This window comes from Gorilla gorilla, chromosome X (genome assembly GCF_029281585.2).
Source record: "Gorilla gorilla gorilla isolate KB3781 chromosome X, NHGRI_mGorGor1-v2.1_pri, whole genome shotgun sequence".
In the NCBI taxonomy this organism is placed as follows: domain Eukaryota; kingdom Metazoa; phylum Chordata; class Mammalia; order Primates; family Hominidae; genus Gorilla; species Gorilla gorilla.
In genome coordinates this window covers 107449304-107521392 of record NC_073247.2, presented here as the reverse complement: position 1 = coordinate 107521392, position 72089 = coordinate 107449304, and the positions used below count along the sequence as shown (strand labels likewise).

At 36.5% G+C, this 72089-nt stretch overlaps 1 pseudogene; it reads left to right on the top strand.

Annotated features, from left to right (window-relative positions):
• Nucleotides 1–35591: 35591 nt before the first annotated feature.
• Nucleotides 35592–67874, top strand: LOC101153155 (small ribosomal subunit protein eS7-like; annotated as a pseudogene).
• The last annotated feature ends 4215 nt before the right edge of the window (nucleotides 67875–72089 follow it).

The window sequence follows — 72089 nt, the reverse complement described above, 5'->3', positions numbered from 1 at the left end:
AAAAAATGAAAGTTTCATAGTCTATTGATATCTTATATACATTCCATTAGCATATGAAAAGTATTTGATTCATTGATAAATAACAAATACCTGCCTGTATGAAAATGTATGACAGTCAATTATATGATATGCTATTCTGGGACTTATCGATTGGAGAGAATGATAGGCAGAGTTATTCAAAGGTATTAGAAAAAATACACAATTGATTCTACATCTCTTAGAAATTGATACATCACAAAATTGGAACTTCTATTGGGTTTAAAACTTTGGAGATAAAATAGAATACCCCTCCCCAAAATTTGAAGACTAAGATTGCCAGCTTTTCATTTTACCAAGAACATATACTGTATGTAACACATATTGTCATATATTATTATCATCATTTCAGATAAGAAAGGGTATGTTAACTTCAAAAAAGTAGAAAAGATTAAGAACAATCTTCTGAAATAGAGGCAGTGAATAAACTGACCATATAAAATTGCACTTGTTGTGATTTTACCACAGAACAGTAAAAAGTAGAGACCTTAGTCAGAACTATGATCCATGGATTGCCATTTGGAAACCATTATTCTAGAAACCAAACCTGGAAACTTCAAATTTAGGGATTCTATCTCAGCAGAAATCAGTTAACTTACTCTGTTCAAATGATATAGACTCTCTTTCTGATTCTATCCATTTGTTTGCCGATGCACGTTAGTGGTTGAAAGATTACTGGTGATAAAATGTGGCTAGATAAGAGATAATCTGTTCCTTCTACTTTAAAACATTTGGAAAATTGCTTGTCAAATTCAAACCTTAGTACATATAGATCAGCGATATCCTTTCCTATATGAAAGGTAGCCTTTTATTCAGTGAATGCCATCAATTTTCTTTTCACTTTTAGTTTTGGATACACAGAAACCTCAGAGTATTGACTATAACATGAACTTACTGTCCTTATTGCATAATGCAAGCTCTGGGAAAAAGGACCCAGTCACTTCTAACGTTTCCTCACTATCCCTTGTAAAAACAGAATATCTGAAGCTATGTCAATCCTGGCATCAAAGGAAAAACACATCTTTCCTTTCACTGTCATTCCTTCTTTCCTCACCAATAGATGCTTGAAACCCTTCATCACAGCTTCATCTTGCTTTGCTGTCAAACACTTTTCTCTTGAGATGCTTGGACTAGTCATCTTTCTTATTTGTAGGGTAGAAAATCTTGCACACTGTTAGTTTTTTGCTTCTTATTTTCCTATAATCTGATAAATAGCATGCTGGTGTTACACTAGTGATTTTCTTCTTATTCTCAGTACCCAGAGCCTCTGGCCTTGCCACCCTTACCCCCATCTACCATCACTCCAGGCATCTGGAAGGAAATTTGTTATGTTCTAGACTTTGAAAGGGAGCCTTTGCTGACATTAGTTTGCTTCTGTAATACAATAAAAAGTACCCTTCACCTGGGCCTGGTGGTTCATGCTTGTAATCCCTGCACTTTGGGAGGCCAAGGAGAGCAGATTGCTTGAGTCTAGCAGTTCAAGACCAGCCTGGGAAACATGGTGAAACCCTGTCTCTACAAAAAAACACAAAAATTAGCTGAGTGTGGTGGCACACACCTGTAGTGTGTTGCAAGAAAGGATGCAACACACTACAGCTACTGGGGTGGCTGAGGTGGGAAGATCACCTGAGCCTGGGGAGGTCAAGCCCGGCCTGCAATGAGCCGTGATTGCCCTACTGCACTCCAGCCTGGGTGACAGAGCGAGACTCTGTCTGACTTCTACCTCCTGGCAGGTAGAGATCTCATTGCTTTATTCTAATTGTACAAGTTACTTCACATACACTAAAATAAATGAAAATAAGCAAGAGCACATCCAGTGAGACTGCACTGCAAGTGTGAAACCATGCTTTTCTTATTCAACTCTTTCTAGGTGTTATTCAAATTTTTCCATGTGTAAAGTTAAAAAAATATGTCAACATAATAGGAAAGAAAAATACACTATACAGGTTTGTATGTTGTTAACCAAAAGTTTTAAGTCGTAGGCAAAAACTGAGTCATGTTGTTTAACCCTCCTACCGAAATATATATAAGCAAACTGACTTAGTTCTTTTATTAGGTGACTTAATAATAACATCCTTTCTTGCATTAATACAATTAGTATATGATGTTTGCCTAATGTGCCTAATGTGCCTAATGTAGGCTTTATCTTCTCTTGAACTATATTGCTTCCTTTTAACCATACAAAGGTAACTTAACTTATATTTTCGTCAATTTGTTAATTACCAAGAATCTTTGAAAATAATTAAAATAAAATATTTTTATACAGATCAAATATATTAATTATGACATTTAATAGTCTTTATTTTTTCATTATCAATTACAACATTAACTTGAGGACTTTAACAATTCTCCAGATGTAGCTATTGAACCAAACAGCATATTTTATTTTTTAATTTTTAAAAATTTTTGTTGGTATATAGTAGGTATATATATTTGTGGAGTACATGTTTTGTTGCGGAGTAGATGTTTTGATACAGGCATGCAATGTGAACTAAACATATCATGGAGAATAGGATATCCATCTCCTAAGCATTTATCCTTTGAGTGTAAGATATTTTTAAATGTACAGTTAAGTTATTATTGACTAAAGTCACCCTATTGTGCTATCAAATACTAGGTCTTATTCATTCTTTTTTTTTTGTACTTATTAACTACCCCTCTTTCTCCCAATCCCCCCACTACCCTTCCCAGCCTCTGGTAATTATTCTTCTACTCTCTATGCCCATGATTTCAATTGTTTTGACTTTTAGATCCTACAAATAAATGAGAACATGTTACGTTTGTCTTTCTGTGCCGGGCTTATTTTCACTTAACACATGATCTCCAGTTCTATCCATGTTGTTGCAAATGACTGAATCTCATTTTTTATGGCTAAATAGTACTGCATCATTTGTATGTACCACATCTTATTTATCCATTCATCTGTTGATGGACACTTAGGTTGCTTCCAAAATCAGCCATTGTAAACAGTGCTGCAACAAACATAGAAGTGCAGATATCTCTTCAATATACTGATTTCCTTTCTCCAAACTGTTCTCCATTGTGGTTGTACTAACTTACATGTTCACCAACAGTATACAAGATTCTTTTTCTCCACATTCTCACCAGCATATTTTATTGCCTGTATTTTGGATATAAGCCATTTTAATTGGGGTGAGAAGATGTCTCACTGTAGTTTTGATTTGCATTTCTCTGATGATCAATGATATTGAGCACCTTTTTATATGCCTATTTGCCATTTGTATGTCTTCTTTCCACTCATATTCAACTTTATTATTGATTAGTAAGGACTTACTCTTGCCATTTTGCTATTTGTTTTTCTGGTTGTTTTGTGTCTGTCCTTCCTGTTTTTCTTTAGTGAAGGTGATCTTCTCTGGCAATATGACGTAGTTTCTTGCTTCTTATTTTTTGTGTATTCATTTTATGTTTTTTGATTTGAGGTTACCATGAGCCTTGCAAATAATATCTTATAACCCATCACTGTAAACTGGTAAGAACTTAGCACTGATTATATAAACAAACAAGCAAAATAGAAAACCAATAAAACTCTACACTTTAACTTCATCCCATGACTTTTGAGTTTTTATTGTTTTTCTTTATGTCTTTTTGAGCAGTCTGTGTCTTGAAAAGTTGTAATTGTTATTTTTGATTGGTTCATCATTTAATCTTTTTACTTAAGAAAAGTTTACACAACACAGCTACAGTGTTATAATATTCTGTTTTTTTTTTCAGTGTGCTTACTATTACCAGTCAGTTTTATACCTTCAGATGATTTCTTCTTGCTCATTAACATCCTTTTCTTTCTGATTGAAAAACTTTGTTTAGCATTTTTTGCAGGACAGGTCTAGTGTTTATGAAATCCTTCAACTTTTGTTTGGCTGGGAAGGTCTTTATTTACCCTTCATGTTTGAAGAGTGTTTTGTCAAGATATGCTATTCTAGCATAAAAATTTATTTTTCATATTAGTACTTTAAATATGTCATGCCACTCTCTCCTGGCCTGTAAAGCTTCCACTGAAAATTCTGGGTCAGTCATATTGGCGCTCCATTGCATGTTATTTTTTTTTCTTTTCTCTTGCTGCTTTTAGGATCCTTTATCTTTGTTGTTTGGGAGGATGATTATTCAATGACTTGAGGTAGTCTTCTTTGGATTAAATCTGCTTGGTGTTCTATAACATTCTTGTACTTGGATATTGATATTTTTCTTTAGGTTTGGGAAGTTCTTTGTTATTATGCCTTTGAATAAATTTCTACCCCTGTCTCTTTCTCTATGTTGCTTTAAGGTCGATAACTCTTAGATTCACCTCTTTGAGGCTATTTTCTAGATTGTGTAGGCATGTTCCATTGTTTTTTATTTTTTTCTTTTGCCTCCTCTGACTGTGTATTTTTAAGTAGCCTATCTTCAAGCTCACTAATTTTTTATTCTTCTTGATCAATTCTCATATTAAGAGACTCATGCATATTCAGCATGCCAATCGCATTTTTCAGCTCCAGAATTTCTGCTTGATTCTAATTATTTCAATTTCTTTGTTAAATTGACCGGATAGAATTCTCTATTCCATCTCTGTTATGTTGAGTTTCTTTGCGTTTCCTCAAAACATCTGTTTTAAATTCTTTGTCTGAAAGGTCATAGATCTCTGTTTCTCCAAGATTGGTCCCTGGTGTCTTATTTATTTCATTTGGTAAGGTCATGTTTTCCTGGATGGTATTGATGCTTGTTGGTGTTCCTCAGTGTCTGGGCATTGAAGAGTTATAATTTATTGTAGTCTTTACAGTCTGAGCTTGTTTGTGCCTGTCTTTTCTGGGAAGGCTTTCCAGGTATTTGAAGGGACTTGGGCCTGAAGTCCTGTAATGCTGTGGTTTTTGCATACTGGCAGAGTTACCACCTTGGTGGTCTTGGATAAGATCCAGAAGAATTCTCTGGATTACCAGGCAAAGATTCTTGTTCTTTTCCCTTACTTTCTTGCAAACATACACAGTCTCTCTCTATTCGCTGAGCCACCTGAAAGTGAGGGTGTGGTGATGCAAGCACCCCTGTGGCCACCACCAAGGAGACTGTGCTGGGTCAGACCAGAAGCAAGCATAGCACTGGGCCTTGTTGAAAGCCCTTCCATTCAGGGTAGGAGTTTCCTTAAGGCCCTGGATGTATACAGAGATACTGTCTGAAAGCCAGGAATTGTAGAAAAAAAAACTTAGCAATTTACCTGATATATTTTCTACTAACGCTAAGCTGACACTGAAACCACTATACGAAGTCCTTCCTGCTCTTCCCTCCCCTTTCCACAGATAGAACTGCCTCTCTCTGTGGCTACCCCCACCACTGATCCACAGGGGATTCTGCCAGGCCACTGCTGATGTTTGCTTAAAGCCCAAGGGCATTTCTGTCAACTCATGAATGCTGCCAGGCCTGGGGCTCATCCTTCAGGACAGTGGGCTCCCCTCTGGTCCAGTACAGGCCTAGAAATGCTTTCCAAGAGCTTAGGCCTGGACTCGGTGACCCCAAGAGCATGCATGTTGTTTTATCTCACTGTGGCCAAGCTAGTACCTGATTTTTGGTTCTTGTGATGTGTTTCTGTGTGCAGATTGTTGTTAAAATTTGGTATTCCAGCAGGAGGGAATGCAAGGTGTAGTCTTCCATTCCACCATCTTGCTCCACCCCAGTTAACTTAGGAGAGTCATATTAAATGAAATAATAATGGTAAAGAGATGCATGATGAAAATCATTCAAAGAAACTAGGGAGTTGAAATTGGTATTAAGATGGTGTCATGAATATATGTAATACAAAGGAAAAGGTGAAGCTGAACTTCAGCACCATTGGAGCTATGCCACAGATCTGTGATTTTTGCATTTGATGAAGTATCAGTGTTCTCCATGTGAGAAACAACAACCAAAACAAGAAAAAACTTAGGCGACACAGGCTGCCAATTAGAAAAGACTAAGTAGGAGTCGTGACCAACCCTGCTTTGTTTTAGTAGCTAGAGGAAATTTTCAGCCATCAAAATTTTTTATCCGTTGGGTAGTCTACCTCATAAGGCAGAAAGCTGTCTCATAAAAGTTATTTAAGTATTATCTGGATCACCATCTGTGAGTGATATTGCAGAACAACTTCCTACATTAGATGGGAAATAATACAACATGAGTTGTCTTCTATATCCCAAATTCCATGATTTTAAGACATGATGCTTCATCCTTCAGGCAGTTATTATCTAGTAAATAAAATAAAACAAAAATATAAAGAAGTATATGATAAATGACCTAAAGAAATATAAATAAAATACTATTGTACTTGTCAAGAGCAAAGATCACTTCTGGCTGGGGAGACCAAAGCATTTTTATTGGAGGAGGTGGGATTTTAGCCGGCCTTGAGGGTGGATAAAGTATTCAATAGCAGCAAAAGAGATTCATGATAAAGTCATGACAAAGTTATGGTGGTGGGAATGCACAGATTTAAGGAATAGTGATAGTTGAATTGAATGGTTGAAGCATAGGGTATGTACTATGAGGTTCTTGAGAGATAATCTTGGAAAATAGAACCACAGTGATACAGATTTAAAATTTGGAAGGGTTTTTAGAAATCACCTAATTCCAAACCACTTATTTTATATAAATAAACTGAAGCTCCTGAATGTTAATTGACGTGTCCAATGCTACCTTGCTGTTATGTGGCTGATTATGCCCTTGAACCCAGGTTTATTTGGTTCTAAAATCAATAGTTTTATATTTTATTATATTGTCCCTCCACTATACCTCACTTCCAGATTGGAATAGCTGTGAATGCCATACCAAGGCATTCTGTCTTTTGCCTGACACATAGGAGGACTTATGGGAAGATACTGAGCAAAGAGTAAGTAATATGATTAGAGCTGTGTTTTTAAAATATTCATCTTTTGATGGAATAAGAAAATAGGAAAGACAAAGGAGAAACTTAAATTTGGAAGAGAAGCTGTGTTGGGCATGATTCACTATCAAAATGCATATTGTTAGAATTAAACATTAGGTAACATGAAATACGAGACAGGAGATCAGGAGAGTTGTTAGATCTGGCAGTCATCCAAGTAAAAGTGGTAGAAAGTTCAAGACACGGGGTAAATGCACTTTAAAAATAAAACCATGATATGTAAAAAGTGGAAAGGCTAAAGGATAGACCCTTAGGGAGTAGTCACATTTCTGTATGGGAGAAGAAAAGGAAACTAGTGGTGGAGAGGAGAAAATGTGGTTAAATGAGAGGAAAGAGGAGGTATAAAACTTGTCACACAAAGGCAAGTTTTAAGAAAGATGTACTTGTAGTACAGTGTTCCACAGTGCAAAGAGATGGAGGAAGATGAATGTTAAGTAAAGGCTGTTGACGAGACATTCACAAAAAACTTAACAACGATTCTGGATTCACAGAATTCTCTGAGCCAGGCAGATGGAAGAAACCTTCATTCCTTTCTGCTTCAATGGACTTGAGCCTGTTAAAGTAGATAATTGCTCAATTATCATTAGGGGCCACCAGCTAACATAGGGTCCCAACTATATCCAAAAGCAGCTAAGGGAACTATCATATCTGAAGCATAAGGGCAGCTGAAGCATGTTACAGAAGGGAAAGTGTATGTTTCATTTTATTACATCGACTGTGCCAGTCCTTATGTAGAGGGCAATTGAGTGATATGCTGCTGTGAGATACTCTGACTTTCTGGATTAGATTTCCCTGAAAGCTATTCTATTTTTCGTCAATTGTTTGAGTTGTCAGGATATAGCATTCACAATCTGAAAAGACTCCTCTTGCTATTTTTCTTTTTTCCCCATTCTATCATTTCTTTTTATGTATTTTAATAAAAAAGTAAAGGCGATACTGATATTTGCAGTGTAACCTATAGCATGATTAAGAGAAGGCAATGTGATTATGACTCATCCTTTTATTTTATTTTATTTGGTTGGTAGTAAGTTATCTTGCCCCATCCCATCTCAAATTGTTATATTTTATATACCCCTTAAGGAAACTTGATATTAAATATGCATAATTATTATAATGAAAACAAAGTACCTTCCTTTTACACTATAGTGAGCCCACCCCTGGAGTGTTCTTTTAACTCTCTCATCTGGGTGAATTAAAATGCAACTTCTATATATCATACACCTTGAACATTTTTTCAAATGGGGATATGGATGTGTATATGTGTGTGTAAATTTCCATCAAATCACCTATTCAATGGTATTTGTAAAATAGCTACCTAGAATAAAAGTATAGCTAACTGAAAGATAACAGAACAAAGTAGGTTATTAGCTTAGAATTAGCAAATATTTTAGAATTGCAATAGAACCAGTTTTCTATTTTTTAAAAAACACTTCATTTTATTAACTATACTACTTCAAAAAGATTGTAGAATCATTAAATCATATGCATATACAAGTATATGATATAGTCTGAATGTTAAGAAATCAAAGGCTAAGCCCATCAGTTCAGTTTGCTAATAAATGACACTCATAAAGTCTCTGCTCTTGCATTAGCTTATGCCTGCAGTTTTAATCATGGGCGGTTTTGCCCTACAAGGGACATTTGGCAAAGTTGGAGACAATTTTGGTTGTCACACCTGCGGAGAGGGCAGATGGGCGGTACTAATGGCATCTAGTGGGTAGAAATCAGAGATGTCTCTAAATATCCTACAATGAACAGGATACGCCCCCCAGCAAAGAATTATTCAGTCCCAGATGTCAGTAGTACCATGGTCGAGAAATCTTGGCTAAAGCTCTGCTCTTGAGACCACAATCATCATTCCTTCATTGTTGCCGATCTTTTCACAAATGTATGGTATTAATTACTAGGCGGCTTACAGATATCCGTGCAAATGTCTCCTTGTAAATCTTTTATACTAGAAGAAGGAGTGGGGTTGTAGAGAGGCCATGTTAGAAAACCTGGCACTTTTATTGAGCTCCTGTTATACACCAGAAACTCTATTAGGTGCTTTGCATATATTACTTCACTTATTCCTCACAAAGAAACCCTATGAGACAGCCCATGTTAACAGATGTTCAAAATGAGTTTCAGAGAAGTAAGAATAACTTTCCAAGGTTATATTGTTCATTAGCAGGATGGCAATTTGCACACCACAGTGCATGTTCTTTCCACTAAACTCAAAACACCATGCAAAGGTACTTCCGATGGATAGTGCAGCAGTGGCACAATATTCCTATATGAAAGTCCTCTCATTATTATTTAGTAAAAATACTGAAACACTGAAAAAAATTGCTTACAAAAACTAATTCAAGAATTTATGAAACTCTGTACCATCTTTAACAAAAATAAACAGAGGCTGACAATCTTTCCTTTATGCTAGACAATTCATGTTCTGTGAAAGTGAGGGTCTTTTCCGAGCACAATTTGCTTTCTCTTACTAGATTGGAACAAATTGCGTAATCTCTATGGTTCTTTTCCGGCCTTAGGAGTATATGGTCACCCAAAGTTTCTCCCGTTTCTGTTGAATCCTAAATTGATATTTCGTAAATAGTCAAATATTCAAGAGTAAGCACTAAAAGACAGACGGAGAGACACAGAGGTAGAAGAAGAAAACATACATGTGTTTAAGAGCATGCTCTTCAGATACTTTAGTAAGTACCAATGTATTGCTGTATTGGACACATTATGGTGAAAATCAGTTTACAATGTTGTTGAAATAATTTTTAGAACCAATCTACATAATATGGCCAGTTTAATTAGAATTCCTGGAATCTATTATCTTGGAGAATGGTAACAAGAACAACAAAAACATAATGGTAATAGCTTTTGCTGTAATATGTGTGGATACTCAGCATTTAAAGAGTATGTGCATTATGACAGAAATATGTCCCCATATTTAATACAAACATTTTAGTCTGGAAATGTAGAATAAACACTTGTTCTTATGACAAATCTTTTATTAATTGATTTCCCAACTTTTGTGTGGGAAAATGGGCTTGTTCTCACATCTGTCTTGAGCTGCCTTGATCTTCCCTGCTTACCTCAAGGACTGCAATCATATCTCTAAAATTAGTGATTAGTGACAGTTTTTGGAAAACAGAGGTATTCTACCAAATGCATAATTTTATGACCCACATCCCGGCCTTAATTTTTTTTCTTTTTTTTTTTTTTTTGAGACGGGGTTTCGCTCTTGTCACCCAGACTGGAGTGCAATGGCATGATCTCAGCTCACTGCAACCTCTGCCTCCCAGGTTCAAGCAATTCTCCTGCCTCAGCCTCCCGAGTAGAAGGGATTACAGGTGCCTGCCACCACCTCCAGCTAATTATTTGTATTTTTAGTGGAGACGGGGTTTCACTGTGTTGACCAGGCTGGTCTCGAACTCTTGACCTCAAGTGGTCCACCGATCTCGGCGTCCCAAAGTGCTGAGATCACAGGCGTGAGCCACCAGGCCCACCTGCCTTAATTTTTAAAACACATTTTATACCTCCTGTAGCATAATTAGAAAATGTTTAAATTGGAAGCTTCTCAGATTGAAAAGCGGCGTGGCTGAGGTGAGGAATATGTGAGCAGCGGAATATTATTTTCCCTGTCTACTCTTCTGGCTAACAAAACAGAGATGTGAGGTGGTGATTTTTCTCCATTTCTTTGTAAGGGAACCTTTGCAAAAAAGACTTTGGTGGGGGTATTTCTGGCAACATATTCTTACACTAGGTATTTTAAGTCCACCAGAGATTCATAAATGAGAAGTTTTAATCCCCGGACTGCTTTTAACCAAAATACCCTAGGAAACAAAGCACACTCTGATGCACAAGGCCAACGAAAGGAATTCTCATGTAATGCTGCCATTCAGATTCTTGAAATGACTTTTTCATCTGGCTCTAAATTCATGCTGTGATAGAGGAAAAATAAAAACAGCATTGAAAATGGAATGGAAGAGATTGCATGGAGACTGCTGTTTATATTTTAGAGTTAATCAAATTTAGAGTCAGAGAGAGGAAAAGCAACTCTTTGTCACTGAAATACCCTAAAGTCAAACAAAAAATCAAATATTTGAGTTCAATTTTAAACATAGGTACAAAAAATATATAGATTCAAGAAATGTGGTACTTCACTGTCCTGTGAAGCACTGTGCTAATCATTTCTTTACAGCCATAAGGCTGGCCATTTATAAGGTGCAAATGCAGAGCCCATTAGGATCTTGTTTAAATCCTTTGTGGTCTCTCTTTCGATTTGCATCTAGTTTTACAGTTTTAAATCCACCACATATATTGGTGACTAGAATTTGAAATGCTATGGAACTACTTTAAATTTTATTGGAATGAGACTTCATTAAAAGTAGGCATTAGAATTTTGGTATTCTTCTTATTGACCTTTAAAATCTAGGTAAGTTTTAGTGAGGGAAATATGAAAAAAATGGCTCATCCCAAATGTTTACGAGATGAAAAAAAGATGATCACGAAATTCACTGATGCAAAATGCAGTCTTTGCATTTTGTATTAATGTCATCTCCTCCTACTTTTCAGTGTGTCTCTATTGCTCTCAAGAGACCCATGTTTAAGTAAGGTTACGCTGTGTCTGCAGAGTAATCTACAGCAGGCTGACAGCCTATTGAGGAAATCCTGCACAGTGAATATTTATGACAACTCTGATTATTTAACATGTATTCACTTTTAGCTTTTATTATGATCCATGAAATGCAGGCTATGTACGTGCATATGGATGGTATGGACATATACACATCCTTATACAGTATATCATGTCACTTCACTTAGAGATAGAAACAGAAAGTTATGTTTTTGTTAGGAACAATGTAGTAAATTATTCTTCAAACTTCACCGGCAGTGTTTCCGTGGAATAGAAATTATCATCCAAATGGCTAAAACTCCCACAGAGATGATGTAAGTTATGTGTTATATATTTAACAGGTTAATTACAAAAATGAAGATAATAACAGTAACTCTTGATTTGTCAATTTAAAATACAGGTATTAAACAAATAGAGAGCATGTAATTAAAATTTAAAAACAGTCCATTAATAACCACTAATAGTAATCAAAACAGATAGGAAGTTAAGTGTTACCCCTACAAAATTCGATCTGGAGATTGATTTTTGAATACTCTTTTTGATACTCAGTGTTCAAGAACCTGATCAAGTGAAAACAGGCACAAACAGAATTCAAAAGGTCAAAGTGCATAATATACATGCAGAATGCTTGGCTAATAAAGAAGATTGAGTGTGCAAAAGACTTGAACATAAGGATTCAAATGATCCTTTAAAAAGGAACCTAGCACATAATCATATGTGACCATGAGGAAAACTTGAGTTGCTCATGATAGCATAAAAATATTAGAATATAGGCATTTGAAAGTGTTTTATTTTTTCCAGATGAGACTATTCTCAAAAATCTGAATTCCCTCAGATCAAATTCACGTCAAAGGAAATAAAGGTGTTTAAAGAGCAGGTTTGCAGTCCCTCTGGCAACATAATCCTGTGACAAAGAGTGCAGCAATTCCAGCACCACCCAGACAGCTGCACAGAGTCCCAATCTGCCTAATGGTCTGTCAGCTCCCAGTGCTGCAAAGCTCTCCCGCACTTTGGCACACAGCTTTAGCAATGCCCATCCAGGCTGGCTGCATGACCACCAGACAGAGATTGCACATTTTGGGCTAAGGAAAATGAAATATAAAACTGCAAGGAAGAATATGTGCCTTATTTAAAGAGAATTATTTTAAACCAATTCTGTTTTCGATTAATTTTAGAATTTATCACATGATTACCTTTGAAGCAGAGAGTATTTCAGCCTTCTTGTAAGGAGGCTGAATATTAAAATATTCCATGCTTTTCTCTTTATGGCTGTAAGTGTACTGAGGCATCATTCTCCACGGTTTGACACAGATGTGTATTTTGTAATGATAATGGTCAATCTTTGCTAAGATAGAAGATGTTGTCTGAAATACTGATGAACCACCTTAATTGATTCTCTGGCAGATTGTCGAATAGGTTGTGGATTATAGGTGGGAGATAAAATAAGCCAAATAGTGTGAATCTAGATACTGAAAATGAAATCTGCATTAAAAAATTGTCATGTGTTTGGTTACCATTACAGCATCAAGAAAACCTTAAGGCCAAAGGTTCTTTGCAAAAACAGGTAAAATTGACAGAAATGTTTTATCAGTATATTTTTGCGTTAGTGGCTGTTTTATCCACAGTACCCAGGAGATGGATATCAGTGTGATAATTTCAATAATAATTTATGTCTTTCCTAAGAAGTTCAGACAAGTGGTAGAATATGCAAGACTTTAATCAATGCTACTAAGTCCCAAAATAGCATCAGTGAATTAATTCTAACAATTTAGGCCCCGATGTACTTTTATCTAAATTATCTGAAAATTGGCCTCCTATTTCTCCAAACTCTTGGCAGAAAAACCTGCAATAAGGATCCTTAATAAGTGTACTTTTCTATAATATGCTGATAATAAAATGTTTATGTATCTCTCATGCCTGCTTTAAAGGGTCAACCCTTGCCACTGACTCTTAGAGGGTGTGAAGATCTCTGCACTTTTAGATAAGGAGAATTTCAAGTAACAATGATATATCCTGCAGTAAAGTAGAGGGCTGTTACAATTATAGCTATAATTATTCATTCTTTTCCCCCTTTTTTTCTAGTTGTAAGCTGAGCTCCTGGTTTAGGTACTGAACATGCTCTGAGATGTTTTGCATGCATACATCATTATAGATACTTGGAGGATAAGTACTTGGAGTGTCAGAACCATGTTTTATTTTTCTTTGAGTATTCACACAACTTTATACTATATATTAATAGGTGCTTAATAAATATTTGTATATAGAATGATCAACATATATCAAATATTTAATGAGCCCCCACTAAGAACTAGGTACTATGCTGGAAACTGGGAATAGATTGGTATACAGATGAATACAGTTTTAATGAGATTTATATTATAGGGTTGTGGGGAGTGAGACAGTAAACTAGTAATACTTAGTGATAAATGAAATCTAAAAAGTGAAGTAGAGAGTCGAATAATGTGAACAAGTATAGCTATGCCAGGAGGTGAGAAGAAATTTTAGAAAGGTCACTCTGAGTAGGTGCTGTTTGAACTAAGACCATTTTTGACTAATTTATGCCATTCTTCTATCCTGCATTTTGATTTTGTCCTTACAACTAAATTTTTAAATAAAACACATTTGCCTCTTTTTTCCTTTAACTGTAACACTGTGTAGCCTAAAGTTTTATTTTTAGGTTGAACAAGAAATAAATATATTTCTCATGATTCGGGGAAATGACAAAAACACAAAAAAGAAAAATGATCATGTTGTTGAGGTGAACAAGCTTATATAAACCACACTTTTTAAAAATGCTTGGTTCAAGGCTTGGATGACGGTTCGTGGCAGGTCTTATTTTATTTGAACAAGTTTGCTGCCTTTAATCACATCCCTACAATAGTCGGTGCATACCAATAAATTATATTTAATGATTTTTTTCTGAAGGTACCATAGACGCTTCTATATAGCTCTTTCTAGAGCTCTGAAAAACCTTTTCAGAAATATACAATGGGCAACAAGCTTGGATTTGTTTCAGGGAGATGCTAAATTTTAAATTTAAATGTTATCTGTCAATAAAATTGAAAATTCTATTAAGTTCTGAAATGATACTATCACTTTCCTGATTGAAATCCACCAATGGATCCTTGCTATCATTAGAATTAAATCTTAAATCTTTACCATGGTTTACAAGATTCTGTAAGTTGTAAACTTATAGAACCTTCCTGCCTCTCTGGCCTCATGTTATTCCTGTCTTGCACTCATTTACTTCGCTAGAGCCACCCCTGCCTGCTTTCTGCTACTTGAAAAGGATAAACTCTTTCCTGCCTCAGGGTATTTAGACATTGTACTTTCAAGTTTTAATGTGGATGCTACCTATCATCCTTCTGTAAAGTTGGGCACCCATAGTCACTCTCTTTCCAACTGGCATATTTTAATTTCTTATTAATTTTTACCAGTATATGACATTATACCGTATATCTGCTTGTATATTTGTATACTGTTTGGCTTCTTCTAGATATAAGTACAACGAGGTAGGAACCTTGTCTTTCTTATTCACACTGTGTCCTTTGCACCCAGAACTGTATCTTGCATACAGTGGGCACTCAACATACGTTTCTTGAATGAATACATGAATAAATAAATTTGCTTGTTGCTTTGGATCAGTATGTTGCTACAACACCAAATTTCACCTGTTTTAGTCCTCAAAATGTTAAGCCCTCACAGTTGCTTTTTCGCTTTCAATTTCATGGAAATTCGCCATGAGTATTCAACTCCAGGGAGGCCACAGGTCTGTAAACTTCCTTTGTAATACCAGAATTATATTGTGAAACATCTTTGAAGGAACACTGTTCATTGCTCTGCAATCAAGTTATCTTCATGAAAATAGTTATACCAAATTAGGTCGTCTTCTGACTGATTTTCCCTATGAAAATGGCATTTTCAACACTGCATTTGTTCATTGTTTGATTGCCTTGTGTGGTATTGATTCCGCAGTCTTTATGCGGCAAGCATCTTCTTAAAGCTGTGGACTCAGATTAATAAGAAGTGCTCTTTGCTTTTGAGGAGCTCACAGTCTAGTGTTACTGAGATTAGTGCAAAACAACGTTTCAGTACTATAAGGTACTACTATAAGATAGGTTATCTGGCATTTTCCTAACTAGGATCCTGAATTCTTTTCAATACTAGTGTGAAACTGGTGCTGTAGTATCTCTGGAGAAAGATTGCCTGATATTTAACGTTTACCTCTACCCTTTGCTAGCTCCGACACTGGGCAAGTTGCTGAACTTCCATGTGTTGTATTTTCCATTTGTAAAATGGGGGATAACAATATTACCTACCTCACAGGATTTATGTGAGGTAATTAAATAAAATAACCCATGCAAAGCACTCAGAACTGTGCCTGAGATATAATATGTTCTCAATACAGCGATCACTGTTATTACTATTATCATTATTACTATTTTAGAAATTCTGTCCTGCAGGCAGTCTAATTCATTTGAATGGGAAAAAAATTCAGGAGTTAGGTTAAAAGAGTTCAATCTTATTTTAGCTTGTAACACATGGCCCTAAGAGACACAGTTAAAATTAAATCTATCAAAACAAACAATTTGGAAACAAAAAATAAAAACACAAATTCCCAAAACCTAGTAAACAAATATCACTTAAATGCCCCTTCCTTCTTGATGAAGCAAAATATTAAATATTTAAGATGCCAAGGAAAACGGAACTAGCAAAAACATGATGCTTATGATTAATGCACACAGTATCATGTGGTTAGATGTAGACATAGCCTTTATTTTGCCTGCAGTTGTCAACCATGAAGTTTGCAAGAGCCCTGTGAGGCAGATATCTGAATTGCTTAACAATATTGGTATTTTCTTTTGTTTGTTTGCTTTAATACAATCCATTACACTTAAAATAGAAAAGAAGGATATCGAAGTTTGACATAGAATTTCATAAAACAGGTTTTAGGAATTTCTAAATATAGTTATTTATGAAATTCTTTTTACTCAGCTTAGGGTGAGGAGTTGGGGGCAGTAATCTAGAATACAGAACAAGAAGAAATTGAGAGGAAAGAACCTTATTTATACCTATACTTTAATAGGGTAGTGTGAGGGCATTTGGTGTATTTTGATACGAGATCATTTGCACCATCCAACTGTAGTCATAAATTGTTAAATGACCTTTACCTGACCTAATACCACATTTCTTCAAGGATTGTGATAAAAATATTTCACTTTATATCAATTTCAAGTAATAACATTCATAGATTTTGTTAAATAAATAAAATGCTTGGTTTCTGAATATCATAGGAAGTTGCTGTAGGAGACCACAACATATAAAATAGAGCATCTAATCATTTGCTATAGGAACTAGCACATAGAAATAAATCAATAATTGTTAACTAATATGAAAATATTCATATTATGATGGCATTCTTGTCTTTAAGACAGATATACCTACATAGAATTCCTTTATTCAGTAAGCATTAGTCAAACATACGCCTTGTGTTAAGTTACTGGTTAAGAGGAGACGAAGAGTTAAAAAAAAAACGTTAAAAAATGATACAATGGACAAAACTCTCATAGTCTAATTTGTGATAGATAAGATACTAAGAAACATTTATTGACCAACTTGCATGCTCATCTCATTTAATTCTTAGAATTTTATCAGATAAGTATAACTATCTCCATTTTATACATGATAAAATTGAGGCTCAGAGAGATGAAAGAGCTTATCTAAAGTCACACAGGGACTAAGTGGTGGAATCCGAATGTCATCTGCCTGTCTAAATCTTAACCCTATGCCCTCTCTATTATATTCAGATGCCTTAATGAGAGATAGTATGAAAACAGAAAATTAGTATAAAGCAGAACAAAGTATTATAAATATCATAAAAATATATGAAAAACTATGTTATATTATGAGGATTCAAGTGAGAGTGAGGTGGAAAAGGATAGTAGGTGTATTTTACTAATTTCACCGACATTTATTGTACACCATGCCCTAAGTACTATGATTGGAATAATATTGGGATATTTACTTTTGAATTATTTAAAAACCTCTTGATGAGGTGAGGTGATAGCTTTTTTTTTTTTTTTTTTTGGTGTTGTTTCATTAATGCCGAGCATGGTGGCTAATGCCTGTAATTTTAGTGCTTTGGGAGGTCAAGGCGAGACGATCCCTTGAAGCCAGGAGTTCAAGACCCTTTCACTACAAAAATAAAAAAAAAATAGCTGGGCATGGTGGGGCGCACCCACAGTCTTTGTAACTCAGGAAGCTGAGGTGGGAGGATCGCTTGAGCCAGGAGTTTGATGTTATAGTGAACTGTGATTGCACCATCTCATTCCAGCTTGGGCAACAGAGAAAGATCCTGTCTTTATTTTTAAAAAAGCTTCATTAAAAGCAAAGGAATGTAGTTTGAAGGAGAGCGGGTAACTGAAAATTACAAAAATACCAAGAAAGCATTTTTTTCTCACCTTGGAGACTATTTGCTATGATCAGAGAAATGAAATACTAGATGTATGAGAAAATCAGCTGAGAATACCTTGACATCATCCACTGAAAGTTTTTATTTGTTCTAAAAATAAGAAGCCATGAGAAGAGAAATGGCCACTTTGTCTAAGGAACATAAGAAAGAACACTTTTCTGCACTTTTCCTAAGCAAAGAAGATAATCAGGAGTGGTGTAGAGACTTTTGGAAAGTAGTGATAGAGACTTCTGTATGACAAAATAATGCACAGTGGCTTATTATTTTTCGAAAGTACAAATTTATGAACCTCACCAGAATCAAGAATATTGATTGACCGTTTAACATTCATAAATGGTTGGCTGATCTCTGTGTACCACGTACTTGGAACTGTAGCCCTGTCCTTTCTGACACATCACTCAATCAATATAATTTATGGGACAAGAGTAGCAATAGGCAACTTCTGGAGTTAGAAAGGTGGCTATTTCAGAGGGAAATCCTTAAGTACAGGTGACTTAAAATTTGATCTCAAATTTGATTTGGGTTGAAACTCGCAGATTTCACTAAGTGAAATAAAAAATGGTCAAGTCTTTTAACTGCAGAGCATTCTGAGTACCATACTAAATTCCTTGTTATTCACTTCCTAGCTATGTATTTCTTAGATGCAATTTTATTTTTTTCTAATGAAAAATAAAGCCATCTCTTATGCTTTTGCATTTTAATTCCCTGCCAGTTCACAATATAAAAAGAAGAGATTCGGTACTATCATCTCCCTCCCCCTGCAATATTTTTGTTATTGAAGATAATTCTATGTTGTTTCTAATCACATTTTCTAGGAATAAACATTGTGTCAGGGAATATGAATTTCCAGAATTTCATTAGGGAGACAATAAGTTACTTCATTTGTTTTTTAAAAAAATATTTTGATGTACAGGATAGTGATATTTGATACCAACAATACTTTTCCTACGATGATCTCTCTACTAACAGAACATGTTTCATTGATAAAATTCTATGGACTATCATTTTTAATGGAAATTATTAGGGAGGCGCTATTCTGTAGTATCTGAATTTAAATAGTAATTCAGGCTATAATGATTATTTTAATTACATATTTCCAATTTGCTAGTAATCACCATTTTATTTTAAAGATATTACATTGAAGAAAATGTCAAGTATTTTGAATTCACATATAATACTAACATAAAACAATAATTTTTATTATTGCACATTTCACAAATTATAGGTATTTCTACATAGCTGCAATTACACTGAATACATAATTACATATTCTCTCTTCATTTTTAATATATCTTGAATAATGTTTGGTGTTTCTACAAGTTTTGAATGCATGTTTAGTAGCTTAAAGTACTGATATGCCGTAATTTATTGAGCTGTTTTTCTAAATTTAGTTATGTAGGTTGCACCACAATTTTTACTGATTTAAATAATACTCCAGAGGATTTTGATGACTCTTTTTCTGCTTTTAACAATTCTTTCTGTTTTGAGAGGAAACAATAATAACTTTACAGCTCTTTCATCTGAAGTAAACCATGTTTTTCAGTTTCTATTCTGCGTCGGAAAAAAATGAAGTAAACCATGTTTAACTTCATTAAAAACAACAGAACATCTAATTGGCAGAACTGCAGACAATACCACTCAGGAGTTTTAATTTTATAAAATGTGTCTCACATTGTCTTTTTAGCAGCTCTCTTCCTTTTACCCTTCCTTGGGCATATGTGAAGTTATAGACTATACCATCTTATACAGATGCTTTCTATTTTATTTTTATTTTCAAAGCAGACTTCAAATTATGTGTAAACATAGTACATAGTATGGATTCTGTGGCTGTACTTCTGATACAGCTGTTGGTGTGTGTCACTTCACCCCCCACAAAAGTTAATTAGCAGAGCTAATCCCTCACAAACTTGCCTCCTTTGTGCTCTGTAACAGGTGAACTTTATCCCTTTTAGTCACCCTCTCTTTCTGCCTCCAAGTCCTCTTCTGCTTCTTGTAGCTCATATTCATATTCCAGTGAGGGCTCCTCAAAAAAAAAAGCACTACCATCGTCTGGATTATATTCATTTATTCTAACCAACAGGAAATTCTTGGGGGAGATATCACCATCTATGAAGAGCTTTGCTTTCTTCCTTCCTTTTTTTTTTTCATTTGCTTCATTAACTCAGCTAACTCTTTCTGTACTTGTTTCAGCCACACTGGGCTCAAGCTTCCTTTTTTTCTTTTGCATTTCACTATTTGCTTGTTGAGTGCCTCCTGATTGACTCTACATAGACTTGAGAGCAAGGCATATTCCATGGCATCAGACCATGATTGACTGCCCAGTCTCTAAACAGACCCTTATATTTCCTGAACTCATTTTGTATAGTCTTCTTTTTAATCTGGAGTTCCCAAATTGGCAATTACTGGTAACCAATCTATCACTGCTAGAGCTGCATTTTCTTTGCCTTGCACAAACAATATAGGTGGCACATCTCTTAAGATCTGCTGGGACATTAAAAGATGCCTCATATGTGCAGTGCGTTCCTATAATATGGATTCTGTGTGCACCTTCTGTTCAGCAGAAAGACTTGTCTTCCAATATACATGTCATGCTGGGAAGTCTTGGAAAACTTCAGGTTCAGGTCATATATCTATTTGCCCACTTCACTTGTGCACAGCAAATCTGTCAATGCTTTATAAACAAGGCCATTCAGAGTCCGTAGATGCATGTGGTCTTCCTTCTCCATTTTCTTTGAGACATTCCTCATTAGGAATTGGAAGGTTTGTAAATAAAGTGAGATCCCTAGGAAGGATATTTATACCAATTTATTTTTTCCAGAGGCAAATTTCTTGAGCGGGTTCTTATTGCCACAGCATATGGAAAAGCTGTGGACTCTCATAGCCCAGAAGGAGGCTGTGCCCAGACTGGCAGCTTCCCAGAAGTACCCAGAGCCATGCATGTGGAGGAGGGTGGTTGGTGCCCTATAGATTGTGGGCAGGTGCCCATGTGGCCACCTAGTATGTCATCTCCTCACTGCCATCTACTTGCCACCTAAGCTAAGGCCAGGCCTTAGTGTTTATAGACAAATCTGTTACCTTGATTTATATTTTTGAGTATCTGTGAGGTAGGAAATTTCCAGAGATTTTAGTCCAAACAAGATATATATTTTTTTTACTAGGACTGTCACAAACACCACAAACTGGGTGGCTTAACACAACAGAGATTAATTCTCTCGCAATTCTGTAGGACAGAAGTCTGAAATTATGGTGTTAGCTGGGCCTTGCTCTCTCTGACGCTTCCAGGGGAGGATCCTTCCTTGCCTCTTCCAGGTCTGGTAGCTTGGAAGGCATTCCTTGACTTGTAGCAGCATAACTTCAATCTCTGTTCTCATCTTCATATAGCATTCTCCCTGTGTCTCTGTGTCTTCACATGACTGTCTTCTTGTAAAGAAACCAGTCATATTGGATTTGGAGCCCACCCTTCTCTGTGACCTTAACTAGTTACATCTGCAATGATCTTATTTACAAATACAGTCACATTCTGAAATATGAGGCGGTAGGACAACAACATAGCTTTTCTGGAGAACACAATTCAACTCGCGACAGAGGGCAACTCCTAGGCAATGGCCCAAGAGTGTGTAAAAATGATCTAATTTTTGGCCAGGGCATCTAGTGATAATGACTGCCTGAAGTACAATCAAATGTGCTAACCCATACATCCCATTCTTTTATCAGGGACATCCTAGTTAAAACATGAAAATCAGCAATTCTCCACTGAGCTCCATCATATATAGTGGTGGCCATGTCATCTGTAAACTCCATGAAATCCCATTGCTGTTTACTAAGTTGCTCCAAAGAGTCTTCTCAGGTAGCCAAGAAATCTGGAAGGGAGTGACTTCCTCCAACACCATGGCAAGGGACTGAAGACATGGAAGCCTACTCCCTTGCTGGTAGGTATGCCAGAGGGCCTAGGTTTGGCTCCATCTTGTAGTAGCAAGGAGGCCTCAATAGCCATGCCAAGCTTGCAAGATGCTGCCTCCACTACCCAAGACATAGTGGACAGCTAAATACAGAGGGTCACAGGCTCAGGGTCTGTGAAAGCCTCTGTTTCCAGGACAGCAAATTATGTGACTAATAATTGCTTCTGTAATGGTGTGTAGTACAGGGCTTAAGAGAGTAGTTTCTTGCATCAGAAGCCCTGGGGCAACTCATGAGGAACGAGAGGGGATTGCTAAAGCCTCTATAATGAAGGCATTCTTGAGGGCCTAATGAAAGTGCCTGTTATATTGCAATTTGAACAAACTGTAAAGCCTTTGTTGGAATGATTTGCAAGTAACAGCACAAGCGAGTTTAAGTAAAATTTATAAATGAGGAATACATTGCCTCTAAATCCCAGAAAGGCATAAAAGATACTTTGCTTGTATTAACATGATGGGTGCTGAGAGGATCAATAGCTGTTCCTTGGTGGTGCCAGGAATGAAGCAGCCCTTAGTTAACTGAATAATTTTTAGGAATTTAATGGATGGAGTCAGTAATTTCAATAATATTGTATATGGGGGTCTTAATAGATGTGCTTGTAGAATTTGGTTGCACTAATCTACAATGAGGTGTCATTCATTCTTTCCAGAATTCGATGTTAAATGGAGAAGCAGTGACGATAATCACCCTTTCACTAATTAAGTCTTGTAGAATAGGTTTCAATTCTTAAAAGCCATTTTTAAATGTACTGTGAGCCATATTAACTATTTTAACTGAGCTGCAAGTGTCAATTTGGGCAATTTTGTCAATCCAATTTGTAAGTGCTATGAAAAGAAAAGAAAATCTCAGGACCCCAAACTTACTATGCCAAAGGGAAAAGTTAATCTTGGAAACTGAGTCATGCAAAACATTGCCCTTCCTCTTGTTACTAAACAGATAGCTGCAAGACAGAAGGCCACGTATCTCTTCAGGTGGCCCCCCCCTCCCTGAAAATGTAAATTAACAGCTTATCTGCACAGCTATGGGACAAAGACAAGACTAGAAATCATCCCTCTGCTCACCTTGAAATAAATGCAGATTTACTGAGCCCAAGACGAATGCATAACTGACTGTTCCTCCTTTCACATGTAACATGTGGATTCAGTCAGCGCTAATCAAAGCCTCACAAGAATGTGACTACTTATCTCACTGCCTACCATTTTTTTTTTCTTTCCCCCTTCCCCTCCTGCCTGCCCTTTTCCCCTTAAATATTGAAGCCCTCAAAACCCTCTTTGGAAAATGTGATGGCCGCAAATCCTACTATGACTTGTGTCTCTTTTTCCTAGGCACCTCCTCAACCTAGCAAAAATAAATCTCTAAATTGATTGAGACCTGTCTCAGACACTTTTTGTTTTACATTGCTAAATATTTAATTTGATTTTAATTTGTTACTCATTGAGTTAGAGCATTCATGCCAATTGTGGGATTGTTTCAGGGCAATGGGTGCTATCAGCATGGAGAATTTGGGCAAGTCAATCATTCTGATGATTAAGATTAATCATTCTGAGATATAACTAGTTGCTCTCTATTTTATATTCAGTAACACCCTTAAGATAATAGGTGACACCATGTTTTAATTTAATGGCATCTTCAGGCATAGCATAATTTAAGCCCCAGTATTAAAGCTATGAAGGTTTGCCAAAAGGTGTATTTCACCAGATAATAAAGTTAATTCAGAACTTACGTTGTAAAGATGTAAAAGCCATTCAGTGTCCTTTATCTTTTTGATGTATAAATTATTTTAGTAAATTGTGAATTGCTTGTTGGGTAAAATTGTGGACCTTTATTTCAGATTTTGTTTGTTTCCTCCCACTGTGTCCAGGTTTCTTCCTCCCTCCCTTCCTTCCTTCCTTCCTTCCTTCCTTCCTTCCTTCCTTCCTTCCTTCCTTCCTTCCTTATCGGTCACTGTATATACTTGGCTGGGGGTAGATTCCTTTCTTCTTTGCTTACATTTAAAAACGTCTCCCTCCAAAGCGAGACTCTGTCTCAAAAAAAAAAAAAAATGTCTCCCTCGAGAGGGCCTCAAATCAGTATCATCAGGGTCATAGGCCATGCTCATGGTAATAATTGTGTTTTAGAGATTAACGAAACTGAGTTTAAATCTGGATTGAATTTACCTTTTCACTGTGCCACAGGGGTGCCATGGGTGTTTTCTCTATAGCCCTGAGGATCAGGATCTTTGTTGCAGCAGAAGACTAGAAAGCAAAGGAGCACAACAGAAGAGTGCTGTATCCAAAATCCAGAAGTCTTCAGATTGAATATATCCTCTGGCTACAGCATGTGGGCCTCCTGTTTTCTCTATTTCCTTTTTTTTTTTTTGTCTATACAAATTTCTTCAGAATATTTTTGCATTTCTAGATAAATAATCCTGTGGCTTTCAATTTCTGCTTCTGTCCAATCATCCATGTGGTGGACTTTTTGGGTGGTTAGGTGGAAAGATATGGGTTCTTAGTTGCATGCATCATAGATGGCCACCTCTTCCTCCAGGAAGTACTAGCTTCCAGGGTCGGGGTCCATATCCAGTAAGTTAATTTTGTCTATGGCCTAGGTAGAGACATCAACTTCCATGATTAAAAGATTAACATCTTGCATACTAGCAAACCGTAGTGCTAAGAAAACCTCAGGCATATTGGCCAGGGTTTTTGCATTGGGGGAGCAGTTTAGTAAAAACCATGTACTCCTTTTCCCTTTCTTATCTCATCAGTTTCTGGACCATGGGCCACCATGTATGTGCATCTAAATACCTTTGGGGATAAGGAGAATGCATGTGACAGCAGCAAGAGAAGCAGCATCACAGGAGACAGGCAAGAGGGCTACCTTCACATGAACAGCAATGACTGTTAGGCAACGTGGGTTTCATGCTTAATTATTCCTGGGATAGTAGTCTCTTTTCTTTCTGCAAACTTCACAAAATCCCTTTCCCAGGACCATCTATCCAGGGGATGGAAAAATCACAAAATAATACTTGTATGTCTTCCAAAATCAGGAAATGACAGTCACCAGGCTAGATATAGTGACTAGAAATCTCTAGCACAACCCTAGTTAAGCAGGATTCAAGTAGTGACCAATTACGGCATGTGTGGTCACCAGCTTTGTAGGCAGGAGCCTCAGAGATCACCTACTTATTAGTCAGGGTTCTCTAGAAGGACAGAACTAATAGGCTCTATCTATCTATCTATCAATCAATCATATATATATATCCCATTATATATATGTATGTATATATATCCCATATATATATATGTGTGTGTGTATATATATATGTATATGGGAGTTTATTAAGTATTAACTCACATGATCACAAGGTCCCACAATAGGCCGTCTGCAAGTTGAGGAGCAAGGAGGGCCAGTCCAAGTCCCAAAACTGAAGAGCTTGGAGTCCAACGTTCAAAGGCAGGAGGCATCCAGCACGGGGGAAAGATGTAGGCTGGAAGGCTAGGCCAGTCTAGCCTTTTTACATTTTTTTTGTCTGTTTTATATTCACTGACAGCTGATCAGATGGTTCCCACCTAGATTAAGGGTGGGTCTGCCTTTCCCAGCCCACTGACACAAATGTTAATCTCCTGTGGCAGTACCCTCACAGACACACCCAGGATCAATACTTTGCCTTTTTCAATCCAATCAAGTAGACACTCAGTACTAACCATCACAAGTCCACCCCTTGTTAACTTGAACCCATACACATCTCCTGAAATTATACATAATCTTCAAATAAAGAAAATAATAAGGTCATAATTGCACCTAACATAATACAACTATCCTTTGTACAACTGGAAACACATCAATCTCCAACCCAAACACTATTACATAAAGTTAATACTTAAATGCTGATATAAAGTCAATAAATCTTATGTCACATGATAAAGGAAAAATAAAATAAAATGAAGATGTTTTCTTAGTACAAGTGTATACGTGCACAAACATATTTTTAACAAATGAAGGAGGAAATACTCATGACAATTACAGTACTTGTTTCTGCAGCTGGTCACGTGGTCGTAGCTAGTATTGATGACTATCTTCTTCTACTATTCATTTTGTATTCCCTTTGCCTTCAGCAAGCACCTCAGCAGGTTGTGTTTTTTTCCTGGTGGAGTGACCCAAACTTTCATTTCCGAAGGGTCTGGGCTATTTGTAGTCCTGCCATTGTAGTTTCCCATTGACCTTAATCACAGGGTATGGTAATACTAAGAGATGCCCTAATGTATCTCTTGTATTCCACGCATACTCTTCCTTACCTCTGTCGTGGAGTGATAAACTGATTTCATCTTGATAATTCGGGTCAGTCATCCAAGCCAACACTGTAACTCCCTTCTTAGCCGTTGACTTAAACGTAGGAGGAGCTCAAAGTTTCCAGGTGGCAATCTTAACTTCCAGTTTAATGGAATCGTTGTTGTGTCTCCTGGTGGCAGCATTCCTCCCTCTGGAACTAAGACTTCTAGACCAGCAGAACCTAATGTCGCAGAAACAGGAAGCAAAAATTTTGCTAGTGGATCACTAGGGGTGATGGTGAGTGGTGCTACTTCCACTTTCCCCCTTTGATTCCCAGACCCGTGAATCCTGGCTGTGGGAGAAAGAGTACCATATATTGGACGCTGATTCAGAGCATACATGGCCTTGTGGAGAACTTTGCCCCAGCCCTGCAAAGTACTCTCACTTAGTAAGCATTGTAATTGTGACTTCCAAAGGCCATTCCACTGTTCTATTAATCCAGCTACTTCAGGATGATGGGGAACATGGTAAGACTAGTGAATTCCATGAGCATGAGCCCACTGCCACACTTCTTTAGCCATCAAGTGTGTGCTGTGGTCACAGGGAATGCTGTGTGGAATACCATGACGGTGGATAAGGCATTCCGTGAGTCCACAGATGGTAGTCTTGGCAGAAGCATTGCACGCAGGATAGGCAAACCCATATCTGGAGTAAGCGTCTATTCCGGTGAGGAGAAACCTCTGCCCTTTCCATGATGGAAGAGGTCCAATATAATCAACCTGCCACCAGGTAGCTTGCTGATCACTCCGAGGAATGGTGCCATATCAAGGGCTCAGTGTTGGTCTCTGCTGCTGGAAAACTGGGCACTCAGCAGTGGCCCTAGCCAGGTCAGCCTTTGTTCTCCACATTTGGTCAAAGATACTATGTATGGAGCCACTAATGTCCTTGCCTCTCATGAGCGGTGAATCAGTAGTGTCAAATGCATTTATATTGCATAACTCTCTAAACAGTTCATGCCAAGGACTATCAATGTTCTCCATACTATTAGAAGAAGAGTCCTTAGCATTTTGGGGCATAATCATATTAAGCAGCCAACTCCAGAAACCCCAAAACCATTGAAACCACTCCTTTTTTAATATTCTGTTCCTCTAGAACCACTCCTGATACCAAAATCAGTATTAGTCAGATACGTATGTATAATATATATGTATAATATATACATATATATATAATATATATAAGTTATTAACTCACACGATCACAAGGTCCCACAATAGGCCATCTGCAATCTGAGGAGCAAGGAGAGCCAGTGCAAGTCCCAAAACTGAAGAACTTGGAGTCTAATGTTCCAGGGCAGGAAGCATCCAGCATGGGAGAAAGATGTAGGCTGGGAGGCTAGGCCAGTCTAGCCTTTTCACATTTTTCTGTCTGCTTTATATTCACTGGCAGCTGATTAGATTGTGTCCACACAGATTAAGGGTGGGTCTGCCTTTCCCAGCCCACTGACTCAAATCTTAATCTCCTTTGGCAACACCCTCGCAGACACACCCAGGATCAGTATTTTGCATCCTTCAATCCAATTAAGTTGACACTCAATATCAACCATCACACCTAAAAAATACAGGGCAAACCCAGTGACATGGCACACTGGATTATAGTCAATTAACAACAATTATTTTGTGGGGACCAGACAGTTTCAGGATGGGAAGAGATGGCATTATCTTACAAAGACAACACAGTACCACGTAGGCCAATGTGGAAGACCACCAGTAATCTTTGGATCTATCTAAGACACCCTTTGCTATATCATGGAACCAGTTAATTAGGCAAAACAGTAAGTTAAAGCTGACCAGGTGTCATCAGTTAAAGTTAGGCCATCCTATTCTTGATACCAATTGGTTTAGTCATCTCCAATTCACCCAAATAGCGAGAAAGGGATTCCCACCATAGGGTTATGGCGATGGCTGAACATATGATGCTTAACATTGAAAAGATGAGAATTATAGCAGTTTATTAGTAACATATACTCACAGCTTGGGGGAGGAAGACACTGAATACCATGCAGGGCCACACAAGAGTTAAGATAATAGTTCATATCAATAGAATAAAAAACAAAAATCACACATACCAATAAGTGCAGAAAAGGCATGTGACAAAGTCTAATATTCTTTTATAATAAAAAAAATCAAGAACTAGGAATAGAAGTAACTTTCTCATCATGATAAAGATATTCTACAAAAACCCACCGCTAACATTATACTTAATTGTGGAAGACTAGATGCATTTCCCTCATGTCTGAACTAAGTCAAAGATGCCCATTCTTGCCACTTCCATTCATCACCATACTGGAGGTTCTAGCCAGGGCAATTGGGCAAGAAAAAGAGAAAAAGAGGCATTCAGATTAGCAAGGAAGAATTAAACTATTTCTACTCAAGATGTCAGGGCTTGTATATAGAAAATCCCAAGGAATGCACTAAAAAACTGGTAGAACTAATAAACAAGTTTAGCAAATTATAGTTTACAAGAGCAAAATACAAAAATCAATTGTATTTCTACACATTTGTGATGAACAATCCAAGGAAAAAAGAAACTATTTCATTTATAGTATTATCAAAAGGAACAGAATACTTTGGAATAAATTTAACCAAATAAGTGCAAAATTTATACTCTGAAAACTACAAAAAGCATTGTAAAAAGAAACTAATGAAGATCTAAATAATTGGAAAAAAACCACATGTTCATGAATTGGAAGAGTTAATATTGTTAAATGATAATATTATACAAGTTAATCTGCAGATTCAATGCAAATCCTATTAGAATCTCAGCTGATTTTTATTTTAGAAATTGACAAGCTGATTCTAAAACTCATAAGAAATTTCAAGGTACCCAGAATAGCTAAGTAATATTGAAAAAGAAGAAAAAGCAGTCTTCACATTTCCTGATTTTAAAACTTACCATAAAATTAGCAGTTAATAAGGTAGTGTGATACTGCCAGAAGAACAAGCATGTATATCAATAGAGGGATTGAAAATCCAGATCATAAATCATATTCCAATGTACAACTGATTTTTGAGAAATGTCAATAATATTCAATTTAGAAAGTATATTCTTCACCACAAATGGTGCTGCAATAACTGTATAGTGACATGGAAAAGAAGAAAAAAAGCCAGACTCACCTGACACCATATACAAAAGTTAACTCAAAATAAATCAAACACCTAAATGTAAGAGCTATAACTGTAGAGCTCATAGAAGAAAACAGGGTAAATTTTCACTACAGAGTTGGCAAAGTATTCTTAGATATGGTAATTAGATATAACAGTTTCCCAAGTTATTCACTGTGGTGTTACATGGCCTATGAATTTCACTTCTAGGTGTATACCTAAGAGAAATAAAAACATACACTTACACAAAAACTTGTACATCAATGTTTGTATCGGCATTATTATAATGGCCAAAGAGCAGAAACAATTCAAATGTCCATCAACTGATGAATAAACAAAATGTGGTATATCCATAGTATTCATCCATATATGATAATATAATTTGTCCATGAAAAATTAAGGATGTACTGATGCATTCTACATGAATACCTTGAAAACATTATGCTAACTCAAAGAAACAAGTCGCAAAAGATGACGTATATGATTCCATTCATATTAAATATTCAAAACAGGAAAATCTGTAGAAAAAGGACAACATTAGTGATTTCTCAGAGATATAGGAGGGAATGATATGATAGCTAATATCATAGCTAGTGTGTGGCTTTCTTTTTTTTTTTCTTTTTTTTTTTTTTTTTTGTTGAGACGGAGTCTGGCTGTCGCCCAGGCTGGAGTGCAGTGGCGCCATCTCGGCTCACTGCAAGCTCCGCCTCCCGGGTTCACGCCATGCTCCTGCCTCAGCCTCCCGAGTAGCTGGGACTACAGGCGCCCACCACCTCGCCTGGCCAATTTTTTTTTTGTATTTTTCGTAGAGGGGTTTCACTGTGTTAGCCAGGATGGTCTCGATCTCCTGACCTGGTGATCCACCCGCCTCGGCCTCCCAAAGTGCTGGGATTACAGGCGTGAGCCACAGCACCCGGCCGTGGCTTTCTTTTTGTGATAAAATATATATAACAACATTTACCATTCTAACCATTTTTTATTTCAATATTTATTTTAGATTCAAAGGGTACATGTGCAGGTTTGTTACAATGAGATGTTGTGTGATGCTGAAGTTTGGGCTTCTATTAATCCCATCACCCAGATAGTGAACGTAGTACCCAACAGGAAGGCTATCAGGCCTTGCTCCCACCGCCCCGCCGCCTTACTCCCTCCTTTTGTAGTTTCCAGTGTTTATTGTTCCTGTCTTTACATCCATGTGTACCCAAGATTTAACTCCTGCTTATAAGTGAGAACATGAGATATTTGGTTTTCTGTTTCTGCATTAATTCACTTAGGATGGTGGCATTTAGCTGCATCCATGCTGCTGCAAAAGACATGAGTTCATATTTTTATGCCTGTATAGTATTGCATGGTATATATGTATCACATTTATTTAATCCACTCTTGATGCACACCTAGATTTATTCCATGTCTTTGCTATTGCAGTCTAACCATTTTTAAGCATGCAGTTCAGTGGTATTAAGTATATTCACATTGTTATGGAATGATTGCCACCATTTGTCCTCAGAACTTATTTTATATTCAAAAACTAAAATTCCACTTGCATTAAATACTAACTTCCCATTCCCACCCCCCACCCACTATACTATAAAGCTAGAGTAAATAAGACAGTGTGGTATTAATGCATGGATAGCAAATAGATGAAAGGAAATAAAGAATGTCCAGAAACAGACGCATACATATACAATTTCTTTATTCATGAGAAAGATTACTCTGTCATTGGGAAAGACTAAGTTTCTAGATGAATTATGTTGAGTTGTTGCAAAATTGTGGATCTTGACTCCTACCTCACACCATGTACAATAATTGAAAAAGCATAAAAAGTAGAGACATAAAAACTGTTTTAGTTTTCTTGGGCTACTATAACAAAATACCATTGGCTGGATAACATAAACAACAGAACTTAATTTCTCATGGTTCTGGAAGCAGGGAAGTCCAAGATCCAGGTGATGACAGATTCAGTGTCAGACAAGGGCCTTCTTCCTGGTTTGCAAACAGTTGCCTTCTTGCTGTATCCTCACATGGCCTAAAGAGAGAACATCTTCATGTCTCTTCTTACAGTGGAACTAATATATTCATAAGGGCTTCATTTTCATGACCTAATTACCTCCTGAAGTTCCTACCTCCAAATACCAACACATTGCAGATTAGGACTTCAGCATGTTAATTTAGGGGAAACACAAACATTCAGTCCGTAGCAAGAACAGAGTGTAAAAACAAATAAAATGGCAGAATAGAAGCCAGTGAAGGAGACGGAGAAGGAATAATCCCAAAGATCAGAGAAAATATTGAATAATATAACAAGCAAATTTCATAAAAGAGGAATTCATCAATTGTACTAAGTATTATGGAATAATTATGTATAGTATGGACTGAAAACAGGTTTTTGAATTGTGCAAATAGAAGGAAATTGGTAATTTTGTGACAGCAATTTTAATGGCAAGGTGAGGAACAGAAAGCAGGTTTTTGTGTGAACATAGTTAAACTGGAATTTAATTTCCTACAATTCCTTTCTCTATATAGCTCTAGAATAACGTGGCTCTCTGGATGTATTTTGTTTATTTGGAATGTGGATGAGAAACAGCAGATATCTTGTCTTACACTCAGGAGTTTAAGGCAAGACATAAGGAACTTTTGCAGCATGTGAATATTATTGCTTATCTACTGGCTCACCTTTTTGGCATGGGGCAGAAGCCAGGCTCACAGCAACTCCTCCTCTTGCTGGATCTCCTTCAGCTTTTCTGATTCTTAGGTTATATGTTTGTTTAGTGACACAAAGGGCAAAATCTTCACCTCCAGATCACTCCTTCATCACAGTTGGAGGTTTGGAGGTAATGAGAGACTAATGAGAGATTTAGCCTATCCTTGTGGGTTTCAGTACACCCTAACAGATTACAATTTGCTCCACTTCCTCCACTTCACATCTGTCATTCCATCCCAACTGCCTACCCTGCTGACTTTCAGGCTTCTGTACTATAAACAGAACTAAGAGTTTCACACAGATGCTAGCCAGTTCCTACAGCTGTATAAGATCAAATCCCTTATCATTTGTGTGCATGTGTGTGTGCGTATGTGTGTGTATATGTATGTGTGTGTGTTTCTCTTCTAGTGGCACCCTTCTCTTATTAAACTCTAACTGATTCACTCTGTGAAATGGGTTGAAAAATAGGTGAGAAGTGAAGAGAAGTAGAGTTGGTGAGAGTGTTCTATTAATCCTGAAGTTTAGGAATAAAGGATGAAGCGAAATAGTAAAGTTACCTGATGAGAAAGTGAGGTAGATAAATGGGTGTTTTTTTAGAGAATGAATCTGATCATATTGATAGTTGAAATAGAAAGAACCCATCAAGAGAGAGATTGAAAATATAGCCATGAGGGAGGACAACTGATAGAATGAGAGAGTGAGCAAGTACAGGTGAGTTTATATCTTTTAAAAAGGAAAACATGTACTCAGAAATTATTTTAAGTAAGTCATGTTTCTTAATGCTGGGGATACAAAGATGAATAAAACATCCTTAGGTCTCCAGGGAGAATGGAAGCAGAGACAGATACACCATTTAATATAGTAATATTAAAACAATATATTGTAATAGGAATGGTAATGGAGATATACACAGAGTATATTTGGAATACGGATGGGGAACACTTAGTTTGGTCTCAAGGATTGCAGGCAACAAGATTCGGGGGATCAGGGGATGATGCTTGAATTAAGCTGTGCAGGTTATTTATTTGCAGCTCCTCTTGCTGCACAGCCAATACTACTTCATAGTTTACTGTTCTTTGTCATGTTCCTTAGGCTTAGAATGACCTTCCTCCACTTATTAGCTAAAAAAACTTCAGTAATAACACTTATTTGTTACTGAAATATGAAATGCAAAATGGATCAGAAGTCCAGTTAAACATGTTTGTTTAAAGATGTGTGCTAGCTTCTACTCCCAGGACTCGACTGAAATAAAAACAAGTGAATAGAAATTGCATACATCCACAAGGTCAAACAAAATGAGAGACATCAGCAAACCAGAAGGATGTAAACATTATTGGAAGCTGGAAAGCACATGAAGAAATAGGAATTCACTTAGCGGAGTTGGAAGGGCTGAAACCAACGCAATGACACTGGGAAAAATCAAGGAGGAATAAGCCAAAAATATGCTGCGGAGCCCAGAAATATAGTAATAATAGGAGATGTTAGTTTCCTCCAAAGGCGGAGGAAAAAGTTGAAGACAGGAAAATTGATTGCAAGTTTGTAGGGGAAACAATTAGAACTCAGGAAATCAGTCTTAGTTTCCCCTAGCAGAAGATTAGAGGGTTATTTTCTACGGAAATGTTTATAGGGAAAATAAACCCTAGGAAATGTTTCCCTAGAAAATAAATCCTCTCAAGAGAAAATATCACCATTGGACAACTCCTATCCATAAACATATAGCTTCTAAGTCACATCTTAGTATCTGCCTCTTAAATATGAGTTGGCAGCCAAGAATTGCCCAGTATTTGAAGGAAGACTTTAACAATAGCAGACACCAAAACAAACAAACAAAAAAAAACTTAGAGGAAGCAAAATCAATGCAAAAAGCAGAAGGAAATCATAAAAATAGAACTTTAATTAGTATCCTAAGTAATAGGAATAAATAAAAAATACATTGTTTTCATGACATAAGAGCAGTACAGTATAAAAAAGAAGTATTAAAAGAATAAAAGGTTCTTGAAAATAAAAATACTATAGTTATCATTTAAAAACTAATCAGTAGAAGGATCAGATGATACATTTGAGCATGTGTTCCAGAAAAGAAAAATAAATAAATAAATGTAAAATAGTACAGTAAATAAAGGAAAAGTAGAGGATCCTTACATAAGATGCACATTTTGATAATAATGGCCCTGGGAAAAGAGAAGAAATAGAATTGTAAAGAAAATTCATTTTAAAAATAAAGAAAATTTCCCAGAACTGAAAGTACCTTCATTTCCAGATGGAAAAGACCTACCAAATGGCCAGCACAATGAATCCAAGCAGAAAGAAGGCATAATTTATGAAATTGGGGAACACTGGGATGAAGAAAAAATTACAAAAACCTTCAAGGAGAAGAAAAATCTTTTTGTTTCATTGATATTTTTGTTTTTTTTTTTTAATTTCAACTTCATTTATTTCTGCTCTCATCTTTATTATTTTTTTCTTCTACTAATTTTGGGTTTGGTTTCCTCTTGGTTCTCTAGTTATTTAAGATGCATCATTAGATTGTTCATTTGAAGTTTTTCCTCTTTTTTGATGTAGGCACTTACAGCTATAAACTTCCTGCTTAGTACTGCTTTTGCTGTATTCCGTAGGTTTTGGTATGTTGTGTTTTCACTACCATTGGTTTTTAGACATTTTTTCAGTTTTCTTATGCTCTTCCTTGATCCATTGGTCATTCAGGAGCATATTGTTTAATTTCCATGTATTTGTATAGTTTCCAAAATTCTTCTTGTTATTGATTTCTAGTTTTATTACATTGCGGTTAAAGATACTTGATATTATTTAAATTTTTTGTATGTTTTAAGACTTGGTTTGTGACATAACATCTGGTCTATTCTTGAGAATGATCCATGTGCTGAGGAAAATAATGTGTATTCTGGAGCCATTCGATAAAATGTTCTGTAAATAGCACTGTAGCCATCACAGCTGATGTGCTGAGTCTCACCTGAAGCCAGCAAGTCTCAGAAGTTCACCAAGGCCCTCTATGTAGTACCTGGCATTACTGCTGGTTATTCAGGGCCCAAGGGCTCTTCAGTTGGCAGGTGATGAGTGGTACCACTAGTGGGTCCTTTTCTTTTTCTTTCTTTTTTTTTTTTTTTTTGAGATGGAGTCTCGCTCTGTCACCCAGGCTGGAGTGCAGTGGCGCTATCTCGGCTCACTGCAAGCTCCACCTCCCGGGTTCACTCCATTCTCCTGCCTCAGCCTCCCGAGTAGCTCAGACTACAGGCGCCTGCCACCACGCCCGGCTAATTTTTTGTATTTTTAGTAGAGATGGGGTTTCACCATGTTAGCCAGGATGGTATCGATCTCCTGACCTCGTGATCTGCCCACCTCAGCCCCCCAAAGTGCTGGGATTACAGGCGTGAGCCACTGCGCCCGGCCAGTACTGGGTCCTTTTCCTCAAGGCAGCAGGTTCCCTTTTGCCCCAGGGTATGTATAGAAATTTTACCTGGGATCTAGGGCCTAGAATGGGGGCCTCATGTCTCCGACCAGTGCCCTATCCTGCTGTGGTTGAACTGGTATCTAAGATGCAAGACAAAGTCTTCTACACTCTTCCTTCTCTCCTCAAGTGGAAAAAAGTGATCTCTTTTGGAGCTGTGAGCTGTGCAGCTTCTTGGTAAGGGAGGGATGATACCAGCACTCCCTTAGCCACCCAGCTGGTGTCTCAGTATGTCGCATGTCCCCCAGTCACTGTCTCTGGGCTTAGGTCAGCCCTATGACTTGTCTAAGAGTTGCAGTCCTCATGGCCTAGACTGCCTTTCATGTTTACCAAGAGCACTTTGGCACCCAGTGGCGGTGAGGTTTGCCATTCAGAGCACTGGAATCAGTGATTTTCTTCTGGCTCAGGCTGTTCCCTCTGTGGGCGGGTGTCAGCTAAGAGTGGTCTGGTTTTCTGTCTTGTACTAACAGAACAGCAATGAGTTCAATGCATCACAATTCCTGTGTTCTTCTTCCCCTCAGGGCCCAGAAATGCTCCCCACACCAGGCTGAAGGTGCTGGGGGTGCGAGGGGCATGGCATTGGTGATTCAGGACTATTTTTTTCTATCTCTTCATTAAAACCCGGTTCTATGAGTGCTCACCTGATTTGTTATTCTTATAGTGGTGTTTTTTCTGTGTAGATAGCTGATGCCTGTTAACTTCGTGTCCTTCTTTGTAAGGGGGGGTTGGGAGGGGTAGGAGGAGATGATCAGTGGAGCTTTCTATTCTGCCATCTTGCTCTGCCTCCTCTGGATGTATTGCTTTTATATATGATTTTATCTATTTACAATCAATTATGTTCCACTTATCCATATCTCTATTTCTTCCTCAGGAAGAATTATATTTTTTGATATTTTGTAAAAATTGTAAAACAGATGTTTTAAAAATGATTAATCCCAAATTTCACCCTCCACTTCAAGCACATTGTTTTTCATTTTCAGGAGATGTCGCTGTATATTCTTATTCTTTATTTTCTTGTATAAACCCTAAGATGATTCACTGAGCCATCTCCCCCTGGGTCTGATCCCTGGTCTGAGTTATATGGTAATTATATTAAATATACTAAGCAATTTGGAGTGTACAAATACTTTTACTTCCTCTTCTCACTCAGGTTTCTCTATTCATGAATTTATAAAGGTTTCACAATACACATTTGAGGTTACATTTTATAAAGGTCCAATATATATCTATTTAAATTTATTTCTAAGAACTGTTGTCATTATTATGAAATGAAAAACTTCAGATAAATTAAATTTAAAAGTTAATTTGAGCAAAAGATGATTCATGAATTGAGCAGCCTCCAAACCACAAGACATTCATGGATCTCCACTCTGCAACATGGGAAGGCAGTAATTACAGAGAGAAAATAAGAGTGATGTACAGAAATAGCTTGCTTGGTTACATCTGGCATTTGCCTTATTTGGTCATGATCTGATCAGTTGGCAGCCTGTGACTGGCTGAAGCTCATATGCTGTAATTATCTGTGACTCAGCTATTTGTTACAGAAATATACTCCAGAGTTAGGCTTTCAGTTTGTTTACAAATTTAGGTTGCAGTTTTCTACACAGGGACTCAAGGTACCCAGGCTACTTCTGGTCAAACTTAACTTGATTTAACATAATGAAGTTTTGTTATGTTAAATAAATGCTGTTGACTTTTCAATATTTATCTTATATCTGGCCAGTTTTTAATGTTGTTGTATTATTTTGAATATTTTTTAATCTACTAAAATTATTAATAACTATTTCATTAATAATTTTAGTAAACTAGGTTTTATAGGTATATAATTATGTCATAAGTGAATGATATATTATTCTTTTTTCTTACTAGTGTTTATCCCTTTTATTTCCTTTCATGTCTTATTACTTTACCAACAATTTTCATTACAATATTTAAAAATAGAAGGTAGGTATTCTTGTTTGTTTCTAAAGTGAAGGAGAATGCCTAGAATTTTGTTATTGGTGAGCTTTTGTTTTGCTTTGTGAAATAGGAAATCTAATGTCACACCTCAATGAACTAGAGAAAAAAGAACAAACCAAACCCAAACGAGCAGAAAAAAAGATATAATAAAGATAAGAGCAGAACTAAATGAAATTGAAACAAAAAATACAAAAAAAAAAGAAACAAAAAGCTGGTTTCTGAAAATAACTAGCAACATTAACCAAGAAAAGAAGAGAGAAGATCTAAATAAGCAGAACTAGAAATAAAAAGGGAGCTATTACAACCAATAGCACAGAAATACAAAAGGTCATTCAAGGCTACTATGAACATCTTTATGTGAACAAACTGAAATTTTAGAAAAGATGGATAAATTCCTGGAAATATACAATCCTCCTAGATTAAATCAGGAAGAAATAGAAACTATGAACAGACCAATAATAAGTGGTGGGATGAATTAGTAATAAAAAAATTGCCAACAACAAAAAAGTCCACAGCCAGATGGACTTACAGCTGAATCCTATCAGACATTTAGACAAAAATTGGTACCAATCCTACTGAAACCATTCCAAAAGACAGAGAAAGAGGGAGTCCTCCCTAAATCATTCTATGAAGCCAGTATCACCCTATCACCCTAACACCAAAACCAAGAAAGGACATAACAACAACAACAACAAACTGCAGACCAACATCCCTAATGAACATAGATGCAAAAATCTTCAACAAAATACTAGCTAACAAAATCCAACAGCATATCAAAAAGATAATACACCATGACACCATGATCAAATGGGTTTCATACCAGGAATGCAGGGATGGTTTAACATATGCAAGCCAATAAATTTGATACACAACATAAACAGAAATAAAAATGAAAACCATACAATCATATCAATAGATGCAGAAAAAGCATTTGACAAAATCCAGCATCCCTTTTATGATAAAAACTCACAACAAAATAGGCCTAGAAGGGAAGTACCTCAAAGTAACATAGGCATCTATGACAAACCCACAGCCAACATCACACTGAATGGAGAAATGTTGACAGCATTCCCCCTGAGAACTGGAACAAGACAAGGATGCCCACTTTTACCACTTCTATTCAACATAGAACTGGAAGTCCTAGCCAGAGCAATCAGACAAGAGAAAGAAATAAAGGGCATTCAAATTGTAAAAGAGAAAGACAAACTACTGCTTTTTGCAGGTGGTATGATTGTATACCTAGAAAATCCTAAAGACAACTCCAAAAGACTCTTAGATTTAATAATTGAATTCAGTAAATTCTCAGGTTACAAAATCAATGTACACAAATCAGTAGCACTGCTATACACAGATAATGACTGAGAATGAAATGAAGAATGCAATCTATTTTACAACTGAAAAGCAAATAAATAAGTAAAATACTTAGGAATGTATTTAACCAAGGAGGTAAAAAAATCTCTGCAAGGAAAACTACAAAACATTGCTGAAAGATATCATAGATGACACAAACAAGTGGAAACGCATCCCATGCTCATGGAAGGGTAGAATCAATATTGTGAAAATGAACATACTGCTGGCTGGGTGTGGTGGCTCATGCCTGTAATCCCAGCACTTTGGGAGGCCGAGGTGGACGGATCACCTGAGGTTGGGAGTTCGAGACCAGCCTGACCAAGATGGAGAAACCCCATCTCTACTAAAAATACAAAATTAGCAGGACGTGGAGGCACAAGCCTGTAATCCCAGCTACTTGGGAGGCTGAGGCAGGAGAATTGCTTGAACCCAGGAGGCAGAGTTTGCAGTGAGCCGAGATTGTGCCATTGCACTCCAGCCTAGGCAACAAGAGCGAAACTCCGTCTAAAAAAAAAAAAAAAAAAGAACATACTGCCAAAAGTAATAGTAGACAGATTCAATGCAAATTCCATCAAAATGTTATCATCATTCTTCACAGAACTAGAAAAAACAATCCTAAAATGCATATGAAACCAAAAAAGAGCCCACATATCCAAATCCAGACAAAGCAAAAAGTACAAATCTGGAGGCATCACATTACCAGACTTCAAATCATACTACAAGGCCAAAATAGCATTTTGTTTACTTTGTCAAAGATCAGTTGAATGCCAGTATTTAGCTTTATTTCTGGGTTCTCTATTCTGTTCCATTGGTCTATTGCCTACTTTTATACCAGTATAAAACAGAACAGAATAGAGAACCCAGAAATAAAGTCAAATACTTACATTCAACTGATCTTCAACAAAGCAACCAAAAACATAAAGTGGGGGAAATGACACCCTATTCAACAAATGGTGCTGGGATAATTGGCAAGCCACATGTAGAAGAATGACACTGGATCATCATCTCTCACCTTATACAAAAATAAATTCAATGTGGATCAAAGACTTAAATCTAAGGCTCGAAACCATAAAAATTATAGAAGATAGCATCAGAAAAACTGTTGTGGACATTGGCTTAGGAAAAGAATTCATGGCTAAGAACCCAAAAGCAAATGTTATGAAAACAAAAATGAATAAATGGGACCTAATTAAATTAAAAGCTTCTGCACAGCAAAAGAAATAATTAACAGTGTTAGCGGACAACCCACAGAGTGGAAAAAAATGTTCACAAACTATGCATCTAACCAACGACTAATATCCAGAATCTACAGGGAACTCAAGTAAGCAACAAAGAAAAAATTAATAATCCTATCAAAAAGTGGACTAAGGACACGAATAGACAATTCTCAAAAGATGGTATACAAATGGCCAACAAACATATGAAAAAAAGCTCAACATCACTAATTATCAGGGAAATGCAAATTAAACCCACAATGAGATACCACTTTGCTCCTGCAAGAATGACCATAATTTAAAAATTGAAAACTAGCAGATGTTGATGTGGATGCAGTATAAAGGGAATACTTTTACACTGCTGGTGGGAAGGTAAACTAATACAACCACTATGGAAAACAGTATGGAGATTCCTTCAAGGTCTAAAAGTAGAACAATCATTTGATTCAGCAATCTCAGTACTGGGTATCTTCCCAAAGGAAAAAAGTTGTTATATGAAAAAGACACATGCACACTCATGTTTATAGCAGCATGATTCACAATTGCAAAAATATGGAACCAATCTAAATGCCCACCAACTAATGAGTGGATAAAGAAAATTTGGTATATATACACCATATATATACTCAGCCATAAAACAAAATAAAATAATGGCCTTTGCAGCAACATGAATGGAGTTGGAGACCATTATTCTAAGTGAAGTGGGAGCTAAGCTATGAGGATGCAAAGGCATAAGAATGATATAATATACTTTAAGGAGTTGGGGGAAAAGGTCAGCGGGGGATGAGGGATAAAAGACTACATGTTGGGTACAGTGTACATTTCTTGGGTGACAGGTGCACCAAAATCTCAGAAATCACAACAAGCTAACTTATCCATGTAACCAAAACCACCCGTTCCCAAAAAACTATTGAAATGAACAAAAATTGTGAGGCAAACTCTTGATATCAAAACAATAAACTCAAAGAAATGTCTCTCCTCCTCTTCAAAGATGGATGGTCCATATTATGTTATGTAAGATGCAGATTAATTCAATATAAATTAATATACATAACTGTATAACCCCAGATATATATCACTTTTGATAGTCCTCCATTTCATGTTGCTGAGTTCATATAATGAATATATGACTCAGATTCTTAGAGATGACTAGAAATTAAAGTAAATGCCAAATGTCAGTAGTGTTGGTAAATCAACACACACTGGTTATCCAGCCTAATATATTATGAGGTAATACAACTTCTATATTAGAGCTATTTGTGTCTTCATTGTAAGTGAAACATCCTCATCTTGTACAGGTAGAAATAAACTAGGCTTTAAATCAGTCAGCAAAAGAACGTAAAAATTAGAATCACATTATTCTGCAGAAGGTTATCCCCTTGTGAATATGTATCATAAAATACTAGTTTTTTTGTAAAAAAAAATATGAAGTTGGTATTTTACTGATCAGAATCTAACAACTTAGATCCAAAAGTATATATCTTGTGCTCTTAGATTCCATGCTACTACATGTTTAATTGGTACAGAGAGTACTGAATGCCACTGAGGATCTCTAGCATGCTCTTTCCAGTTTCAGCACTGTAGACAGTGATACATTTAGCTGTGCATCACCTTAGCAGTTCCCTGTCTTGATTAGATGGGATAGTGGAGCCATCACTTGGGTAGCTGGCCATTTTAAGATAGTGTCGCACTGATTAACGCTTTTGTGACTTATATGTGCTGCTAACACTTCATAGTGCTGTTAGGGTTTTAATTTAATGGTGCTTGAAGAATCAAATGAATGTTGTGTTGATGCCTTAAGTACTTGAAAATGTGTTATCATCAGTTTACAATAACATATTAACTAGATCAAAAAATCTCTCCATTTAGCAAAAAGCAGGTAAAAAATGGAAAGTTTACGTTTTGTAGAGTAGGGCAAATAGGAAGTATTAAAATGTGTTTATTGATTCATTTTATAAAACTCATAAATAAGTCCATCAGAATAATCTGTAGTACAGCACTGCAATGTTACTGGGTATTTGAGATGACTTGCTTTTCCTTTCCTCAAATTGTATCTGTTTTATTACTGAGGCTAGAAGAGAAATAAATGGATTTTAACTGGAGATGGAGCATTTTTTAATAGAATATAAATCCCTTAGCCTAACATTCAAAACTCACAAAGTAGCCTTATTAATTGTATTACTCCATTATCACTCTGCTATGAAGAAATACCCAAGGCTGGCTAATTCAGAAAGAAAAGAGACTTAATTGACTCACAGTTCCACATGGTTGGGGATGCCTCATTAAACCTACAATCATGGCAGAAGGCACCTCTTCACAGGGTGGCAGGAGAGAGAATGAGTGCAAGCAAGGGAAATACCAGACGTTTACAAAACCATCAGATTTCAGGAGACTCACTCACTATCATGAAAACAGCATGGGGGAAACTGCCCCCATGATCTGATTACTGCCCCTGGTCCCACCCTTGACAAGTAGGGATTATGAGGATTACAATTCAAAGTGAGATTTGAGTGGGGACACAGAGCCAAAACATATCATTCTGCCCCTGGCCCCTCCCAAATCTCATGTTCTCACATTTCAAAACACAATCATACCTTCTGACAGTCCCCCAAAGTCTTACCTCATTCCAGCATTAACCCAAAGGTCCAAGTCTAAAGTTTCATCTGAAACAAGGGAAGCTACTTTTACCTATGGGCCTGTAAAATCAAAAGCAAGTTAGTTACTTCCCAGATACAATGGGGGTACAGACATTGGGTAAATACACCCATTCCAAATGGGAGAAATTGGCCAAAACAGAGGGGCTACAGGCCCCATGAAAATCTGAAATCCAATAGGGCAGTCATTGAACCTTGAAGTTCCAAAATAATCCCTTTTGACTTCATGTCTCACATCCAGGTCATGCTGATGCAAGAGGTGGGCTCCCATGGCCTTGGGCAGCTCTGCCTCTGTGGCTTTGCAGGGTACCACCCCTGTACTGGCTAATTTCCTGGGCTGATATTGAATGTCTACTGCTTTTCCAGGGGCATGGTGCAAGCTGTCAGTGGATCTACCATTCTGGGGTCTGAAGAATGGAGGCCCTCTTCTCATAGCTCCACTAGGCAGTGCCTCAGTGAGACTGTGTGTGGGGGCTCCAACCCCACATTTCCCTTCTGCGCTGCCCTAGCAGAGGTTCTCCATGAGGGCCTCTGCCCCTGCTACAAATTTCTGCCTGGACATCCAGGTATTTCCATACATCCTCTGAAATCTAGGTGGAGGTTCCCAAACCTCAATTCTTGACTTCTGTGCACCCACAGGCTCAACACCACATGGAAGCTGCCAAGGCTTGGGGCTTGCACCCTCTGATGCTGTACCTTGGTCACTTTTAGCCACAGCGGGAGCTGAAGCAGCTGGGATACAGGGCACCAAATCCTGAGACTGCATGAAGCAGCAAGGCCCTGGGCCTAGCCCAGGAAACCAATTTTTCCTCCTAGGCCTCCAGACCTGTGATGGCAGGAGCTGTTGTGAAGACTTCTGACATGTCCTGGAGACATTTTCCCTATTGTCTTGGAGACTAAGATTAGGCTCCTGGTTTCTTATGCAAATTTCTGGAGGTGGGGCTTGAATATCTCCCTAGAAAATGAGTTTTTCTTTTCTGCCACATTGTCAGGCTGCAAAATTTCCAAACTTTTATACTCTGCTTCCTCTTGAATGCAGTGCCGCTTAGAAATCTCTTCTTCTAGATACTCTAAATCATCTCTCTCAAGTTCAAAGTGTCACAGATCTCTAGTGCAAGGGCAAAATGCCACCAGTCTCTTTTCTAAAGCATAGCAAGTATCACCTTTATTCCAGTTCCCAACAAGTTCCTTACCTCCATCTGAGACCACCTCAGCCTGGACTTCATTGTCCATATCACTATCGGCATTTTGGTCAAAGCCATTCAACAAGTCTCTAGGAAGTTTCAAACTTTCCCACATTTTCCTGTCTTCTTCACTGCCTGTTACCCAATTCTAAGGTTGCTTCCACATTTTGGGGTATCTTTATTGTAAAGATAAAGTACTACTCCCAATACCAACTTACTGTATTAGTCCGTTCTCACGTTGCTATGAAGAAACACCTGTGACTGGGTAATTTACAAAAAACAAAGGTTTAATTGATTCACAGTTCCACATGGCTGGGCATGTCTCATGCAACTTACAATCATGGCGGAAGGCACCTCTTCACAGGGTAGCAGGAGAGAGAATGAGTGCAAGCAGGGTAAATGCCAGACGCTTATAAAACATCAGATCTCGTGAGATTCACTCACTATCACGAAAACTCTCACTACCACAAAAACAGCATGGGGGAAACTGCTCCCAAGACCTGATTACCTCAATCTGGTCCTGCCCTTGACAAGAGGGTATTATGGGGATTACAATTCAAGGTGAGATTTGGGTGGAGACACAGAGCCAAACCATATCATTAATGTTTCCAGATTTTTTTATCTGTACATACATATGTATGTACCTTCCATTTTGAAAAAAATGACTCTACTCCAGGTATGCTTTTGGAACTTTGTATCTGCAACTTTGCTCATAGTCATAACAACTACCATTTATTAAGCATTTATTATGTATCAAGTACATGCAAAGTGCTTTTCATGCATTATCATATTTAATTCTACAACAAGTCTGTGAGGTAGGTACCCTTATTATCCCCATTTTTCACATGAGAATCTGGAAGTTCGAATATGTTAGAAACTTGCCCAATAGCACAAAACCAGCAAGTTTTCAAGCCAGGATCCCAACTCAGTTCTGTCTGATCCCAAAGATCCTGCTGTAATCCATGTTACTGTATGGTTAATACCGTCCATTCTGCATGGGAAACTTCTAAAAATCAGCCCTACCTATCTCATTTATTCAAACCTAAGCAAACTTTAAGATAGAAGTTAAATGCAAACTCCTCCAAGAAGCCTTCTATTAATGACACGTAATATTGCCACTTCTCCCCCTTCAGAGCTATCAAAACCCACACTGATCTTATCATACATAGATCACTTCTTACACATTACTTTGAATTATAATGGTAATTGTTTACCATGTCATATTTTTGTGACTTAATTATAAGTATAGACACTGACATTTCCATTTCTGTATCATCCTCAGCATCTAGCATTTCATCATGTGTATTAGTAAATGCTGAATAAATCTATGAATATTAAGTAATTTACTAACTGAATGAAAGAATATAAGATTGGACTGTTAGAATGCAACAGGTATCTCCTAGTCTAGAGAGTTTACAAAGAAACATTAGTATCTTTGATATAAGGGTAGGAAACTGGCAGAAAAAATATGTTGGAAAAGTCGAGTTTTTATTATTGAATACACAGGTTACTATCCAGAAAGTAATATTCCCTTTTTTCAAACTTCTTAGAAGAATAATATATATTGAAGACCAACTAGGCTTTACATGTATGCACATTTTAAGGATATATATATATATATATATATCTGTGTGTGTATATACATATATATATTTCAACTCAATGGGTAGTTATTATCTTTATTTTACCCTGATTAGAACACTGAAACTCATAGAGTTAAAGTAACTTTTCAAGGTCAAACAGAGTTAGGAGTTGGAGTGAGATTTGAATCTAAGCCCATGCATACATCAGTGCCCACATCTTACAATCCTGAAGTTTTGATTAATAATTGTGGGAAACAACTGTAGCAATTTTATTGATGGGGGAAGGAGTGGCATTTGACAGTACTGAATTCTATTCCACTATAAACTACTTTAAAAACTCTTTGTTATAAAAAGATGCCTTGGCTGTATCACCTGATGCAAGATACAGCTCAGCTTCATTTAAATATTACCTCCTCTGTAAAAGCAGGCATACTCATTCTGTGTATTTCCGTAACACTTTGCTCATGCATCAATCATAGTAATTTTCACACTCTATTGTAACCAGACTGTTATGGCTAGACTATCATCCCTTCAAGAGGAAGGACCACTTCCTGTTTGACTCTGAATTGCCCTTACCTAATACCTAACAAAGTAACTAAGACAAAGTGTTCAATGAACGCACATATAAAGACTAACATTATTGAAACAATGTGGTTGGTTGCTAGGAGAATATGAATAATACTCTCTCAAAGAGTGTATGTTATGGCAGAGAACATGTGACAAATGCAAAAATAACTATACTGCGAGGCCTGAAGGACTAAATACCTTCAAATAATACAAACTGTTTGGCAAGGTCAGAAAAGGGAGAAATTTCTTGTGATTAAGTGGGGTTGGGAGATCAAGAGGGCTTCAAATATCATAGGCTTTGAAGTCATTTGGTCACCATTCAACGAACATTCACTGAGAACCTGCTGTGTGTCAGATACTGTTCTAGACCCACTAGGATTCATAGATAAGACATAACTTTGCTTTCCCAGATTTCAAGGTCTAGTGAGGGAGCAACATGTATAAACAGGCAATGAAAAAAAAATCTGAAAACACAGAAAGAAACACCAAGGAGGATTTATTAAAATAACCACAGTGGTGGCGGCATGATGGTATTAAGGAAGAGTTTCTGAAGGAAGTAGTGAATGAGCTGGATCAAACAAAACTCAGAGGTGACCACAATATTAACACTTAATGGCTGTATAACTTCAAAATTAGCTGGAAAATGTATATGAATAACAATAATAGTTTCAGAGTTCTTGTAAAAATTAAAATAGGTAAAGCATATAAAACTGTAGACTTAGTAGATTGTACTCCAGAGATTATTTTCCTGTCCCTTCTCCCTTTCCTCATTGCCACTTTTTTCTTTCATATGTGAACATTTAGGTGCAGCAAGAATGGTAGATCAGTCCTCCCAGATGAAACATACAGTTGATAAATTTGCTATTCAGGAAATCATGCAATTAGGAAAAGCCTGTCAGTGAAAGTTGTGGCGATACTTAGACTGAAGGTATTTAAAAAGGAATGTGTCAGCAGATGTAGAATCTACTAGCAGCATTTCATTTCTAACAGAGTTAGTTTCATTTCTAACAGAGCATTACTGTGGTGTTAAGTGGAGTTGGTGTTTAAAGGAAGGAATCTGTTTTACTGAGAAGATGCTGAACAGGAAAATAAATAATTCCCTGGCCAAGCACTTCAACCAGTCAATTAGTGTTGAGGTAGAGGTGTTAACCGCTTGTTCTCAACCTACTAAGTGGTAGACTGACAGTATTCATTAATGCTATTTTTTGGACAAGGCTGCAAGAAGCATTCTCACCCTGGACATAAGCAATAAAATATAAAGCCCCAAAATGCACAGTGTTCTTTGTAAGCTCTGCGAAAGCTTAGTCACTGGGTCACAACAGCACAGTTTTCTGCCAAGTTAATTTGCAAGTCATTACCACCTGCAAATCAGTCACAAAGGATCACTCAAATTAAAATAATAGGATGTAGTGGAAATCTTAGCTTTTTCATTTCAATTTATTTACCATAAATGGCTTTGTTTTAAATTTTTGTTTGAAACTAAGCAGTATATTGATTAGTTTTCAACAACTCATGAATCACAGTTCAACACAAATTACTTTAAATTGAGGCAATCAGGAAATACAGCAGACCTGTTTCAGCTTAGCTGCATATATTACAGGGAATGATAATACTAAAATTCTTGGCTTCATCTAGATGCTTCTGATTTTTTCCCCAAGACATAATATACAAAGATGAAAATAGAGACGAAAGTTAAATGCTAGACTTTGGTGGTCTGAGAGGAAGCTGTAGCAAAAGAACATAGAAATGGTCTGCAATTAGTCTAGAATAAATAGAAGTATGTCTTCTCTGGACTAGTATAGAAGTGCAAAGTTTTATCGTTATAACAAAGATAATATGCACCTTATTTTCCTCTGCTATGGTATCTGATTGAAAAGTCAGGTCATCTTATATGGTAACAAACAAATATCCAAGAGCATAATTATAAAGTTAATATCAGTTCCTTAAATGATATTCATAATGAAATGATCCAAATGGATATTCTATTATGTCCACATTTTACAAAGAGTAACTGTAAATCCACAGAAAATGAATGTGTATGGGTGTGTTTATTTATTTTCTTCTAACAAATTCCTCTTTGTATGTCTAATTCCTTTTAATTCATACCCAAAAGTCTACAGAATGACTCCTTTGGGAAACACAGGAAAGAGATGTTGTGCTCCTGTTTTCCAAAATCTGCTCCAGCAAAAAGTCCCGTTTGCTTTCCTATTTGTATTCTTTACCCACTTGGGAAAAACTTCCTTAGTTGACTTTATGGCAGATTTTTTCCAACCTGCATGTGAATACAGTATGGTTCTCATTTAGCCAACATCTAGGAAGTGGCTAGAAAGATTCTTTCTTAGCTTAGGAATATAGTGTCAGGAGATCTGAATCTATTTCACAAATATTTATTGATTGCGTTCCAAATCAGCCAACCTCACTCATTTTTTAAAAATCCCTCCTACAGCAATAGATTATCTCAAATAGAAATAAGCTATAAATCTTTTTAATATAGAATGCTCTTGGTATCATATTTTTCTTTCTGACTTTGGCACTGGTGGTTATGTTCTGATAGAGTTCATTGGTTTTTGTGTATTGGGATGTATTAGATTCCATAACTTTTGTCGCAATTTTAAAACTACAATCCTTCCTGGACTGCTGTCCATCTACAATACTATATCTCAAATTGTTATGGGATGGTTTTATTAAGACTGGCTTCTTTCACCTTTTTCAAGTTAGTTCTATAGACTAAGTGTTACTACCCCTGATGCTCAAAGTATGATCTTAATCTCTTACCTGGAAGTTTGTCAACAATGTGGAATTTTAGGCCCTATCCCAGACCTACTGAATTAGAATCTGCATTATATGGCTCATTCATATGTGCATTAAAATTTGAAAAGTGCAGGTGGAAGATCAGTGTCTGGTATATGGTAGATGCTAAAATAAATATTTGATGGAATGAGTGAATATGATAAAATATTATAACTAGATAGCAGAAATTATATATGATTTGTCTTAAACAAGGACAGTCCAAGAATTTGGAGAAATTTTTAAAACTTTCAAACAAATTTTGAACATTAAAATGTGGAAATAAGTATCAGAAAGGAGGTTAGATTATTTCAGGATATAAGAGCTCTTCTTTTGCATAAAGAAAAGTGGAATGAATCATAAATGTAGTCACGAATTTTAGATATGAGATTATGGGCCCACCATACTTTGTAAATTATATTATCAGATAACAGTGTTACTAATTTTTTTACATTAGTACAATTGTGGAATTAATAATTATAAGAAATTTTTCTCTTTCAATGAAGTTATGATTATTTTGATACACAAAACCTTTCTCATTCCCATATGTGACCGAAGCATGTCTTTCCTTGTGTCCTGTATCTACTTTCTGATTCTGGCTCTGTCCTTACTCCATAGGGACCAAAATCTACAGCATGACACTGTGACACACAAGGGGAAGAGGACAAGCTTTTTATAAATAAAGATTGATTTCAAAAATTAAGTAGGTGATATAATGGCATAATATGTGGCCAAAAATTGATTGAGCCATCAGTAAAGTGATTTATTGTTAGTTTAAAAAGTACACTGATAAATCTGATCAACCTGAAACCCTTAATGATTAAGCGTGAACATCTCTTCTACTATTGTAAAATAAGCTGAGAAAAACAGTATGTCAACATTATATAAAGTAATATTTTTATTAGCTAGAATTTTTTTTTTAATGAACATGGCTTAAAAATGCAATCTGTCATGTTCCTTGTTCAAAACTCTTTTAAGGAACCCTTATTCAAAATGGGATCGCTTGGATAAGCAAGTAACAACCTACAATATATTATTAGGAAATGTTCATGTTTATAAAAATCATTAGGCAAGCTTCCTCTTTGAAGTTAACTGGCACAAACTGGTTGAAACTGGTAAGGCCTTCTGGATTTGCTTTGAGCCATCAAAGACACCTAGAGTTCAGGTCAATCTGTTCCATTTTATAAATACTATAATATCCTTGAGTTAAATCAGCATTATGCTTTATGAGCCTTTCTCAGGGACCACCTAAGGAAATATACTTACACGTGTTTTGAGATGGAGTTCTACTGAGTGATAATTATTGTTTTTGTTTTATGAAATTATAATGCTATGTGGCTTGTCTTTTGTCTTATCCTAGGGAAAATATTATTAAAGGAAAATTAGAGTATAATATACTAATGACACTGGAACAAGGAAAATTCATTCCTTTTTATCTCTAGCTTTCTCATTGAAGTTCTATTTTTCTGTCAATGATTCTTAAGCTTTATGGCACAGCAGAATAATCTCAGGAACTTGGTAAAATGCACATTGGTGGGCCCAAATTGTTCTGAACCGAGATACAGAAATTTCGATTTTTAACAAACTCTCTAGGCAATTGTGATGCTGCATATGCTCTTTTCAAAACATTTCTCTAATGTCTTAACATTTAACATTAGTACACTGCTTATTACCTCAGGCAAGTACTTAATTAAGGATTGTTTTTAACTTTGTGGTATTGCCTTCGATTCTAAAACACACATTGGGATGTTTATGCTTTAGAAGTATAATGGACTATCTAAAATACAAATTTTATTTAAGGCTATCATATCCGTTTCATAAAAGAAATAAATATTACAAGTACTTCTACTTCTCTCAAATAGGAAATATCTTAATTCTTGCTAATTTTTAAGGAAATTATTGTTATGTAAATGTGGTCTGTACAACACTATTAGCTGTTTCAAACCTTATATTTTGTATCCATAAATAAATGGTCAAAAACAACTTAATTACTTAAACACTTTTGACAATATTTTCCTAATAATGGTGTCTGTGGTAAGTTTCATGATGTTAATTGTGTAATAAGTTCAAAAAAATCTAAGAATTCTCCGACAGTGGATTACTGTCAGATTCACATTAATTTTTCAGAAAAAGTCAGAGGCCTAATTAAGCATTTTTAGGCTGCCTTTGTATGCTCTGATTTTTAAATGACTAAGCAATGAGGATTTTATGACTTCTTAGAGACTGTTCCACCCAAAACACACATACAAGCTGTTTTAGAAATGTCCTTGTACAGTTTCACCTCATTACTCCTCTTGGACTCCTTTCTCCTTGCTGTTTAACCTTTGCAAATAAATGTGACCTTCTTGTCTTTATTTGGTCAACACCTACATTGACAGTTATACATGTTTTCTAAACTTTGTAAAGCTTTTATTATGTGGATTGGTCAGGGCTGGACATTTTGTTTAGATTGAGTTCCTTGGAAAACTAAAGGTTGAGTAAAAAGAAAACATTTTGGTGCACAGCTTGTTATTGGAAATCTTTGTAAAATGTATTCATCTGCTTTCTGGTTCTAGGGAGCTCTATATGCTAAAAAAAGTGTGCTCCTTTCTTTGCTGTTTGAATGACTTGTACAGCCATCTGAACATCCATGATTCTTGTGTAATACTGTACATTTAGAAGGGATTGGGTTATATTTGTACTGACCTTACAACTCCAGAGGTTTGAGTACATTGTGAATATGTCTGTGTTACTGGTTAGCTTAAAATTTTTAGTATTTGAATTTCACCCCGTTAATATTTTATTTGACATGCAATAATAAGGAAGTGTGTGTGTGTGTGTGTGTGTGAGAGAGAGAGAGAGAGAGAGAGAGAGGGAGAGAGAGATTGAGTTCTAATTCTTCTTCTTCTTTTTATGTCTAGAGTCAGACCAGCATCCTTTCACTTATTCAGGGACAGCTTAAGTAAAATATACCTAAAATTAAATACTGTGTGAAATAAATGAAAGCCAAACCTGCTTAGAATAATAAAGATCATTTATACTTTATCGGCATTTAAATGTTAACTTTTTAAAAATGCAATAACCAGTGCTGAATTTTGGTTCTCAAATATCAGTCTATAAGGAGTTTTATCAAAGCTAGATAGTAACCAGGGTACCACTTCTTGCTATGTGGTACACCTTTTAATTTTTCCTTTGATATACATTTTCATATTCATTGTTAAATTTTTATATTTAAAAAGGACTTTTTTCTTTAGTGCATTACAATGGTGCTAACTCTGCTCATTATTATCTGCATATATGACTATTCATTTTAATGCTCTAATATCCTTGCAGATTGAATATTATCCAGCAATAACTTGTCCAAACTCATAGCCATTCCAATATATTTAAATTACACTGTTTTTATTGTTTTTCTATTTCCCCATTTAGGGTTGGTGTAGTCGTATTTTGATTTCAATGCATTCTTTAAATTGCTTGTTACTTTTCATTTAAGTTCATTAGTTAAATCTCCCTTTTTCTCTTGGCTTTGCTATTTAAAAAAATATTTTAGGTTATTTTATATTGCAATTTTTTCAGTATGCACATAATGTCTGTATATAAATACTATGGAAATTGTATTATTTTATAACGTTGGTGCTTAATATTTAAGAACATCAATTTATAGCTTGATACAGGCAATTTATGAAAGGCAGATTTAATCAATGTAGTGTTTTTTTTTTTTTACTTTTTAAATATTCACTGGCTACTTTTTCTTTAGAATTTCTGATGGCTGAATCAAGGAGCCAAGATGGCCGAATAGGAACAGCTCCAGTCTGCAGCTCCCAGCATGAGCGACGCAGATGACGGGTGATTTCTGCATTTCCATCTGAGGTACCGGGTTCATCTCACTAGGGAGTGCCAGACAGTGGGCGCAGATCAGTGGGTGCGTACACCCTGTGCGAGCTGAAGCAGGGCGAGGCATTGCCTCACTTAGGGAAGCTCAAGGGGTCAGGGAGTTCCCTTTCCCAGTCAAAGAAAGGGGTGACGGACAGCACCTGGAAAATCGGGTCACTCCCACCCGAATACTGCGCTTTTCTGACGGGCTTAAAAAACGGCGCACCACGAGATTATATCGCGCACCTGGCTCGGAGGGTCCTACGCCCGCAGAGTCTCGCTGATTGCTAGCACAGCAGTCTGAGATCAAACTGCAAGGCGGCAGCGAGGCTGGGGGAGGGGCGCCCACCATTGCCCAGGCTTGATTAGGTAAACAAAGCAGCCAGGAAGCTCGAACTGGGTGGAGCCCACCACAGCTCAAGGAGGCCTGCCTGCCTCTGTAGGCTCCACCTCTGGGGGCAGGGCACAGACAAACAAAAAGACAGCAGTAACCTCTGCAGACTTAAATGTCCCTGTCTGACAGCTTTGAAGAGAGCAGTGGTTCTCCCAGCACGCAGCTGGAGATCTGAGAAGGGGCAGACTGCCTCCTCAAGTGGGTCCCTGACCCCTGACCCCCAAGCAGCCTAACGGGGAGGCACCCCCCAGCAGGGGCACACCGACACCTCACACGGCAGGGTATTCCAACAGACCTGCAGCTGAGGGTCCTGTCTGTTAGAAGGAAAACTAACAAACAGAAAGGACATCCACACCAAAAACCCATCTGTACATCACCATCATCAAAGACCAAAAGTAGATAAAACCACAAAGATGGGGAAAAAACAGAGCAGAAAAACTGGAAACTCTAAAAAGCAGAGCACCTCTCCTCCTCCAAAGGAACGCAGTTCCTCACCAGCAACGGAACAAAGCTGGATGGAGAATGACTTTGACGAGCTGAGAGAAGAAGGCTTCAGACGATCAAATTACTCTGAGCTACGGGAGGACATTCAAACCAAAGGGAAAGAAGTTGAAAACTTTGAAAAAAATTTAGAAGAATGTATAACTAGAATAACCAATACAGAGAAATGCTTAAAGGAGCTGATGGAGCTGAAAACCAAGGCTCGAGAAGTATGTGAAGAATGCAGAAGCCTCAGGAGCCGATGCAATCAACTGGAAGAAAGGGTATCAGTGATGGAAGATGAAATGAATGAAGTGAAGCGAGAAGGGAAGTTTAGAGAAAAAAGAGTAAAAAGAAACGAGCAAAGCCTCCAAGAAATATGGGACTATGTGAAAAGGCCAAATCTACGTCTGATTGGTGTACCTGAAAGTGATGGAGAGAATGGAACCAAGTTGGAAAACACGCTGCAGGATATTATCCAGGAGAACTTCCCCAGTCTAGCAAGGCAGGCCAACGTTCAGATTCAGGAAATACAGAGAATGCCACAAAGATACTCCTCGAGAAGAGCAACTCCAAGACACATAATTGTCAGATTCACCAAAGTTGAAATGAAGGAAAAAATGTTAAGGGCAGCCAGAGAGAAAGGTCAGGTTACCCTCAAAGGGAAGCCCATCAGACTAACAGCGGATCTCTCGGCAGAAACTCTACAAGCCAGAAGAGAGTGGGGGCCAATATTCAACATTCTTAAAGAAAAGAATTTTCAACCCAGAATTTCATATCCAGCCAAACTAAGATTCATAAGTGAAGGAGAAATAAAATACTTTACAGACAAGCAAATGCTGAGAGATTTTGTCACCACCAGGCCTGCCCTAAAAGAGCTCCTGAAAGAAGCACTAAACATGGAAAGGAACAACCGGTACCAACCGCTGCAAAATCATGCCAAAATGTAAAGACCATCGAGACTAGGAAGAAACTGCATGAACTAACGAGCAAAATAACCAGCTAACATCATAATGACAGGATCAAATTCACACATAACAATATTAACTTTAAATGTAAATGGACTAAATGCTCCAACTAAAAGACACAGACTGGCAAATTGGATAAAGAGTCAAGACCCATCAGTGTGCTGTATTCAGGAAACCCATCTCATGTGCAGACACACACATAGGCTAAAAATAAAAGGATGGAGGAAGATCTACCAAGCAAATGGAAAACAAAAAAAGGCAGGGGTTGCAATCCTAGTCTCTGATAAAACAGACTTTAAACCAACAAAGATCAAAAGAGACAAAGAAGGCCATTACATAATGGTAAAGGGATCAATTCAACAAGAAGAGCTAACTATCCTAAATATATATGCACCCAATACAGGAGCACCAAGATTCATAAAGCAAGTCCTGAGTGACCTACAAAGAGACTTAGACTCCCACACATTAATAATGGGAGACTTTAACACCCCACTGTCAATGTTAGACAGATCAACAAGACAGAAAGTCAACAAGGATACCCAGGAATTGAACTCAGCTCTGCACCAAGCGGACCTAATAGACATCTACAGAACTCTCCACCCCAAATCAACAGAATATACATTTTTTTCAGCACCACACCACACCTATTCCAAAATTGACCACATAGTTGGAAGTAAAGCTCTCCTCAGCAAATGTTAAAGAATAGAAATTATAACAAACTATCTCTCAGGCCATAGTGCAATCAAACTAGAACTCAGGATTAAGAATCTCACTCAAAACTACTCAACTACATGGAAACTGAACAACCTGCTCCTGAATGACTACTGGGTGCATAACGAAATGAAGGCAGAAATAAAGATGTTCTTTGAAACCAACGAGAACAAAGACACAACATACGAGAATCTCTGGGACGCATTCAAAGCAGTGTGTAGAGGGAAATTTATAGCACTAAATGCCCACGAGAGAAAGCAGGAAAGATCCAAAATTGACACCCTAACATCACAATTAAAAGAACTAGAAAAGCAAGAGCAAACACATTCAAAAGCTAGCAGAAGGCAAGAAATAACTAAAATCAGAGCAGAACTGAAGGAAATAGAGACACAAAAAACCCTTCAAAAAATTAATGAATCCAGGAGCTGGTTTTTTGAAAGGATCAACAAAATTGATAGACCGCTAGCAAGACTAATAAAGAAAAAAAGAGAGAAGAATCAAATAGACGCAATAAAAAATGATAAGGGGATATCACCACCGATCCCACAGAAATACAAACTACCATCAGAGAATACTACAAACACCTCTAAGCAAATAAACTAGAAAATCTAGAAGAAATGGATAAATTCCTGGACACATACACTCTCCCAAGTCTAAACCAGGAAGAAGTTGAATCTCTGAATAGACCAATAACAGGATCTGAAATTGTGGCAATAATCAATAGCTTACCAACCAAAAAGAGTCCAGGACCAGATGGATTCACAGCCGAATTCTACCAGATGTACAAGGAGGAACTGGTACTATTCCTTCTGAAACTATTCCAATCAATAGACAAAGAGGGAATCCTCCCTAACTCATTTTATGAAGCCAGCATCATTCTGATACCAAAGCCAGGCAGAGACACAACAAAAAAAGAGAATTTTAGACCAATATCCTTGATGAACATTGATGCAAAAATCCTCAGTAAAATACTGGCAAAACGAATCCAGCAGCACATCAAAAAGCTTATCCACCATGATCAAGTGGGCTTCATCCCTGGGATGCAAGGCTGCTTCAATATACACAAATCAATAAATGTAATCCAGCATATAAACAGAGCCAAAGACAAAAACCACATGATTATCTCAATAGATGCAGAAAAAGCCTTTGACAAAATTCAACAACACTTCATGCTAAAAACTCTCAATAAATTAGGTATTGATGGGATGTATTTCAAAATAGTAAGAGCTATCTATGACAAACCCACAGCCCATATCATACTGAATGGGCAAAAACTGGAAGCATTCCCTTTGAAAACTGGCACAAGACAGGGATGCCCTCTCTCACCACTCCTATTCAACATAGTGTTGGAAGTTCTGGCCACGGCAATTAGGCAGGAAAAGGAAATCAAGGGTATTCAATTAGGAAAAGAGGAAGTCAAATTGTCCCTGTTTGCAGACAACATGATTGTATATCTAGAAAACCCCATTGTCTCAGCCCAAAATCTCCTTAAGCTGATAAGCAACTTCAGCAAAGTCTCAGATACAAAATCAATGTACAAAAATCACAAGCATTCTTATACACCAACAACAGACAAACAGAGAGCCAAATCATGAGTGAACTCCCATTGACAATTGCTTCAAAGAGAATAAAATACCTAGGAATCCAACTTACAAGGGATGTGAAGGACCTCTTCAAGGAGAACTACAAACCACTGCTCAAGGAAATAAAAGAGGATACAAACAAATGGAAGAACATTCCATGCTCATGGGTAGGAAGAATGAATATCGTGAAAATGGCCATACTGCCCAAGGTAATTTACAGATTCAATGCCATCCCCATCAAGCTACCAATGCCTTTCTTCACAGAATTGGAAAAAACTACTTTAAAGTTCATATGGAACCAAAAAAGAGCCTGCATCGCCAAGTCAATCCTAAGCCAAAAGAACAAAGCTGGAGGGCATCATGCTACCTGACTTCAAACTATACTACAAGGCTACAGTAACCCAAACAGCATGGTACTGGTACCAAAGCAGAGATATAGATCAATGGAACAGAACAGAGCCCTCAGAAATAACGCCGCATATCTACAACTATCTGATCTTTAACAAACCTGAGAAAAACAAGCAATGGGGAAAGGATTCCCTATTTAATAAATGGTGCTGGGAAAACTGGCTAGCCATATGTAGAAAGCTGAAACTGGATCCCTTCCTTACACCTTATACAAAAATCAATTCAAGATGGATTAAAGACTTAAACGTTAGACCTAAAACCATAAAAACCCTAGAAGAAAACCTAGGCATTACCATTCAGGACATAGGCATGGGCAAGGACTTCATGTCTAAAACACCAAAAGCAATGGCAACAAAAGCCAAAATTGACAAATGGGATCTAATTAAACTAAAGAGCTTCTGCACAGCAAAAGAAACTACCATCAGAGTCAACAGGCAACCTACAAAATGGGAGAAAATTTTTGCAACCTACTCATCTGACAAAGGGCTAATATCCAGAATCTACAATGAACTCAAACAAATTTACAAGAAAAAAACAAACAACCCCATCAAAAAGTGGGCAAAGGACATGAACAGACACTGCTCAAAAGAAGACATTTATGCAGCCAAAAAACACATGAAAGAATGCTCATCATCACTGGCCATCAGAGAAATGCAAATCAAAACCACAATGAGATACCGTCTCACACCAGTTAGAATGGCAATCATCAAAAAGTCAGGAAACAACAGGTGCTGGAGAGGATGTGGAGAAATAGGAACACTTTTACACTGTTGGTGGGACTGTAAACTAGTTCAACCATTGTGGAAGTCAGTGTGGCGATTCCTCAGGGATCTAGAACTAGAAATACCGTTTGACCCAGCCATCCCATGACTGGGTATATACCCAAAGGACTATAAATCATGCTGCTATAAAGACACATGCACATGTATGTTTATTGTGGCATTATTCACAATAGCAAAGACTTGGAACCAACCCAAATGTCCAACAATGATAGACTGGATTAAGAAAATGTGGCACATATACACCATGGAATACTATGCAGCCATATAAATGATGAGTTCATGTCCTTTGTAGGGACATGGATGAAATTGGAAATCATCATTCTCAGTAAACTATCGCAAGAACAAAAAACCAAACACTTCATATTCTCACTCATAGGTGGGAATTGAACAATGAGATCACATGGACACAGGAAGGGGAATATCACACTCTGGGGACTGTTGTGGGGTGCAGGGAGGGGGGAGGGATAGCATTGGGAGATATACCTAATGCTAGATGACGAGATAGTGGGTGCAGTGCACCAGCATGGCACATGTATACATATGTAACTAACCTGCACAATGTGCACATGTACCCTAAAACTTAAAGTATAATAATAATAAAAAATAAAAATAAAAAGAATTTCTAATGGCTTTGCAAAGATCTCTTTATATTCCCTTTATAGTTCCCTTGACTTGAATGAACTCATTTTCTTCTTTTCCACCTTCATATCTTACTAGGCAGGCCTTGGCTAACTGTATATTTATGTTCTGGCTTAGCCCCAGATCTCCATTTGGGGATCAATATTGATCTTTATAACATTTCCACAATATGGCCAAGCTCAATCTCTAGGTTCTTCTTTATTTGTTTATTACATCCCATTCACAAAACTATAGGCAGTATTACCTAAATGACTCTCTTATTTTCTTTCCTTTTTTTAAGTTGGGATTAATTACCGCCTTTTATACAATGGTTTGTTTTCTGTTTGTGTTTAACCAGTTTAATTACTCCCAACTATTCCTTTTTAGGTTTCCTCTTTTCTCAAAATACTCTAACTTCATATGCCCTTGTCTTTCTGTTCTTTATAAACTAGCTCTAGTTGTAAACCAGATAGTCAGGGATCACTGAGTATGAGTGTTCTTCTCTACAGAGTCTCAATTGCTTCTCTCTTACAATGACAAAATAAATTCGCGTTTTACTTCCTTTAGTCCTTAATACTCCATTTATCTGTAATTGCCACCTTAGCATTTCTGCATAAATTCTGCTTTGAGTCAGGCATTTCAAGCACCTTAGTGCTTTATCTGTTAACAGATAGTATTTTCTAATCCCACTACCAGATTGTCAATGACATAGAGAATTCCCAAACTTTACACTAGCTAAATATAGTCTAACATAATAGTTCTTAATCTAGAAAAATAATATTTAAGAGGAAAGTAATCTACAGTGTCGACCATATCATTGTGTGGTTGAGATAAGTATGGCAGTGATCAAACTATGTCAGTGTCCTTTTAAAATAACTATATCAATCATGCTTTTTAAAAATTATTACTTAGTGAAGGGAAATGTGATTTGTACAAGGGCAAATTAAAAATTACTGGTGTATGGAATAAAGAACACTGGATATCTGATTCTCCATCTAGGTAACTATTTTAATGAATAGAAGTGGCAAAAATAGACAATAAAGTAGAAAGTTCCATGGCTGAGACTACAGGCACGTAGGTTCTAGAGACCTAATTTGATCACTTAAGCACTATGTTTGAGTAAGACATATTCTTCTCTTGTACCTTAGTGGGAATTAGGTGGTTGAAATAAATAATTTTGCAATTACTTTCTAGCTCTAAAGTTCTGTTTTTTCAAAAGAGGCCAGGATTAGATGGAGCTTTAGGGATCAAGATTGCTTACTAATTGAATAAATAGTTCACAAAAGCCCGTTGTATGAAGAACTACTCCTGGATTGAGGATCTGAGAGAAGTATAAGAATGAATCAGCCTCTTCAGATAGGTATTTGAGGTTCAAATCTTATGTAACTCAAAACTATATAATCTTATTAGATAGATGTTATTCTTCTGGAAAATTAACCTTTTAAGTTAACTGGGAACCTACTGTGTACTCCTCTGAAATTTTCCTCTCCTAGTTTATTTTCCTAAAAAGCAATTTATCTGACTTTACTGTTTGCAAGCAATTATTGACTCCTTTAAGATTCAGGCCTAATAGTCATAATTCTTTCCAGTGTCTTAATTATATATTCTTAAATGCATTATGTTGCTGGGTGCTGCTTTACAGATGTTATCATTCAGCCTGAGGATAGATGCATTTTAGTGTTAAATGAGCTGATCGCTTTAAAATGATGAATTTGGGGGGATTCATAGGTCTGTTCGATCTGTTATTATGATTGTGATTTATTAGAAAAATTTATTTTGTGTGCCTCCCTGGCTCATGACACTTGAAAAATAATATTCCTACCAATTATTAAAATTTTATTCAACTTTACTGCCATATTTAGTATAGCCCAAAGAAAAAATAATCAGAAATGAAATGTGCATTGATGTGCCTGCTGATGCCTTCAGCAAAGGGCATTTGTCTCCTAGCGTACCAATCAGCTTATCAATATAAGTGTAGAAACTTTAACGACAGTATCAGCTGCATCAATAAACATTCTGAGAATTCATTGAGAACCATTTCCACAATTTTGTTAGTTTTTGACAGCACTATTGAAGCAAATTGCTGAATTGAAAATTCCAATCTATAATGACATGATGTCAACCAATAGGTCATTGCAACACTGAGTGGTTTAATATGAGTTTCAAAAGCATGTTATGATTCTTACTAATTGAGCACCAAAAGGTGAACCTTACTCGGTAGCTCTCTGCCTAGAAAAATTAACTTATTTAAAACAGGATTGGTTCTATTGTATTTAACATATACCAGACTGATGAAATGTTTGGCAGTATCTTGAGCAATTAGAGTGTAGTTGACTATGATCAATATATAGCTTCCCTTGAAAGGCTTCTGAAGAGGCAGGCAAATTATGCAGTGCCTTGATGACATGAATAGAATTATGACAGAAATCCATAAAGCAAAGTTAAAGAAAGCCACTAGAGAAGTATGAAGTCAAGTCATATTACATAAGAATAACAATAGCAACAGCAATAAGAAAATCTGGAGATGTATCTGAAATTGAACTGAAAGATAATGATAGCATTCACTTTCTGTATATATAGGGAAGAATGCTAAAATGGCCCAGTAATCACAGATCTGCTATTAGTTAGGAAATATTTTGAATAAATAAATAAACAAGTATTAGGCATATACTTATTCCAGTAAAACTAGTTAGGAAAAGTAAGATGTTGCAATTTTTTTTAGGTCCATGTAAGATGTTGCAATTAAAAAATGAGAGGTAGTTTTAGATAAAATGATTTTCTGGTTACAGTTTTTGTTTTATATATTTGCATTTAGCCTGTTTGGTTACTGTAAAATGTTACACAACTTGAAATTATAATCGAAGTAGTGAAATATCTGTGGGAAAATTTTTGTGTTTCCTGGCCCTGCTTACTGGAATATTACAGAATCTTGTGAGACAGGATGTTGATAATGAAATTTACATCTACAGTGTGTTTGCTAGAGTAATGGCTAATATTTCTGCTTGGTGTTTAAGTTTAGATGCTTATTTGAATAAATGGTCAAGCTCAAGCCTTGAGAAACATATCAAATTTTAAACCACAATGAAAGCAGATAATCTTTGTTTCTAATTCCTGGAAAAAGAGTTCTACAAATAAAACTTGTGCTTGTATTCACTGTTAATGAATTCTTATCCTGGGTCAATTGCATTAGGCACACACATACACAAGGAATTCATTTATTATATTTACTTTGATTAAATTATCACTGGATATTGTGCATTGGTTTTTATAACTAGAATATTTAAATCTTATTTTTTATTAAATATCCACCAAACTAGTAAAGTTCTTGATATTTAATAGTCATGAAAGTTATACTTTTATCTGATAGCATACATGTCATTAGATTTGAAAAGGAAACCATATGATACTAAGGGATGTAGATGGGGCATTATGGTTGCAGACAAATTATTAATATTTTGTATTATTTATTTGTGGCATACTTTGAAGACTTTTTAATATAGATGCAGATGTCTTCAGATGGCTTTTACATACATTTTTTTTTCTTATAGGATAGTGTTATCATTTACCTATTGCTGCTACAACAAATTACTCCTAAACGTAGCAGCTTAAAACAACCCTAACTTATTAGCTTATCGTCCTGGAGATCAAATGAGTCTCACTTGGCTAAAATCAAGATTTTGGCGGAGCTGCATTCCTTTCTGGAGAGAATCCATTTTCCTGCTTTTTGCAAGAGGCCACATGCATTTCTTGGCTCGTGGTCCTTTCCTCTGTCATCAAAAGCAGCAATGGCCAGTAAAGCCTTCTCATATTTTGCTTGTTGATTGGTTTAAATTCCTTATACATTTTGAATATTAGACCTTTGTTAGATGTATAGTTCGGAAATATATTCTTCCATTCTTCAGGTTGTCTATTTACTCTGTTGATAGTTTATTTTGCTGCACAGAAGCTCTTTAGTTTAATTAGGTCCCACTTGTTAATTTTTGTTTATGTTGTAATTGCTTTTGGAGTCTTTGTCATGAAGTCTTTGCCAGGACCATTCAGAATGGTATTTCCTAGGTTTTCTTCTGGGGTTTGTATAGTTTTAGGTTTTACATTTAAGTCTTTAATCCATCTTGAGTTGATTTTTGTATATGAACAAACCACCACAAAATCAAAATCATTTACTGGCTTTTGAGAATAGAAATTTATTCTCTTACCATTCCGGAGGTAAGAAGTCTGAAATCTTTCAGCTTCTGGTGTCTACCAGCATTCTGTGATTTGATTGTCTCGTGGAAGCATTATTAAAATAACCTGCTTCTGTGATCACATTGTCTTCTCTTCTGTGTGTGTCAAATTTCCCTCTGTCCCTCTCACTTGTGATCGAAACTAGGACCCATCTGGACAATCCAAGATGATTCCCCCCCATCTTAAAAGCCTTAATTTAATCACACCTGCAAAGTGCCTTTTTCCTTATAAGATGACTTTTACACGTTCCAGGGAAAAGTACTGGATATTTTTGGGTGCCCATTATTCAGCCTACTACAAACATTCTTTGAATTTGTGGAGTTCTTAGAATCTAGTAGAGACACGAGGCTTTAGAATACTCTGCTTACTACAGATTCAGTATCTCTGGGAAGCTTTTGACAGCTAAAGGCAATGAATATTATGTAATAATATGATAAATTATTGACGTAAAATTTTAATATAAATTACTTTTAAACATCAAAAATGCAGGTTAATTCAAGGTATTTGTCATTTTGGGGGATGTTTCTATTAAAATTTTCCAAATTCTATTAACTCTATCACATCCTGAAAGGCATGAAAAGAAGTTGGGTTCACATTCTCAAACTACTGTTAGTCTCCTTGGCCTCACTTAATGGATGAAGCAATGTTTCCATCTTTCTCTGAACCTTCCCAGCTCAGGAATACTGAGGGTATGACTAGATTATGTAGGAATTTGGGCTATTTATCTATCTATCTATCTGTCTGTCTATCTATCTGTCTGTCTGTCTGTCTGTCTGTCTGTCTATCTATCTGTCTGTCTGTCTGTCTATCTATCTATCTATCTATCTATCTATCTATCTATCATCTATCTATCTATCTTTCTGTCTGTCTATCTATCTATCTATCTATCTATCTATCTATCTATCTATCTATCATCTATCTATCTATCCTCTATCTCTTCCTCACATCAGCCTAAAGCAAAATTGGATTCTCCAGACATTTTACATTCCAGTGAAACATGGTCCTCCTTGAGGTCTTACAAAGATTATAAACTAAGGTTCTCTAGAAAAGGTTCTCTACCTTTAGGAGTGTCTATATGATGGCAAGTGGGGGCATCCTATTGTCACTACATTTCAATTCCAGTCCAAGATTAACAGAACCCCCAATAGCTTACCTATGACCACTTTTGTTATGAACTAGTTTTGTGCTACTCCTTATGTGAACATAGCTAAGATATTATGTCCCCTTAACATATATATATATATAGAATCCTCTTTTGGAACACAGCAAAACAAAGATGGGAGTCTCAGATTCTAGTTACATTAATGTTTTCTACCTCATTTTGGCCTTGTTTGACTCGCTATTTTTATTAGACTTCAGTAAGTTTGCTTTGCTTTGCCCTGTTACCACAGCTTATCTTCAGTCACTATTCTCTTTTTAGTTACTCAACTTAAAAGTAACAAGGCCTTTCTTCTCTTTGCTTTCTCCTATTGCTATTAACAATAGGAGTCTTGTGTACCTGTCAGAAAACAAACAAGAAGTGAATGGAATCCTAACAGGATAATAGGAAATATATTACATAAGTATGCATTTAATGTAAGTGGTAACCTCTGGATATTTGTGTGAATTAAACCATAGATTAAAACTCATACATCAGTAATAGCAGGGATCAAATAAACCACAGATAAATATGTTATGTGAAATAATGTAAAATTGATGTTACATATCATCAGAGTCTCAACTGTAATGAAGCTCATTGGCATTGGATAGAATCCTATAATTTCAAGTCTTGTGGAAGAGGTTGTAATCTAAATGAGAGTTAAGATTTCCTACACAAATCCAGACACATCTGAAAATAGGTCTAAGAGTTCTCCTAAACATGGCACATGAGATAAAGTTTTATTTATTTTATTTTTATTCAATTAAGGTTTTTCTTATTTTAACTTCTTGAAAGGTTTTACCTCTCTTGTCACTGATGTGGTACATTTAAGTGTTGACATTCTATTTTATTACACATTTTATTAATTGCATTGATTTTAGTTCTAATTTACCTTTATAATTATCCACTTGAAAAATCACAATTTAAACAAATTTATTTTTTTACCTTATAGACTTTAAACACAGGACAGCTTATAGGAAAACAAGTTAGAGAATCTCTATTTTGCATTTTACTGAGAAAAATGTGGCTGCTCAACTCTACTATATTAGTCCTAGGATGGCCTTTAACTAAAAAGAATGAGCACCAATAATAATTTAAGTAGAGCATAATAAAAGAGGATAAAAGTAAAATATTGTGCTCAAAATTACTCCTAAATACATTAACTTATTAATTGATTATATTTGTATCCTGTTAGGAATTGTATGGACTAAGAGCCATGAGAACAATCTTGAAGCAAATAGTTTTATTAAAAAGAAGTTCATCTTCTGCATGACAGCAAAATAATATGAAGTATTATATCAAAATAACACTGATGAAATTTTCTTATAAATTAATTAAAAAGGTGGTACATATTTTATACAATTAGGTAGAGTTGAAAATTTCAAACATGCTAAACTGTACATTTTCGGAATCATGCATACTTTAACCATCAATAAAAGGTAAGATGAGCTAACAGACTGCACATCTTTCTACAGTTTTTTCCTCCTTACTGTCATGACAAATGGATTTTTTTCATCATTTTTGGAAAACAGTCTTGTAACAGTCCTGTTTGATCATTTGCTACCCACCAATGATTGACCTCTCTAGCTCAGGTACTAAAGTACAGCATTTATTTGAAATTCTATCGATGCCAAAAGTAACAGTAGCAAATGAACTCATTGGAGAGAAAAGAGAAGGAATTTTTTTTTGTGGGGGGGGGCTGTGAAATAAAAGGAAAAATATATTTGGAAGTAAATGCCAGTTATTTTGTGGTATTTTACTTTTTAGATGAAAAATAAAAAATAATTTTAAGAACCAAATATTACTGCTACTAAGAAACAGCCACTTATTATTTAGAAAAAAATATATAAAAAACAGGGGGGTAGAATTTGAAATTTAAAAGAAGGCTTTATTTGTTACTGAACTATTTTGAGGCTGGGCAAGGTGGCTCGCACCAGTGATCCCAGAACTTTGGGATGCTGAGACAGGAAGATCACTTGAGGCCAGGAATTTGACACCAAGGTGGACAACATAGTGATACCCTACTTATAAAAAATAAAATAAAATTGTAAAATTAGTTGGGCATAGTGGTATGCACCTATAGTGTAGTTCCTCGGGAGTTTGGGGTGGGATAATTGCCTGAGCCTAGGAGTTTGAGGTTATAGTGAACTATGATTGTGCCACTGCACTCAAGCCTGGGCAATAGAAATGAGACTGTTCCTTAAAAATAAAAATAAAATACTTTGAAATAACAAAATGGTAGATTTGGGCAATGGAAAGTGGATGACGTTCTGTGTTTTTTCTTTACAAAAAATGTGTATGACACCTTTAATAGAATGGTGAAGGTAGATATGAAGTATTCATTACTTTTACTGATGTGGGGTATTATAGAGATTATATTGCAGAGTTCTAAAAAGGATGGATTAATTTTCACTTCACAAGTAAATGTTCCTACTGTAGGGCATTTGTTTAGTCAAATAAAGCAAGAAAGAAATGAGATAATAGGAAAATTTGTCATTCAAAGCTTAAACAGAATTGAAATTGTAAATTTTATGCTACTGCAGATGAATTTTTTAAATAAAATGTAAGCTTGCAGAGAATTTCCAAGAAGAGTAAGAGCTATGACTTTAGCAAATGCCAAGTATATTTGACTTTTAAATGAAACTACATGGAAGCAAAAATAGCAAATCAACAGATTTTAAATGGTTGAAGGAAGTTACACAACAGCAAAGGAGACTAACTGTACCATTGTGGCACTAAAATAAGATTATAGTACAGGAAAATACGTGATATTAAGTAGCATGGAGCTTGCCTATGGAAATAAATATCACATGTATGATTTTTTTCCGATTTCTTTATTAGGCTGGTCATATTGCCAAGACTTAAATATTGTTTATTTAAAAAAAAATGAAGAAAGTACTTGTCAAATGACCTCTGATTGATTATAATCATTTAACACATGTAGCATTAACATTCTAGGATGATGGTGAATATGGCTTGAGAATTTTCAAATCTACAGCATGAGGATATCTACTATTTAATACTTAGCCACCATTATAGGGATTTCTTTGGATACTTCCTTAGATGAAGACAACAACTTTTTTACTGCCATATGAAAGCAATTTCCTAGTTGAAGGAAACACACACACACAGATGTCTATACACAAACAATATTTATCTTTGATTGTCGTTAGAAACCTAGTATCTTGAGCACATCAAGGCTTGAGTTAAAAAACAAAACAAAACAAAACAAAACTAGAAAATACTGAACATGAAATAATACTTTTTGGAATTTGATGAGCTCTCGTGAGACTTGGGCCTCTCCCTAAGCTGACTTTCAGCAAGGAGAAGGACAAGTTTGAGTTTGGGCCCAGGCTCTTCAGGAGCTGCAGTTAAACGTGGACCTCAAGACTCAGCACAGGGAGCAGAATATTACAGCAGCCAAGGAAACTGAAGTTGGTGGTGGTCAGAAAGTGATCATAATCTTTGTTCCCATTCAACTGAAATCTTTCCAGAAAATCCAAGTTCAGCTAGTACGTGAATTGGAGAAGTTCATTGGGAAGTATGTCATCTTTATTGCTCAGAGGAGAATTCTGCCCAAGTCAACTCAAAAAAAGCCATACAAAAAAAAAAAAAAAGTAAGAAAAAGCATCCCAGGAGCCATACTCTGACAGCTGTGTAGGATGTGATCCTTTAGGACTTGGTCTTCCAAGTGAAGTTGTGGACAAGAGAATCTGTGTGAAACTGGAGGGCAGCTTGCTCATCAGGGCTCATTTAGTCAAAGCACAGCAGAACAATGTGGAACACAAGGTTGACACTTTTTCAGGTGTCTATAAGAAGCTCACGGATAAGGATGTTAATCTTGATTTCCCATAGTTTCCGTTATAAACAAAAATGACTAAATAAAGTATATTCACAGATTAAAAAAGGAAATAATACCTTTTAATCTAACTTGAGATAAAGTTATCAATTTAATCACTGTAATAGATGAGAGTTTTGTTTAACTGTGGTTGGTTAAATATTAATATAAACTACAAAATTAGCTTGTTCCAGCGAGTTGTATACATGAAACATGCTGTTAATTCATCGTTAAATATGCTCACTGGGTGTGACTCACTGAACTGCAGCAATGCTCTGAAAGAGTTAGTATTCAACTGGTTCACCTAGCTTGCTATCGGCAAATGCCCAGAGGCTGGTGACCAATAATCCAGTGTCAACAAATACAGAAAATACCTATATCAATTAACAGGTTGCTTTACTGATGATGTCAAATATTATCTTTCCCCAAAAAGTCTTGAAAATAATTTAAGATTATGTTGCTCATCATGGAAATAATAATAAATTCTCTAAGCCTACCCTTAGGGGAGATTTAGTTCCTGCCAGACATAATTTGTATCTTGATTATCCATGAGGCAAGCGCTGGTATCTGTTTGGGTGGCCTGGGAGCGGTGGTTAGATCATCATAATGTTTAATCAGTGAGAGCTTCAGAGTATTTGGAAGATGAGTTAGTCAGTTATCATGGAAACACACAAAAGACAAACAGTCAGGTTTTTTCTTATAAGATTAAACAAAAATATAAATTACATCAATAATATTTATTACTTATTATTGGTTTCAAGCTTACTGTGTGTATTAGTCCATTCTCACACTGCTATAAAGAAATACCCAAGACTGGGTAATTTATCAAGAAAAGAGGTTTAATTGGCTCACGGTTTCACAGGTTGTACAGGAAGCATGGCAGTTTAGAGTACCAAATGTATATTTAACATATATCTTTTAAATAAATGAATGAAATGTATATTCAGAGTGAATATACTATTGGGTCCAATTACCTTCCACCAGGCCCCACCTCCAACACTGGGGAAAACAATTCCAACATGAGACTTGAGCAGGGACACAAATCCAAACCATATCACTATGAATATATATAGAACTCATAGTGGGAGAGACTGATGTTAAGCAAGTAAACAAAGAAAGAAAACATTTAATTACAGTTAGTGATCAGTTATTAGTACAAGGAAGAAAGTATATAGACAAATTATTGCAGAACAATATGATGCCAGGAAGCCAACAGGGAAAAAAAACATACTTTAGATAGAATAAATAGAAAGGGGATACCCCTCTAAGGAAGTGACATCTACTCTGAGATCTGTATGGTAAAGTCAGAACTGACTATTGGTGTTGCAAGGGATGGGATCGATGCTTAGAGATCTTCAGGAAGAGGAAACAGCCTTTCTAAAGACCTTGAGGTGGTAGGGAATTTCACCTGTTCCAGAAACTGAAATTATATCACAAGACTTGTGGCAGAGTCAGCCAGTCAGAGACTAGCAGGGGAAGTGTTTGGTGAGGCAGATGGAGCTCAGATACAGCCAGGCATTATAGACCATATATTTGTTGTGGGCATTAGTGTTTGGGGGGCTTGTCAGAGCAACAGGTTTTAAAAATAAATTGCTTTTTTCTGCTGTTAAGACATTTTTTCTATAATTAAAATTTACTTAGGTAAACCAAGATCTTACCTATCATTATTTTGCTAATCTATGGGAGTCAGAGCAGTGAAAGGTATATTATCTCTCCATAGCTACTCTCCATAGTCCGCATAAGTTCTTTCTTCTCTTGAAGGCAAATTCTTGGGATACAACGTAGGTTAATGTATGACTATAGGCATCCATAAATTGTTTTTCTAATGAACACCATAGGGTTGCCTTTTTCCTTATTGGAGAAAAGCTGGCCACATACTCAGTGTGCCAATACTTTTCAGCACATCCATTTAACAAGTGAAAGAATATATTATCTTACCATCTTTCTCTTGCTAGATCTCTGAAGTTTCAGATTCTATCAATTTCAACTATCATTAGATTATATCTTTCTTCTTACTAATTTGCAAGTTCCTTAAGAGGAGACATGAGGGCCTTACTGTTTTATCTTACCTCTGTATCAAATACAGTACCTTACATTGAAGAAGCTTTGAGATATCACAAAGTTTATGCAGACAAATGATATCAATTCTATTGAAATGTTATTATGTACTTTCTCCACTCAATTATAAGTTCTACTGATGCTACACACTATGATTATCCTGTTCACTGTTGTGACTCCCCACCCCACCTCCTCCTCCATGGAATCTTTTGACTAATTACTAGAAATGATGTTTGGTTTTAAACGGGATGGGATAAATTTTCTAACCGATGCTTTGGGGAATACCGGAAGACAAAGAGGTGAGTTTCAAATACTTGGGAAACAACAAAACTAAGTATGCAGGTGCCAAAAATTGAGACTTAATTCAGGATCAAAAAGCTATGAGTTTAAAGCCCAGTAGAGATGTAATCAGAGTATAGCCAGTTTAGGACTAAGCAAGGAAGGTGACAGAGAATTTTCAGGTGAATATTTTAAATACTAGTTGGTAGAGGGTGGTAAGACTAACCAAAAGCCCAGAACCAGAATAGACAGTTATTTCTTTTCTAGGAAATATTGACATTCAATTTAGAAGTATGGGCTTTTTATCTTGAAGGATTGGGGGCTACTTTTTTCACATAACACTTCCATCTGTGCAATGTTTATGAATTCCCCAAAGTAATTAGTTTTATGGAACATTTCCAGGTGTCATATCCCTCTTGTCTACGACTCCTGGGAAAATATAAAATACAGGACAAGCACTTGTGCCATAGAGTTTTATTGGGAAATTAGCAGCAATTGCTATTACAACATAAATATGGTTCATCCATGAGCACACTTTCTTTACAAATAAAATAAAAAGGAAAAATGGGCAAAATATAAATAGGGTCTATCCTAATCTAAGGGTTAGACTCCCTTTCACTCTACTTTCCCTATAAGGCCATTATCTCAATTTTTTTAACCTACTATGGTTATGTTATGCCTCTCTGTATCCAGGCCTTTTGATGGTGGTTTTCCACACTGACTCTGGTCTTGGCCATATGCCTTGATTTGGCTAGCGTAGCATTGCAAGATTAAAGCAAGCAGAGACTTGAAAAGTGCTCATGCATTTGACTTTTCTCTCTTTGACTTCTGCTGACATCATGACAAGATGCCTGGGCTAGCCTGCTGGAGAAATGTAAGAAATACATGTAGGAGAGCTGGATTATCCGAGATTTCTTGCTATATAAGCTAGTATTCCAGTTGACCCATCAACTGACCACAGATACATATGTGATCTCAGTGGATATATATGAAGCCTGGTTTAAATCAGCAGAAATATCCAGTGACCCATAGACTGATAAGCAGTTGTTCTTTTACTTATTTTAGGAAATGGTGGAGCAATAAGTGACTAATACATCCAACACATTTTGAGCCATTTTCTATATTTCTCTTCAAGAGCTTCCAGCCCCTCAAATCTTGCATAGTTCCTTTGAATTGATATATTTCTTTAACCTGTAAGAACTTCAGATGTCCCAGATGTCTCAGCTTCTGATCCCTGCCCAGCTATATTTATATAGCTATGTTTGATTTCTCAGATTGTCTTAACCCTGACTGAAAACTCTTCTGGGTTTCATCCAAGTTTACATTTTGGTTAGTTAGCTGTGAAGACAGAATAGAGTGCCTTCAAAAGTGGGTGGGAGGAGCATATATTCAGGGCAACTTGAATCTACACTTTCAGATCATTGCAGCCCTCAAACTTGGCCCAAATAATTTATCTACTTATATATATGTGTATATACATTTATTTTTTATGCCATTTTAAAAGGAGGTGGAGACTTTGTTTTTGATATGCTAGGCCATAAAATTCTTATTTAAAGCAATGCCATGATAAAAGAGTTCTTCAAGTAAATCAGTCGAAAACACAAAGCCTGAAGAATTTGAATGGAAAGACTAGAGAGATTAACTGTAATTGATAGTTAAGTTCAAATAGAAGGATTGTTTATACATTTGTGACCTGGAGAGGAGGTTGGGAAAGTGCAACTAAACTTGCGAATCTTTGCTGGGCAAGCAGATGACTACACTCTTTTGATCATATTCTAATATGAATAATTACTTAAGAACTGTTGCAGTTTTTTTCCCTTGAACTCTCCTATGTCATATGTGTTGTTAATAGTTTTCTAAGTAGGCCCTAGCCCCAGGGTTCCCATTAAAAACTT